Below are 72,089 nucleotides of genomic sequence, written 5' to 3' on the forward strand. Positions count from 1 at the left end.
AATAGAGCTAGCTACATGCCACTAGAAGGGTTAAAATTAAAAATATTTGAAACACAAAATACAGGTGATTATGAGGAATAATGAGAGCTCTCATACATTGCTGGTGGAGGGTACAATGTACAACTACCATGCTGGAAATCTATCTAGCAGTTTGACCTCCAATATAAGCTAGTTATAGGCTCACATAAAGTCAAAACATATTTCCAAACGACTTGTATGATAATGTATATGGAGACTTTGTTCATATTGGTCATGATAAAAATAAATAAATTCATTGGAGGCCATTAGTCTGTGGTGGTTCCAATGCCCTAGGTTCTTGTATAAGCAAACTGAAATGCAATTCAGTGTAAATGGTCATATTCTAGGCCATCAGAAACTATGAACTAAATCCTAACTAGGAACTTTCCACTAAGCTTAACAAAGCAAAAACTACCAACCAAACTCTAACTAGGAAATTTCACACAAGCAATTGCCCTAATTAACCAATCAAATATTTTCTTGCCTTGCTTCCACATTCACCTTATAAAATCCTCCCTCCCCCTGCCATGTTCCATTTTTGGAACTCCCAAGCTTCTTTTAGTTTGGAGCTGCCCAATCATGAATCACTGAATGCTCAAGTAAACCCTTTAATATTATAATGTGTCTCATTGTAATTTTGAGCAGTTTGGATGTCAGAGAGGTACTCAAAAGAAAACCCTGATGACGACCCCTGGGAGCAATGTGGGACCTCAAAGGCTACCTATTGAGGCCCTTGTGTTCACTGCTTTCTCACTGCACATCTGAAAGTCCCTGCCAGTAGGATGCTCTTGGACCCAAGCTCCACAACTTTTTACCAGAACTCTTTGCTTCTATTTGAGCATTTAAAAAATCTGGATTAGTTTCAGAGCTGGACTAGTTCAACAGAAACTGGACTGTGTCCATGAAGAGGCCTCAGGTAGGTAAGGTTTTGGGGAGACAGGGAATAATGGCTTCATCTGAATCCAAGGAGTCTAGGATTCTAATTGGGAATACCCAGACCCTGTGTTTTTTAGAAAAATGGGTGAACCTTACCAAAGACAACAGAATTACAGTGACTACCATGGGGACGTTTTAATCTAAACAAATTTATACACCAATAGGGCCCATTGGAAATCAAGAAATCCTGAACATGGCAGACACAATCTCCTTTTGTAAGGGTCCACTCTCTACACCAGGAAAAGAGGAGGACTAAATCATCAAGAAATGGAGGAAGTGTTGACTTACATCTACATCAGAAAACTTAACCTTTGTTTAAGGTACTTTTTTTAGTCTTCTTATATTAACAGGGCTCTTACCTATACCTTTTGTTTTCTTTTGACAAATGACTATATTTAAGCTTGAAGTTTATGCTCTGTGTGTTTGAGATGTAAATTTTCCATCCTGTCCCCTCTATGGCCTGAGAGATATCTCTTTGATATGCAAATTTGAGAGAAGATGTCTCATAAGAAAAATAGAACAATTTGGAAACTGGGCAAATAAAAAATTGTAAAAGTCTTTTCCACAAATACTATTGAAAAGCTTTTGCCATCTGCGCAGGTAATTTCATCTTGATCCATCTGCCAGAATATGACTCAGTTGCAAATATTCTTTTATAAATTGCTGAGTTCTTTATTACTCCACCTCGAATGTGGCTAAAAATTTATAATGAAAACTCTAAGACCTGTTTCTGTTGGTGTGGTAGTTTAATTAAAACAGGCATTTTTCAGAGTTGTCAGCATTAAATATAATGCAGATACACAGCATTTATTCTACCTTGGTTTACTAGTAAAATATGTTTATATTATCTCAACTGGATGCTTAAGATTTATTATAAAACTATGATTTCATCCTAAGAAGAAATGAGAGGCTATCCTAAAGGGGAGAATTTTTCTTTAAAGAACTAATAATTGGGAGGCCATTAGGCTGAGGTGGCTACAGTGCCTTTGTAACTGCAGGACCAACTCAAACTGGCCCTGCTCTTTTGATAATGGAATGTCAACTTATGGTGTAGGTATACCAGAGCCAAAACTGCAAGTCATGTTGCCTGGGCATGTGCAACAGAGAAAGCTTTGGCCTCTAATGATACCCAGAACCAAGGTTTCCTCCCCACAGAACAAAGAAGACCAGAACATGACTGAACCTTGAACTCTGGAACCCCTTCAGAAGTGAGGAGTCTGTTGGCCAGGAACATCTTGTGCTAAAATGTCTACCTCAACATTCCTTACTGTAAATGGTCAAATTTGAAGCCCTGCAATCACCCTGCCAAGCCAAAATTCCTAATACTATCCCTTGTTAAAACTTGTCCTAGACCCCCAACTTGAGGAGACAGATTTGAGCCGTGCCTCCTAGTTCCTCGATGGTCATCCTTAGAATAAAGCTTGCCTTTTCTCAAAAGCAGGTGTCATAGTTATTGGCTTCTAAGAAAGGTGGGCTGTGACTTCATCACTCTATAACACCATGAGTTCCTGTGTAAGCAAACTAGAACCCAGCTCAGTATAAATGGTCACATTCTAGGATTATACAAAATCACCAGCAAACCTCTAACTTGGGGCTTTCCCAAATAATGCAACTGAACCACTTTAACCAATCAAATATTTTCTTTGCTTTGATTTTATGTTCACCTTATAAAGCATTCCTCATGCCTCTTTGTTTGAGCCCATTACCACTTGAAGTCTGGGGCTACCTGATTGATAAATTGTGAATGTTCAAGTAAACTCTTTAATATTTTAATGTGCCACAGTTTCTCTTTTAACAGTCAAACTTGTAAACCATTCAAATGTACTTTAATAAGAGAAGAGACAAATACTATGGAACAGTCATACAATGGAATACTACTCTGCAAAAAAAGAATTATCAATACGCACACACAACATGCACATATCTTCTAAGATCGCATTTCACAAAAAGAACTGGATGTTACAAAGCACATATTGTGTGTGTACATTTCATGTGTTCATGTGCTTCAAAGACAGATACATAGATATAGTCAAAAGACAAGATTATAACAAACTTAAAGATGCTTGGCTTTTGTTAGTGATTATAGAATTGAGCAATATCTCATGCTGTAATATAATGTAGAATGGGTGTTCCAATGAGCTAAGAAGTGGAGGTTGGGTTTTAGGCAGAAATTGGCTTTAAAAAGAGAAGAAACAAAGAAAACACAGATTGGTCATTTCAAAGTTTCTTTCCTTATAAGAGTAAAACAGAGGATATTTCTTCATCATGCTCTCTAAGGTAAACTGGGCCCCTTCTGCTTGGTTGCTATGAATTTCTGTTTGTTTGTTTGTTTAAACTGGACCATGTCAATTTGATGAGTGACTTCATTCTGATTTAGTCTGGTCTGTTGGGGCCTAGTGTAGGAATCTAGTCCATAGTGATGGTCCATCATAAATTTCATTTAACGGTATATACACATACACATATATATACATGTTTCAAGAGCTAACAAATTAATTTATGATTGAAATAAGAATGATATTTTGGCCAGGCGCGGTGGCTCATGCCTGTAATCCTGGCATTCTGGGAGGCCAAGGTGGGTGGATCACTCGAGGTCAGGAGTTTGAGACCAGCCTAAGCAAGAGTGAGACCCTGTCTCTAATAAAAATAGAAAGAAATTAGTGGACCAACTAAAAATATACAGAAAAAATTAGCCAAACATGGTGGCACATGCCTGTATTCCCAGCTACTCAGGGGGCTGAGGCAGTAGGATTGCTTGAGCCCAGGAGTTTGAGGTTGCTGTGAGTGAGGCTGATGCCACGGCACTCTACCCCAGGCAACAGAGTGAGACTCTGTCTCCAAAAAAAAAAAAAAAAGATATTCCAAAATTTTTTTAGTAGCAGTGAATGATTATCTGGAATGAGACAAAAGAGAATTTTCTGGGGTGATGGATAGATTCTGTACCTTTATTAGATTGATAGCTACATGAGTATATAAATTTCTCAAATGTTACTGAATTACATACTTTTGATTTGTAGATTTTATTATGTAAAATTATTATATAAAAAATTACAGTGCTAAGAACTTACTTGCATTATCGATGTAAGATAACCCAACGATAAATGTCTCTTTTTTCTGAAAGTATACAATAAAACATTCAAATCATGTGAGTTATATGGAAAATATATGAAAAAACTTATAGGGTTAAAAAATACAATAACCCCATTAAAATTGAGCAAAATACATGAACAGAAGTTTTTCAAAAGAAGGTAGACAAAAGGCCAACAAACATATGAAAAAAATGCTCAACATCACTAATCAGGGAATTGCAAATTAAAACCACAATGAGATATCACCCCTGTTAAAATGGTTTTTATTAAAAAGCCCCGCCACAAAAAATAGATGCTGGCATGGATGCAGAGAGAAAGAAATGCTTATATGCTGTTGGTGGAACTGCAAATTAGTACAACCCCTATGGAAAACAACATGGAGATTTCTCAAAGAATTACAAGTAGACCTATCATTCTATCTAGTAATGCCACTACTGGGTAACTGTCCAAAGGAAAATAAGTCATTTTATCAAAAAGAAAAAACAACAACAAAAAAAAAAAAAAAAAACCTGCACTCAAATTTTTTATTGCAGCACAATTTGCAGTTGCAAAGATGTGGAATCAACCCAAATGCCCTTCGATGCATGAGTGGATTAACAAAATGTGCTGTATGTATACCATGGAGTACTATTCAGCCATAAAAAGGGTGAATTAATGCCTTCTGTAGCAATTTAGATGGAACTGGTGACCATTATCGTAAGTGAAGTATCTAAAGAGTGGAAAAACAAACACCACATTAACTCTCAAATAAATTGGAACTAATGGATGGGCACACATGTGCACAGAGGGAGGTAAAAGTCATTGGAAATCAAGCAAGGGAAGGGGCAAAAACCTACTTAATGGGTACAATGAACACTATTTGAGTGATAGGTACACTTGTAGCCCTGACACAAGCAGTACCAAAGCTATCAATGTAACAAAAATTTTGTATCTCCTTAATATTACAAAATGAATGAATGAATGTAAAGAGTCTTGGCCCTGGGGCAAGGTAATTTACTTTTCTATGGATTAGTTCACTCATTTGTAAAATGGGTATATTAATATTAATAGTGATTGCCTTATAGTATTGTAAAACTCTTTAAAGACACTCTGGCACACAATAAGTGCTCAGTAAATGTTAGCCATCATCATCATTATTATTATAAAATAAATAAAATATATGGAAAATCTTATGGGGTTAAAAAAATGCACCACTTCTCTTTCTATTGCCACTCACACCTTCATTGCATTTTGCATTATTTAAACTTTGATATACATATAGATAGATAAATAAAGATAGGTATGTATATATATAAATTCACAAATAGACAAATACATTTTGTTAAAAATCAATTAAGAAACATTCCCGGCTGGGCATGGTGGCTCATGCCTGTAATCCTAGCTCTCTGAGAGGCCAAGGCAGGCAGATCGTTTGAGCTCAGGAGTTTGAAACCAACCTGTGCAAGAGAGAGATCCGCCTCTACTAAAAAATAGAAAGAAATTAGCTGGACAACTAAAAAAATATATATATTGCCTGTAGTCCTAGCTACTTCGGAGGCTGAGGCAGGAGGATTGCTTGAGCCTGGGAGTTTGAGGTTGCTGTGAGCTAGGCTAGCACCACGGCACTTTAGCCTGGGCAACAGAGTGAGACTCTGTCTCAAAAAAAAAAAAAAGAAAGAAAGAAAGAAACATTGCTGATCTTGGTTTGCCTAATTTGATCTTCAGAGTCTTGAAGAGACAGTTAGATGCTATTAAATAAAATATTATGTATTAAAATTACTTGGAGAAAAATAGAAAAGTTTATGAAATTTATAAATATTACATAAGGAGACATATAGCCACAATTTATATGTATAAACATGCACTATTTATCAAATTAAATAACACATGATCATGAAGGTCTGATAAAACAATCCACATTTTTCACTAAACAAATAGTAAAAGCCCTTTACAAAATATGTTTAAGGAAATGTTTTCTGTTTTTCTCTGTTATGGGTTCTAACTCTTCTATTAGTTTTGATTGATCAAGTTCTGCAGATGTAAGCCCATCTACTACATCATATGAATAAGGCTGTTCATTTCCATTATATTTGGACCTATTTGAAAACAATGTTATTTTCCTTGGTTGGCAAGTGGTTATTTTTTACTCTAAAGTGACATGATTTTATTACAGTATTGTTTATAAAAGTTATACTCTGGAATTCTTTGAAATGTGCTGGCTGACTTTGTGCTTAATCACGGACAATGGCTCTTTTGTGATAAGTTTTATAACTCTGATGCAAATGCATGTTGCTCTCTTAGACTACATTCCTCTACAATTAGGGTAGAGGAAAGGGAACTTTGAAATAGGTCTTGCACTTAATGGTAAAAGAAAGTAAGCACCACAAAACCAGTGCCTACCTCCAAAGTGAGGTATCACAAGAATGGAAGAATAGGCACCACATGTACTCGCCATCAAACTGACACTGATCAACACTAAGGTGCTCACACGGTAGTAATATTCTTTGGGGGTAGGGGGTTTGGGGGTGGACAAACTCACAACTAATGGATGCAGTGAGCATTGTAGCAGGGAAGGGCACATCTCAAATCATGGTTGGGATGTGGCAAAGTCATAACATGTAACCAAAATGTTTGTACCCCCATAATATCCTGAAATAAAAAAAAACAGTGCCTAATGCAAAGACTGACAGAAAACCTAGAGAATCTAATGTATTCATGGATTTGTTAATATAATTCATAAGCAAGAAATCTTCATATTAATGTAATGGGTGAAATTGATACTCTTTAAAAGTAATATTTACCATTGAAACAATATAGTCCATTGCATATCAATGTTACATATGCTTATTTAATACCAAATTGTAGTTTGTTTATGTTACATCTAAATTTGTTATTTAGTATCTTGATGCTTCTGTTACGAGGCCTTTGAAATGCTATGCATACTTTTCATATGATTGTCCTATTTTACATGTGATTTTTGAATATTAATTCACATCAAAACTTATTTGGCAAAATAAGGGAGTAAACTAAGCTTATAAAGATGATATCGGAATGATATATTTTGGTAATTATATGAAGTCAACAGTCAAATGGCAATGGTAGCATACCATCTAGCCTGTAATGACTTTCCCTCTTCTCTTTATTATTTAGTTGTCATTTCAACCACAGCCTCTGTGTCAGTCCCTAAAAGAGATCTCTGATGCCCAGTGTTTGATGCATCCCTTCATATGTGATTATGGGTATCTGATGCTTGCCTGTGTCATTCCTTGCATAGTGTTAATTAAGAGATTAGGCTCTACAGTGTTGACTTCATCAACTGGAGTTTAAATCCTCATTCCATTAGGTTCTCTCTCTGTGTTCTTGGGCAAGTTATTGAAACTGTTTCTCAGACTCTATCTTAAAATAATCACATGAATATCCATTCCCTAAGTTTATTTTGAGGAATAATTCAGCAAATATTTGTAAAATATTTAGATTATTATTTCCTAAGCACACATTAAGATTTTAATCATTTTACTTAAATATCATAGTATTGACCATTTCTTTTTCTTAAGTCTGTCACACAAGATTGACCTTTTCAAATATATGACCTTTCACTTAGGTAGCCACAAAATGAAATAAAGCAACACACATAGTAAATACTTAATCATATTTTAAGTGAATAAGAACATACATTCTTTCTTAAAGTAACCTAAATTGCAGTACATTAAAAAGTATCTCATAAAAGGTAGTTTTTTTTAAACCAAGATTTCTATCAATATGGGATTATGGGACTGCAGAGGCAAGAATTGAAAGATTTAGCAATTCTTGAATATTTAAAATGTTTTTATGTATATTGACCAATTTTTATGCAAAAAATTAATCTTACCTTTTATACACATGAAAAAATTAAGTACTCATAAAATATTGAATAGATTGAGCATATATTTAAAGAGTTCTAATTTTGATTTCTTCACAATAATTGTTTCTCACTTTTTATGTACAATGTGAAATTTTATCAACTTGGGTTGGATTATAACTTTTGACTGGCAGCCAAAAAGATAATAGATTACCAGGTTTCATGAAAGTGGAATAATCTGGGCACTGAAACTTATTCTTAGATGAAAACTACATAGAATATACAAATGTTTGCCAGTAATGCCTATATGATGTTTTGTTCATATCTTAAGATATTTTATTTTTATTTATTTTTTTTATTTTTGAGTCAGAGTCTCACTCTGTTGCCCAGGCTAGAGTGCCATGGCGTCAGCCTAGCTCACAGCAACCTGAAACTCCTGGACTCAAGCAATCCTCCTGCTTCAGCCTCCCGAGTAGCTGGGCTAATTTTTCTATATATATATATTTTTTAGCTGTCCATATAATTTCTTTCTATTTTTAGTAGAGGCAGGGTCTCACTCTTGCTCAGGCTGGTCTCAAACTCCTGAGCTCAAGCAATCCACCCGCCTCGGCCTCCCAGAGTGCTAGGATTACAGGCGTGAGTGACGGCACCTGGCCGATGTTTTAGTATTAAATCCAAATAAAATTACAAATACACTGTATACATTAATATGTCATTTGCCTTCTAAGGTAGGTGTTAATGTTGTTTTAAGATGCAGAGACTATGAAATAAGGAATGTAAGTAATTTTCAATGTAATAGCTAGTAAAGGGAAAATTAATATTAGAAAATAAGGTGATCTGAGTCCCAAGCACTAACTCATATACACTATATTATACTGAATCAGATACTGAAAATCACATATTAATAAAGTTTAGTCTCATGAATATAATTAGTATACTTTCTTTAAGTGTAGTCTCCACTTGCAAAGTCATACTATTTTTTCTCTGTCCCCTATTTTCATGGAGAAAGAGGAAAAATTTGATATCAGTATATGCTGAAAGTTTATATAGGTTTAATATAAGACTCTATAAATGTTGGGAAAACTAGAGAGAGAAATGTTTCCCCTGTACAAAAATCACATTTTTAATTGTTAGAAACATTTCATAATTAAAAAAAAAAACATTTGTTATCATCCTCTTGGCTAGGGCTGTTCAGATATTAGGCAAATTTGTATCAGGAATTTTATGAATGGCTTTGCTACACTGGAATGAGGTATTATCATTATGAATCCTAAGTTCTCTCTAATGCTAGGACTATGTAAAATCGTGCATTGGTTGCAAGGTACATAGATGCTTGAATAGATTAGTGCCAGGAATACCAAGTACCCTTGGAAGCCAATAGGGAAGATGTTTTTGGTACTATGGCCTAAAATCATACCATGTTAGAGAGAGCACACTAACTTCATGTTTAGCAACAGCCCTCATCTGCTCTACTGGCTACATATCAGCCCTAGAACCCAAATTAAAATCACAATAACTTTCTTTTCCAGGCCAACAAATCAGATTTAGAGGGTGGAAGAAACTGGCCAGTGAAAAGATGCTATGCTAAAATCTTACTACAATCCTTAATTATCTTAACTACAGCTCATACCAAGTAAGAGCAAAGAGAATAAAGATTCCAAGTGCCATCCTACAGTAGTTGCCCACATTTAGGATTATGAAACCACAACTTTCTCAAGACAGCGATTCGCCTTCTATGACTTTTTCTTTCCACTCATTCCCTTTCTAACATTTTCCAACACTAACAGGACAAGAGTCAAAACAAAAATTATCTACTGGGTAAGTCAGATGGTAAATTACTGCTAATGGACCTTGTCATGAGCATAATGGACCTGGATGATCATTATAATTCTAATAAGTAAGGGATCTTTTGCCCAGGTTTTGTTTTTTTTTTTTTTAATTATTAGGGGTACAAAATAGTTGTATATATTTATGGGGAACATGTGATGTTTTGACACAGCTGATTTTTAAATACCTAGTTGATTTTTAAATACCCAGTCCCTGAGCATGGGCAAAAATCCCACCCAAACGCATCTCCACTAAATATAACTTTCACTATGTGTGAAATTGTGTGCTTGTCTACATTAGAAAGAAAATTTGGGTCAAAGAAATGTCTACCACCTTTAGTGCATGTTCAATTCCATACCACACCAATAAAGCAAAATCACAATAAAGTTTTTCACACAGAGAAAGAGAAAAAAAGAATGTGAAATAGTTTTTATTATTTTATAGAAACAGAAAAGAAAATAGTCTCGTAATTTCTTTCTTACTGTTCCAAATTTCAACTGATGATATTGGTAACATATTTGAAAATTAAATTATAGAATTAAAAGATACCCGAATATAATTATAACAATGTTTGCTTAATTCGTTTGAAAATTTGATGTACCATATGCTGCTGTCTAACTTATCACAGATATTTCCAATTTTTTTAATTTATGCATTTGGAGATGCCCCCACAGTTTTCTCACTTATTGAAAAATTGTTCAACATGTTATACAATAAAGAATATTGATAAGCCTGAAAATTGGAGTTCTCCAAGATCAGGTATAAATTCATTCTGTTTTTCTACATTGCATCTTGGCTAAAAAAAATACATATATATGAAAAGGTAACTTTTATCTTACCAGACAAAGTTTTCATAAATCCAAGGGATTTAGAATCAGAAAATTGCATATAAGTTCCTCCTCTGGCAATTGCTAAATATACATATTTGGACAAGTCTCTGTTGCACTTTCATAAAAAAAATAACTGAAAACATTGAGTTTTTCACTATATTAGGTGACAAAATGTACATGAATGTCTACATGCCTGACATGGGGTAGGTCTTCAAATTGACAGGTATCTAAAACAAAGCATAAACAAACAAACAAAAGCAAAAGAACATCTTAATATCAGTATTTAGGGGCAAAGATGTTAGAAAATCCCATGTGAAGAACCCCATTATATGGCACAGATTGGGACCATCCAGGCTTCTCAATTATCTCTCCATTTTCTGATGCATCTGTTGTTCAGCCTGTCTAGTCTACACCCCCGTTTGTCTTTAACTTGTGATCTATATCATGTAGAAAATTAGTCTTGAGGTATTTATCTTTCTCCTTAACTTGAAAATCCATGCACAGATCTTTATTTTGACATGTGCTTAGTTTAGGTGACCACTGCCTATCATTGGAAAATGTTACAACTTGTTAACTGGCGCCCCTACCTCCAGTCTATTGTCTTCAAATCCCACATCACTAAAATCTAATCTTTGCCCTTGACCAGAGCAGTGTTTCAAAATGCAACTCTGGTCCTATCATTCCCCTTCATAAAACTTTTAATAGTTCTCCATTGCCCTACAAATACAATCCAATCACTTAGCATAATACACAAGCCCTCTATAAATTGTCTTTTACTCTTTTTTCATCTATAACATCTTCTCTCCCCCTATGCAATATATTCAACTAAATAACATGCAGGGGCTAGAATGAGTTATGCCGTGTTTCTCTCTCAGCTCAGTGTCTACTCATTTCTTTTCTACATTTTCATCTGCTTAACTCTTACTTCTTCTTGTAGGGTTGGCTTAAACATTTTTCCATTTTTAAAACTGGGTTCAGTGTCCCTCATGTATTTTCACAACATCATCTATCCTGCTAGAACATATGCTATACTGCAATAGCCCATTTTCTTTTTTCTACCCTCCAACAGACTATAGAGGTTTTGAAGGCAGACACAGTATTTTATAAGCATTTAGAGCTCAATAAATATTTGTGAATTAATAATGAGTTTGGGTTACACAAAAATATGTACTTGGGCACTACTGTGCTGTCAGTCCTTATGAAAAAACTACTAGCACAGAACCTTCTTCTGAATAAGTTAATTAAGAAGGGTCATATTTGTTTTTGTACAAAATAGGAAAGTATGACTTACTATTTGTTTTTAAGATATATTTTGCAAGAAATATCAAATATCTTACCATTCATATGAAAGCTCAGTTTAGCACTATCTGAAATTGCTGTTGAGCAGAACAAAATTTTAAATGCCATAAAAGTATAAAATGTTGACATATAAATTCTTTATAAACTCATACACAGAATAAGAAAAATGGACTGCTTAGAAAAATAACAATTGCCTGAGAGAGTCCAGTGGATCCATTTCTAATGAGTTAATGTCTATGAGCACCCTGCAGAAAAATTGGCTTATATAACTGCTTTATACAATTGAAATATATTTTCAAAAGCTGTAACTAGCAGTTGAAAAGTGTTAGCTTCTTGACCTCTTTAAAAATAAAATTGATTTTGTTTTATAATTTTACTTTGGCTCAAAGCATCTAAAATTTTTCTTTGGTGTTTTGTTTTTCTGATAAATTTCACAATAAAACATATAAATATTTCAATATGTTTGTATATGAGTGTATATATATTTTAAACTATGTATACGCAGTATATATGCATGTACATATAAAGTTAGTTTTTAGAATTAATATAAAATTTGTTGACATCTTAATAATTTGACAATAAATGTTTCTTGCAAAAGAAACTGACAAAGAAGTAAAATATAAATTTTGAGAACAAATATTAAACTTCTAATCTACTTATAGGCAACCAAATTATACAAAATTTAACACTTAGGATAAAATTTAGGAGCAAAATGTAGAAAACACAACAAACAGGGACTTACAGAGGACTAATTTCCCATCCCCCCAACAAAAACTCAAAGGAAGGTGAATCCTTGAATTAGTTTTCTAGTTCAATAAAGTCAGAATGAATGATTCCCCTTGCCTTTTCCTCACGATAACATGTTCTTGTCGAGCTGCAGACAAAACATTCATCTTGAAGATCAGAGTGAAGTTATAAGCATTCAGTGAAGACATCTGGTCCTTTAGCTGAGGAAGTAAAATCTTTCAGAGGATCCCGAGATATCCTGATGCATCTCATTCATAAGGATTGTTTCTTAGGTCAGAGCTAGGTGCAAATGAGATAAGAAAAGTCAGCATTTTTAACTTTTTTCAAGAGAATGTCTTTCAGCACAATTGCAGTATTTTAACCTTCTATGTTCTCTCTCATGTTTTGCTTGATAAATAAATAGTAAAATATCCTGGTGAACTAAAAGATGACTGGTGGAGACTATTGAACACATGAGACATGAGGAGAGGCAATGCCTGCTGCTGAGGCAGCCACCACTGGGGAAACAGGATGAGCCTCGGGTGAATGCACCCCCTCCCCACTGGCTATTACATTCCAAGTTGCTCACAGTAATCTGGTAGGGCTGGATGTCAGACTGCGGAGTTGAGGAGATTTTAAGATACATAACAAGGGACACCCTTGCTCCTCCCTTGGTAAGATTATGAGCTGCTGTGCCATACTGTAACTCACTGCCAGCTTAGTTTTTATGGTTGATGGTAGCACCTATCCCTCCTTTGATGGAGGGGCTGAAATACAAGCACTTTGGATAGACTAAGTCAGTAATAAAATTCTCCACATCAACAATCCCATTGTTGGGAAAGCAACAGTCCTTCCAGGATATACCAAAGACCTTGGATCTAAATCTTGCAGTTGACCAAGATTGATTGTCTAAAGAGCTGAGCTGTTTCAGTAGAGGGTTGCAGGAGGCCAATCTTCTTCCGAGAGGCCAGAGTGCAGGGGATAAGTTAATTTTGAAGGAAACAATGAAAAATTTAAACATGATATTTTTAAATGTCAGTTTTCTAAAAAAAAAAATACTTTAACTGATTTTAATTATATTACTGTAAGCCAAACATGAATACTGGTACATATAAAAGGTTTTGTGTTAAAATTGCTCAAAATTTCATCTGTTTTGATAAAATTTTTAAAATGTATTGCAGAAATGCATAAAAATTATATTTCTGGTTTCTGTGAAAGTTAAAAGCTTGTATATTGGAGAAATGAAATAAATCATGCTACACTGAGAAAATGTAAAAGAGAAAAGGAAAGTAACATTTTCTTATGCAGCATTAGGTTAGAATTAAAGTCATCTTCCTTTACTGAGACACTAATATATTTTAATTTATGGTATGAGTTTTATATCTCTATTATTATGATTAGTTATCGAATAATCACTATCATAACTATCTAACTAGTTACTAAAAACTAACTTTTAAAATGTTATTAAAATGGTTGTTCTCCTATAATTTAACTAGTTCCTAACAATGTTTGTGTCAATCTTAATTCAAGTCTCCAGTTACTCCTTGAAACTTTAACAAAAGTATATATGATTAATTCTAGTTTCGCATATACATTACAAGCAGCATTAAATTTAAGTGACATTCCCTAGAGAAATATGATCTTTATTATCGTAGCATAAATCAAAATGGCCACTAAAGAAGCACCGTAAGTCATCACCTCCTATATTTAATAACTTGAGGAGTTGTAACTACAATTTTTAGTTCAGGCGAAATGGCTTTTTCCCTACAAATAAATGATACTCTCCTTTGGAATACTGAGTATCTTGTTGAATTGTTTTATTACCTCTTTTTTTTTTTTCTTTTTTTGGAGGCAGAGTCCCACTCTGTACCCTGGCTAGAGTGCTGTGCATCAGCCTAGCTCACAGCAACCTCAAACTCCTGAGCTCAAGCAATCCTCCTGCCTCAGCCTCCCAAGTACCTGGGACTACAGGCAGGTGCTACCATGTCTGGCTAATATTTTCTATATATTTTTAGTTGTCCAGCTAATTTCTTTCTATTTTTAGTAGAGACGGGGTCTTGCTCTTGCTCAGGCTGGTTTCGAACTCCTGAGCTCCTCCCGCCTCAGCCTCCCAGAGTGCTAGGATTACAGGCATGAGCCACTTCGCCTGGCCTGTTTTATTAGCTCTTAATTCCTGGGAATTAAGAGCTAATTTTCTTCTATAAACAGCTAGATATAATTAACAATTAAAGGACAAAAGTGTTACTTATGGAAATGAAAACACTGACTTCTATAGAAAATATGCAAACAAGTCATAAAACGGCACTCTCTTTATTTACCAAGCCCAAGCACATGTGAGCAGAGATTTCCTAGGATAGATCAAAATCACCCCAGGATGACTGAGCCAGGTCCTGCAGCCTTCAGGCTTGCTGCCCACTGTCATGAGAGAACTGAAGGAATGAATCTACCACACTCCCTCATCTGGGGCTATGAAGGAGGAAATGACCCTTTCCCTACCTAAAGTCATGTCCTCCATCTGCTCCTTGTATTCTACTATTTACTTTCTTCCTAGAGAGCTTACCAATTGCATTTGTCTTTCCTATGCATTCTGTCAGTCTCTCTAAACAGCATCTGTCACATTAACCTCCAAATATTTTCATGTCTGCAATTTTATGAGAATAATAAAAGTAAAAACACACCTTCAAACACAAGGTTACAAGTTACGCTTCTGAATCATCCCATCTCTCATTTCAGCTTCATGACCACACTTTTTGAGAGTTGTCTGAATGCTCTTCCTCCTTCTCCTCTTCTCCCGGGACACACAGGCTTTCCTTCAGTGGCTCCAGTGCACCACGCTTCCTCACACCACTGGGTTCATAGTTCTTACTAAGTCTTTCCTCTGGAATACTTACAGTTGCACATTTACCATGGACACTTTACCTAAATGCTGTTTGTTCTGTATTGATTTTTTTTTTTTAGAGGCTGGGTTGCCCAGGCTGGACTCAACCTCCTGGGCTCAAGCAATCCTCCTGCCTCTGCCTCCAGAGCAGCTGGGACTATGTGACATGCCACTGTGTGTGGCTTGTTCATCTTTTGGGTATCAGCCCGAGCATTATTTCCTCAGAAATTTTTTATTTTTAATTGTATAATAGTATATTATCAAACTGTATTGCTTTTCCTAAATCATCTTTTTCAGTCAATAATCACCGATACAAAAGTGTGATATTTTGATTACTGTCCTCTTAGCTGCCCCATGTGAAGCCCATAGCTGATCCTGGCTGTGATAGAAGACTCACATCATTCCTACCAGAGCATTCGGTCTGATCTCAGTAATTAGTTTGTTTCCTTTGTTGATTAATTCCTCCTTTTTCCTGAAGTGGAATTAGAAAATTGAACTATGAAAGGACTGATTTATAAAAATGGTGTGTTTCCTACTATCTGATCTGAAAGCTGTGTACATCACTATTGAGGTGGTACAATTTAAAATATAATGTCTTAAGCCCAGAAAGCTAAGGGAGAGGACCCTTAGTTCCGTCAGCTCACCAAGGCAACCGATACTGTTTAAAGTCTCTTAGTAGCCAAATTCTCACAAACTCACTAATGTTTCTTCTTCAAAAATGCATTACCCAGTTACCTTTTTTTTTGCTCTATGGTGACAATAATCCAAAATGATCTACCACCAAGTTATTGTAGATCCTTGAACTTATAGTTTTATCTCTGTATGTTTCCTATCTCTGTATGTTTCTGTTTCCACTTCCAGCAAAAGAAAACAAATAAAAAATTAAAACACTTGGATATGCTCTTTAAAAAAATACTAAATCATATTTTTAACTTTAAAATTCTTGAATGATAAAACATTTATTATTTTAACCATTCTTCAGTGTACTTTAAGTGCATTTACATAGTTGTACAAATATTATCACCATCAATCTCCTGGGCATTTTTTATCTTTTCAAATGGAAACTTGGTCCCATTAAACAATAATTCCCATTCACTCCTTATTATAGCCTCTGGTAACCGACCACTAATCTACTTTCTGTCTCTAATAATTTGTTCTACATAAGTGAAATCATGTAATAATTGCCTTTTTTGTGTGCCTTATTTCACTTAGCATAATGTTTTCAAAGTTCATCTATATTGTAGAATGTGTCAGAATTTTATTTCTTTTAAAGCCTGAGTAAAATTCCATTGTATCTGTATATTGCACCACATCTTGTTTATCCATTCATATGTTGATGGACACTTGGGTTGCTAGAAGTTTTTAATTTTAGTTATGTCCAACTTACTTTTTTTCTGTAATGAATAGTGCCATTTATGCTGCATTTAAGATGTTATTGAGAATCCAAGATCATCTAGATTTTCCCTCATGTTGTCTTCTAGGATTTATAGTTTTATTTGTTTTATATTTATTTCTATCATCTATCTTGAGTTCATTTTTGAAGGGTGTAAGTGTGTGTCCACATTTTTTTTGCATGTGGATGTCCAGTTGTTCCAATATTACATTTTGAAAAGTCTATTCTTTCTCTATTGAATTGCCTTTGCTCCTCTGTGGAAGATCAGTTGACTATAGTTATTTAGGTCTATTTCTGGGCCTTCTGTTCTCTCCCACTGATTTATTTGTCTATTCTTTTGCCAACACCATACTGTCTTAATTATTGTAGTTTTATAGTAAGTCTTCACATTCAGTGTTGTCAGACATCTTTGTTCTTCTTCAATATGTGTTTTCTATCCTGGGTATCTTGCCTCTCCATATAAACTTTAGAATCAATTTGTAGATATACACAAAATAACTTGCTGTGGTTTTGATTGAGATTGTGTTGTACTCTAGAACAATTTGCTAAGAATTGACATTTTAACAATGTTAAATCATCCTATCCGTGAACATGAAATATATCTTTTGTTTAGTTCTTTTATTTCTTTTTCTCAGAGTTTTGTAGTGTTTCTTATATAGATCTTGACATATTTTGTTGATGTATACCAAGCATTTAAATTTTTAGTGCTTATGTAAATGGCATTGTTTTCATTTCAAACTCTAATTGTTCATTGCTGGTACACAGGTAATGAATTACTTTTTTATATTAATCTTGCACCCTGCAGCCTTGCTATAATCACTTATTAGTTCCAAAAGTTGTTTTTTTTTTCTGTCAATTCTTTGGAATTTTCTATATAGTCAATCAATCATGTGGGAAATGACAGGTTTTTTTTTCTTTCTACAAAATGTATATATCTTTTATTTCTTTTTCTGATCCTCAACAGTCCCTGGTGGTCTAGTGGTTAGGATTCTGCCCTCTCTCTTTTTCAGATCTTTTTGTATTAACATTAGCTAGGACTTCCAGGGCAATGTTGAATAGGAGTGGTAAAAGGGCATAAACTTCCTTGCTCTGGATATTAGTGGGAAACCATCTAGTTTCTTACCATTAAGTATGATGTTAGTTAAAGGATTTTTGTAGATGTTCTTTATCAACTTGAGGAAATTTTACCTCTGTTCCTAATTTAATAAAAGTTTTTTCATGAATGGGTGTTTTATGTTGTCAAAGGATTTTTCTTCATCTATTAGTGTTATTGTGTGATTTTTCTTATTTAGCCTGATGGTGTGATGAATTACATTAATTGATTTTCCAATACTGAACCAGCCTTGTATATCTGGAACAAATCCATTTATTCATGACTTATAATTCTTTTTATGCATTGTTAGATTTGAATTGCAAAGTTTTATTAAAGAGTTTTGCACCTACATATATGAGAAATATTGCTCTTTTGTAGTTTTCCTTTCTTGTAAAATTTTTCTCTGATTTTGGTGTTAGGATAATGCTGGCATCATAGAATGAGTTCTGGAAGAGATTATAAAGTATTGGTATAATTTATTCCTTAAATGTTTGATGGAATACATCAGATAACCTATCTGGTTCTGGTGCTTTCTGTTTTAGAAGGTCAATAATTATTGATTTTATTTCTTTAATAGATATAGGTACATTCTAATTATCTACTTCTTCTTGTATGAATTTTGACTGATTGTACCTTAAAAGAAATTGATCCATTTTTATCTATTAATAGATTATCAATTTGCTAAGGATGAAGTTGTTCATAATATATATGTTTTTAGTGTCCACAACATCAGTAGTGATGGCCCTCCTTTAATTTTTATACATGTCTGCTCTCTTTTTTTCTTAGTCAGTCTGGTTAGAGATGTATCAATCTCACAGATCTTTTCAAAGAACTAGCTTTTGATTTCATTAATTTTCTCTATGAAATTACTGTTTTCAGATTTATTATTTTTTTTTACTGTGGGGTTGTTTTAAGATGTTTGCACTATTTCTTAACTTGGTGATTGTATAAATTTATTAAACTAGCCAATTAATTTGCATGCACTTTTCTATATACATGTCATATTCCCAAGAAAAATTGTTAAAAATAATATGGCTGAAGAAGTGATAACTTAGCAGAGCCGCAGAGATTAACAACTGTCATCAGATGGGTATTCAAGTAAGAAACAGGGCGGCAGGGGGCTTGGGCTATGGCATAGCAGGCGATGGCCGAGAGGCCTTGGTGAACCCGGATGGGGCACACGGGGTAGAGGCGGCCACTGAGCCTGGCGGAGCCGTCTGGGGCCTGGCGAACACGGCCCTGTGCACTGTCCTCCATGCGTTGTATAATTATTTGGGGGCAGCGAAGAGCCCAGCTTTCGGAATGCGTTTTCTAGCTGGGCTGGGCAGCATGCCCGCCTACAGCCCGGCCGCCCAGAGCGCCATAGCCGCCATCCCCACCTCCGCCTCGGCTTCCAGCCCAACCCAGGCTGCAGTCCAGGAGGCTGCTGCACTCCACAGCCCGGGAGGCGGCCGCTTCCGAGCGCCACTCGCCTCCCGGGGGCCCCCAGCCCACGACCCCGCCGCCTCCGGCTAACCACGTGCTAGGGCCGCAGCCCAGGCACCCGCCCGCCGTCCTTGGGGAGCCAGGGAGGCGTCTGCTGGGGTGGCGGCCGCCCACCATGGAGCCCCAGCTCCGGGAGCTGCTGGCTCAGTGTCAGCTGGGCCTGGCCCAGGCCATGACGGGGATGGAAGCTGTGCTCAGGCTACTTGAGGACAGGGGAGCACTCTGCCCCAGGAGGCAGGAGGCGCCAAGGCGGAGCCCTGTGCAGGCTGCTCTTAGCCAAGGAGTGGGACCAGTTCCAGGACCTGCGGAAGTACCAGGACCTGGAGAAGACTCACCTGCTGCCCATTCTCTACTTGAACAGCGTCGTGGGACCTCGCAGCACGCTGAGGCCTCCGCCTACAAGGGCTCCACCTACAGCGTCCTGGCCACCATGTACTCAGGCTCGGGGAGCAGCAGCTCCCTCAGCAGTGTGGGCGCCACAGGGAAGGCGCCGCCCCACCCCAGCCCCTCACTGTCCTGCAGTTGAACGAGAAGGTAAAAAACTCCCCATCCAGCTTCCCCAGTGACCCAAGAGAGAAGAAGGAGCTGCACAAGTCCCTGCCTTCGCAACGCACGGGTGGCCTTTGACAAAAGGTCCGTCACAGGCTGAATCCCCACTAGGAGAGGGTGAGGATCCAGTGCACACTGGTGCCCGTAGAACCAGCGCACCAACGCCCTGAATGGAGAGGTGCAAGGAGGTGGCCAAGGAGACCGACTTCTACCACACACTCTGCAGCCAGCCACTGAGTGCCGAGACCCAGCTGAAAGATGACACTGCGGGAGCGTGGCCTGCTGCAGCAGTCGCAGGAGGACAAGGAGCGACTCCGCGAGGAGGATCAGGAGACTGGAGACTTCTGGGCCCAGCAGCGGGTGTTGAAGCACAGTGGGTCATCCGAGATCCTCAGCAAGCTATGGCTATGGACAAGCGGGAGGTAGTTAAGGACTATGGTCCCCTGTGGGAGAAGTACGGAAGACAGCCGAAAAAGTAGCCATCTACAACTCAGACCTGAGCCGCTTGGAGCAGCTGGGGGAGGAGAACCAGCGCCTGCTGACCTTGACCCAGCAGAGGGACACGGCCCTCCAGATGCAGCACCAGTAGCGCCCTGTTCCTGAGGAGGTTGGAGGCATCCACCATGAGCTGAATGAGGCCCCAGCCCAGAACAAGGGCCTGTAATGGGAGATGGAGCTGACAGAGCTGAGGACCACAGAGGTGAAGACCCCAAGGAGTCGGAGAAATACCGGGAGGAGCGGGATGCCGTGTACAGCAAGCACAAGCTCATGATGAGCCAGCGGGACCAGGTCATCTCGGAGCTGGACAAGCTGCAGAGGTGGAGTTGGCTGAGTTCAAGCTCAAGAGAAGCACGTCTGAGATGGTCAGCGAGGAGATGTAGGCACTGTGGCAGGTAACAGTGCACTGAATAATGGCACTTTCATACAAAGGGTGCAAGACTTTTCCAGAACATCGAGGTGAAAGCTAATGTGAAGAGGAATATTTACTTTGATGAATTTTTTTTCTATCTCCTAAATCTTAACTCAAGCTTTGATGAAATTTTTGAAAAGACTATCATGTGAATACATGTATAGTAAGTAATGATAATGCATTAGAACTTGGTAATTATCCTAGAAAAACCACCAACTCATTTTCACATCCTGGTATCTGACCACATAATTGTTGGAGGAAAATGACATCAAATAAGGAAAAGAAAATGAAGAAAAAAAACTTTGAAAATGACTGAGTTAGTAACTACCCTAAAATGTCACAGAATGTCAGATACATGAAATGTGAGTCTGGGATAGGAAAGAGCACTTGTATGGATGGGTTTTTTTTGTTTGTTTGTTTGTGTGTGTGTGAGATTTTCTAAGTTAACTGTGAAAACTGTATAGAAATGTGGAAAGCACAGAGAAGGACGAAGAACACCTGAATTCTCCGGCGATAAGATGCTGAGGTCTCATGTCTAACAGCAGCTGAACACCCCTCCCGGCACTGAGGCATGCCCTTCAGCCTGAGGACTGGTTCTGGCCTCTGTAGGAGATTTTGGCTGAGCATGAAGTCCACCTGTCAACTGAGGCAGGAATTTCTTCCAGGCACTGTTCTGAGTCAGCAGGCAGGCGAGAAGAAACCCGCCCCACCCCCTTGCAGTATCCAGGAATGAATTTTGGGTTTTAGTATTGGATTTGGTTGTTATAATTGGCTGTAAATTAGTGACAATAGTGCAGCTTTAGGAACACGAACAAACTGCCCTAAAAGTTCTAAAACTATGGACAGGGGTGCCATCAACAAACTTTATGCTAGATCGATTCTCCAAGTTATATTTGATAAGAGATATTCTTAATCATATGATGGCAGTTTTACATGTTCCTAAGAATCTGTGTCACAGTAGTCTTCTCAGGTGAGGCCTCTCCTGAGAGAGCTTTCCTGACTCCTGTCCCACAGCCCCTGTCCTCTTCACCAGAGCCTTCCCACCTTTGCAGAGATTTGCTTATTTATATACCATTAAGGGCAAAAGTTCCATGAGGATGAGATTCCCATACCCACGCCTGGCCCTAGGCACTTAATGAATATTTATTGAAAGGATGAGAAAACAATCAGCAAAGTAGATGATATTACCTTCCCATTTCAGGGGAAGTTCTTGAGATTTTACTCCTGCATGGGTCTCATCTTGTATGAGTTCTTTTTGAGTTTTCTGAGACTCACATACCCCAGCATGTAGGGGTGTGGCCTTCACTACAGCACCTACCTGGAGAGAAGAGTGATTGGATAGATTGTGCACCCATTTCTGATGCTGAGGAGACATCATTTGTGCTTCAGCAATCTCCATCTTCTTCATCAAGGGGACCCTGTCATTCTTCAGGGTCACAGAATGCTCCAAAGCCTTTCCCTGTGACCACCAGGAAGCAGAGCAGTTGCACCTTAATTCATGAAATGTCTGAGAGGGGGATCACAGCATCAGACTCCTTGGCATCCTGAGGCCAACTGTGACCTGAGAAGGACACATGGGGACTTGCTACCAGGAAGGCACTTTGCAGAGAGGTCTGAACCCTAGGGCCCATCATTGCAGGAGGGCTCTCGTTCCCGTAACAGTCATTAAGCCACTTCCAGGAAGGCATTTTTTGAGAAATTTAAATGAGGACCAAGATGTTCATCCCAACATTTTTAAAATCATAAGGAATTGGAAAAACAGAAATGTCCAATAATAGGGGATTGTGTCCCCTGGACCTTTTTCTCATGCATAATAACATTGCTAATATTTTCTGTTTAAAAATAGATTTGACTCTGTCCTAGTGTTTTGAAACCTGCTTTTCCCCCTTCACAGACCCTCTACAAAGTCAATGCCATTCGTGGACTTCCCAATGTTTAGTGGATGCCTGTTTGTGAATCTGGGACCCTATGTGATGCATTAAAGTAATGCCTTTTTGATGACCACACAGGCTGTTGAAATCACCTGGTTCTCTCTGAATCACTGCACAGACAAAACACGATCTTGAAAGAAACACACAGACCCATGCTATATTCTTCCTTTAAAGTTCTGTATTGCTTATTTAAAAGGAATTTTCATTCCTAATTAGAGCTTTAAGTAACATTCTTTGTAGAAATTTTGGAAATTATAAAAGTACAAAGAAACCAAAGAAATAAATCTTTCACATAATCCCTATAAGCAACACCCCATTCTTAATGTTTGGCATAGTTCCTCCAGGTCACTTTTTATGGACTTTAAATTTTGAGCTCATACCGTACAACATTGGCTATAATTTTTAAGTTATGAATGTAATTGCTATTTTAATAGTATATCATCTCACATAAGCATTTCCTCATGTTTTTAAATCTAATTTTTAATAAATGCCTAAGGTTCCAATGAAGGGGCATACATCATTTATTCAACCAATCCTCTATTATTGGACCATTCTCTTTTAAGAACAGAAATTGTAAAGAAGATTGAATTAGTTTTAGCTGGAAAAAGAAAAAAATGTGTAAGTAACCAAGGTAAAAGATAAAAAACACAACAGAAATAGAAAATGGAATTATTTGCAGTCACTGCTATCTCTGTCCTGTCCCAGGGGGCTCTGCTGGCTTGGGCCTTGTACATCAAATTATGTCCTCCCTTCCTTCCTCCCTTCTTTCTTTCTTTCATAGATCACCTGAGTAGTGATCCACCTTCCATGTTCAGAGATGGGTGGGAAGCCATAGACAGGAAAAATGCCTTTACCTCTTTTTCCTGCCCCTTAGTGTCATCTATAATATTAACCTCCCCATTATTCACCTTGAAAATGCCTTTGACTGGAACCTCATTTTTCTCCTTTGCTTACCTCAAGCCAGTGCCCATAACCACAAAGCCCATAGATCAAAGAAAAACAGAAAACAACTTAACAGGTAATATTTATTGAGAAGATTAATCCCTTCTAAAACTATGAGAAGGGAACCATAATTAACACATTTTCCAGTTGAGAAAACTGAAGCTCAAAAATGTGGCCCAGATCTCTGAGATAGAAAGTGGTGAGATCCAGGATGTAAATCTGGGCGCCATAATTCCAGAATCTTGACCAAACCTCTATTTATACTGACCTTGAAACTAACCAGAAAAAAAATTTGGATCCAATTTAGTAGATATGTGTCTTTAAGCATAGCATGTATGCCTAAATGTATGGGAATGGATGGTAAGGACGGGTTGAACATCCCTAAACCAAAAATTTGAAACTTGAAATGTTCCAAAAGCCAAAACTTTTTCAGAGTCAACATGACACATGTGGAAAGTTTTAAATCTGACCTAACGTGATAAGTCACAGTCATAATACAATTGTACAAGACACAGCTTATTCCATGTCCCCAAGGGGAAAAAAGACCCTCTCAGTCCCCTTCAGCTGCAATAGCTCTTTTCTGTGCACACCCATATTTCCCCATGCAAGCAGGCCCACAAAGGGCAATACTTAATAAAATGGCATGTGTGCAGGCCGGAGGCAGCAACGGCACATTCCCCATGGTGCCCCACATAGTTTCAAGACCTACATGTATTGCTTACTGTGTTTTTTGCTTATTCTCTGCTTTGTGGTATAAAGATATGTTAAAATTGTCAAAAGCCTTGCAGATACTCCTACGGATAACAATGATAAGAAAAGCAGGAAGCATTTACATTTATCTATAGCACAAAAAGTCAATCTACTAGAGAAACCAGACAGTGGTATGAGTGTAAAACGTGTTACAGAAGAGTATAGTGTTGGAATTATCAACATATGTGACCTGAAGGAATGGAGTACAGGGATGCTCCTAAAATGCCAGAGGGATTAAACAAGTTTTTAGTAGAAAAATGCATTACACCCTAGAGTAAGGAAGATAACCACGTGGCATTAACCATGGATTGGCCATTACTGGGAACTTTGCAAGTGGTCACAGAAGCCAGTTATCAGCTGAGATGAAGGTACAAAAGCTAGGTGAAGAATTACTGTTAGAAAAGCATATGAAAACCTCCACATTCATGTTATCAATCAACTTTGTGGATAAGTTTGAAACCGAGAAGCTACAGCTAGAAACTCTATCTTCCTGTTTTGTGCAGCTTGAAGGATGGAGGTGTGAGCATGTGACAGTCCACCTATGCTCAACAATTCCCAGGGACAATAAAATCATATAATTACTCTAACTGAATAAGCAGAAAGTTAAAAAGACAGGATTTGTATGAAGGGATTCTGCACCCTGGAGACATGAGATTTGCAAGAAATAAATTTAATGTACAGCAGAGAAACTCAGTTTGCTTTGAGAATTTGTAAGGTCTAGTTTGCTTGTACATCGCCAACTCTTCTGAAATTTGTTTTGATCATTGTTTCCATTTTCTTCTGAAGATAGGTACACACACACACACACACACACACACACACATGCATTTCTTCCTCTATAGTTCTCTTATACACAGTTTATTTTTAGTCTGAAATATTGTATACTGCATTCAATGTAAATCTAAACAAAACATCTCTATGTGTTCAACTAGCCCAGAAAAGCACCATGTGCAAAGAAGAATATTGCATAAAATTTTATGAATAGCGATTTAAAATTTAAAGGTATGGCTTTGAATTATGCTCCCATATAATCTTTATTGTAACTATATCAACATACCCATAGTTACAAAAAAAGAGAGAAAAAGGACACAAAATAGTAACTATGAGAGTAATATTACAATATTATTGAAAGTTTAGGTCCTCAAAAAAATAGATTACTAAAGAAGTTATTCCATTGTGTTACCCAAATACTTCATCATTTTTGTCTGTTAACTACAATCTTGGACAACATCAGATAGTTTAACATTGGTGGCAAGGTAACATTTCACTCATTGCACATCACTGTTAAAACATTAAAAACCATTTAGTTTTACTAATCAAAACAAATTAATTAACCCAGAGACTAAATAAAGCATTTTAAAATCCACTATATGCTCCTAGGTCATAAGCACTCAAGAAAGATTATTTTCTGTCTACTATAGTGATCTTAGAGTTATGTTTTCTTTAAATTTAAAGACTGAGGCTATTTAGTGCACATTGATTTTAATACATATACAACCTTTCAGATAGGAGTTATCTTCACTTTCCTCTAATATATGTGAAGATGTTCTTATTGCTATCACATCAAATAACATTCAATATTTCTATGTCCTCTAGCACATCAAATAGTATTTAAGACTTCTATTTCATTCTATTGTTCAGATATGTCAGTATTTTACATAATTGGCCAGTTTTTTCTTACGTAAGGAGCAATTGGTAAAATGATTTATTTTGAAAATTTAGGATGTTTTTCTCTTACTTTAATACAGAAGGAAAAAACTGATTACCTACTGTACACTTGCACATATCATTATTTTATGATTCCAACACCAACAGCATCTTTCATTATATTTTATTAATTTATTTTACATTTGCCATTAAACTTTCATAAAAAATTGATATTAATCATATACACCTAATATTGAATGGCCTCTCATAGCTCTGATGAAGAAACATCAGATCACATATTTTCATATAAACATTAGGAATGAAGGTATAATACAAACTAAGAATTGAATTACATTAATATTTGCTTTTCAAAAATTTCAAATGCTGTCTATACAAACTACCCACTGAATATAATTATGCCTGTCTAAATATCAATGTTCTTGGCCGGGCGCGGTGGCTCACGCCTGTAATCCTAGCACTCTGGGAGGCCGAGGTGGGCGGATCGTTTGAGCTCAGGAGTTCGAGACCAGCCTGAGCAAGAGCGAGACCCCATCTCTACTAAAAATAGAAAGAAATTATATGGACAGCTAAAAATATATATAGAAAAAATTAGCCGGGCATGGTGGTGCATGCCTGTAGTCCCAGCTACTCGGGAAGCTGAGACAGGAGGATCCCTTGAGCTCAGGAGTTTGAGGTTGCTGTGAGCTAGGCTGACGCTACGGCACTCACTCTAGCCTGGGCAACAGAGTGAGACTCTGTCTCAAAAAAAAAAAAAAAATCAATGTTCTTGTTCTTTTGAAAAATATGATCAGATAAATTATCTAATTGCTTTAACTTCACATTATTCTGTACAATAAATACTCTGGGTTAGTTTAAAATCTGAAAATGTGCTTCAGCTTTTACTTGTGTGAATCCCCTGATGAACTTAGACTTAGGTTTGGATTAAATACTTCCATACATTGCACCTGTAAAGTTTCTTTCCCTATGAACTCTCTGGAGATGTCTAAGTTGTAGGTATATTTGGAATAAAAGATTTTTCACATGTATTACACATATTGGGTTTCTGTAGTATGAAGTTGGTGATGTTGAGTAAGGTGTGAACTACAGTAAAAGATATTGTCACATTTTTTACACTTGTAAGTTTTCTGTCCAGTATGAATTCTCTGATGTTTTCTGAGGCTTGAAAACTGAGTAAAAGTTTCACCACATTCTTACAATTATAGGGCTTCTCTCCAGTGTGAATTCTCTGATGTTGAGTTAGGTCTGAACGACGGTTAAAGGCTTTATCACATTTGTCATATTTGTAGGGTTTTTCTCCAGTATGAATGTTTTGATGTTGACTAAGGTTTGAACTAGAGTGGAAAGGCTTTGCCACATTCTTCACATTTGTAGGGTTTTTCCCCAGTATGAATGAACTCTCTGATGTCGTCTAAGGATTGAAAACTGAGTAAAAGTTTTGTCACATTCTTTTTTTTATATATATACAATTTTTCTTTATTTTTTTTATTTCAGCTTATTATGGGTGTACAAAAGTTCAAATTACATACGTTGCCCATGTACAGCCTATCTCCCCGAGTCAGAGCTCCAAGCATGTCCATTCCCCAGACAGTGTGCACTGTACTCATCATGTAGGCATACACCCATCCCCTCCCCCCACCCCCACCCCCCACCCCAGTCTATGACAAAGACACCTGTACCCTAATGTTTATAGCAGCACAATTCACAATCACAAAGATATGGAAACAACCCAAATGCCCATCAATGCATGAATGGATTAGTAAATTGTATATGTATACCATGGAGTATTACTCAGCTATAAGAAATAATGGAGGTACGACATCTCTATGGTTCTCCTGGAGAGAGTTGGAACCCATTATATTAAGTGAAGTATCCCAAGAATGGAAAAACAAGCATCACATGTACTCACGAGAAAATTGGTTTCCCTGATCATCACCTAAATGCACATTTGGGAATGATACCAATTGGATATCAGTTTTGCCACATTCTTTACATTTGTGGAGGTTTTCTTCAGTATGGACTGTGTTATGTTTTCTTAGATTGAATGGCTGACTAAAGATTTTGTAACATTTATTATGTTTGTATGAATATTCTCCAATATGAATTCCCTGATTTTGAGAATATTTCCCTGACTGGGAAAAAGCTTCTACACATTCATTACATTTGTAGGAATAATCTTGAATATGGATATCCTCATGGCTAATAAGCTTTAAACATTGATGAAAGACATTCTCACATGCTTTACATTTGTACTGGTTCTCTGGATATTGACCTTTCTGATATTTTATAGAGCATGAGACTTGGTTCAAGTTTTTTCAGGTTTCTTGCATTGATAATTTCTCTCATCAATATAAATATCCTTTTAATTATTTATGGTTTTATTGGACATGTAAGGTTTTCCCAATTTTCTATTCCCTGATATTGATTAAGCAATGATGATTGGATATACTCCTCACTATACTGATCACAGTTGTAGATTTTGGCATCTGGTGGTAGTATTTGTTGGTGGAAGAACAATAAAGTTTTAATGAAGGACTCATCAAATTGATCATATTTAGAAATATTCTCTTCAATTTTAAATCTCTGGTCTTCAGAAATATTTGAGTGAACACTTAATCCAATCTTATATCCAAAGTCCTGGGTTTCTCTGGTTATTTCAAAAGACTGCTTATTGCTTCCTTTAATATGTAGTGCTGAAAATAATTCAGATATAGTTTAAATGGCATGCTGACTCTAGTGAGAACAAAGGTGAATAGCAATTACAGCAACAGAGAGACTGCACAACATATGGAATTCATCATGGAAGGTAAAGACGGAGCGCTTTTAACAAGAAACAGACAAAGCTTTTTTAGTGGGAAAATATACAGAGTACTCCAGAGAAGACACATCCTGCCAACAGTTTGGAGAAGTGCCCAGAATGTCCAGTGTGGCTGCATGGTGCTAAATTTCCCCTGAACAAATCCATTCAATAAAAGATGGAATAGGCAGGTTTTTTAAAATAACAAAAATCTCATCAAAAATGAACCAAGACATCAAAATAACCAAGAAATATAGTCCAATAAAAGGACAACAATAATATTCAAGCGACCATAACGAAGTGAAGATCTATGAAGTAATTTTTATTTGATTTGATTTTATTTCAGCATATTATGGGGGTACAAATGTTTAGGTTATGTATACTGACTTTGCCCCAGCTGAATCAGAGCTTCAAGCATGTCCATCCCCCATAAGGTACACACCACACCCATTAGGTGTGTATATATCCATCCCCTCCTCCTCCTTCCCATCTGCCTGACACCCAATGAATATTATTATTATATGTGTACTTAAGTGTTGATCAGTTAATACCAAGTTGATGGTGAGTCCGTGTGGTGCTTGGTTTTCCATTCTTGTGATACTTCACTTAGTAAAATGGTTCCAGCTCTATCCAGGATAATACAAGAGGTGCTATATCACCATTGTTTTTTGTGGCTGAGTAGAACTCCATGGTATATGTATACCACATTGTATTAATCCACTCATGTATTGATGGGCACTTGGGTTGTTTCCACATCTTTGCAATTGTGAATTGTGCTGCTATAACCATTCTGGTGCTAATGTCTTCTTTATGGAAGGCCTTTTGTTCTTTTGGGTAGATGCCCAGTAATGGGATTGCTGGATCAAATGGTAGTTCTACTTGTATCTCTTTGAGGTATCTCCATATTACTTTTGACAGAAGTTGTACTAGTTTGCGGTCACACATAAAGTAATTTTAAAAGTATTTAAAATAACTTTTTTAAAGATGCCCTGTTAGCTTAATGAGAACACAGACAACTAAAGAAAAAGAAAAAAATGCACAAAGAAATTGATATTATTAACAAAGAGATTTGAACTTGAATAAAACCCACAAATGTAAAGTATGGAGCTGATAAATATAAAAACTGAATTTAAAGATTCACTAAAGCAAGAACAGACTTGATGTAGAAGAAAAAAAAAACCCAGCATGCTTAGTAATAGGCCATTTGTAATTACAGACAAGAGAGGAAAAAAAAAGAGAGAGAGAGAGAGAAATGAGCAGGGAGCATACCTGAAGAAATAATGTCTGAGAACTTCCTAAAGTTGAAGAAGATAGCATAAAATTTAAAGAAGCTAAAACTACTCTAACTAGAAACAACAGAAAAAGATCCAAAACAAGACACATCATAATCAAAAATTTAAAAATTACAAAGAGAATCTTGAAAATCAGCAAGAAAAAATGTGACTTGTCATGTACAAGGGCACTCTTATGGGATGATCAACAGATTTTTTAGCAAAAAAACCTTGCAAGCCAGAAAGGTATAGGATGATACAGTCAAAGTGTTGAAAAAATGACAACTAACAACCAGAACACTATTTCTAGCAAAAATTAATATTAGTTGAAAATTAAAAATTAGTTGAAAACAAAACATTTCAAAGATCAAAAAAGCTTAAACAATTTATACTCAAGGGACATACCCTACACAAATTGCAAAAAGCAGTCAGTTCTTTTTTTTTTTTTTCAGCTCATTATGGGGGTACAAAAGTTCAGGTTATATATATTGCCCATGCCTCCCCATCCCCCCGAGTCTGAGCTTCAAGTGTGTCCATTCCCTAGACAGTGCACATCACACTCATTATGTAGGTATGCACTCATCCCCTCCACCCACCCGCATCCCCCCCAGTCAGAACTTCAAGCGTGTCCATTCCCCAAACAGTGTGCATTGCACTCATCAAGTAGGTATACACCCATCCCTTCCCCCCAGACCCCGCCTCTGTCCGATACCCAATTGGTGTTATTCCCAAATGTGCACTCAGGGAAACCAGTTTGCTGGTGAGTACATGTGGTGCTTATTTTTCCATTCTTGGGATACTTCACTTCATAGAATGGGTTCCAACTCTCTTCAGGAGAACCAAAGAGATGCCATATCGCCATTATTTCTAATAGCTGAGTAATATTCCCTGGTATACATATACCACATTTTGCTAATCCATTCATGAATTGATGGGCATTTGGGTTGTTTCCACATCTTTGCAATTGTGAATTGTGCTGCTATAAACATTCCGGTGCAGGTGTCTTTTTTATAGAATGACTTGGGTGGAGGAGCAGCAGTCAGTTCTTCATAATGAAAAGTAAAATATTAGCCACATAGTTACGTGAGTATATCAAGTTCCACGGTAAATGTAATTGTGTGCATACATATAGTATTCTGTGTTATCATAATGATGGTGAATAAAATACTTTTAATTCTGCTATAGATTTGAATAGACAAACCCTTAAAGTAACCACAAATTTGTGTTAATGGGTACATAATAAAAAGTATATAATCTGTGATTTCAACAGAATGCGATGTAAAAAGGCAGGGACTTTGTATTCAGTTAAAGTTTTCAGCTTAAAATAGTTTGTTATAATAGGCAGATTTTTAAAAATAAGTATAGTAAACACAAACAAAATATCTATGGTATATACACATCTCAAATGCTCTTGGGGTTTTAAAGAAAAAAGAAAAACATAATAAAACATAGTAGATACACAAAAGGAAATGAGAAAGGAATCAAAACATCACTACAAAAATCAGCAAAACACAAAGGAAGACAGTAAAAGAAAACAAGAACAAGATAGCTATAAGACTTACAGAAATAAATAAAAGGCAAGTTATTGCCTTTCAGTATTTACTTTCTCTAAAATAAATTAAATCAATCAAAAGACATATTTTGTCTGAATAAATTGAAGAAATATGATCCAACTCTACGTTTTCTACAAAAGACCTACTTTTTTTGGGTGGGGGACAGAGTCTCACTCTGTTGCCTGGGTTAAAGTGCTGTGGCGTCAGCCTAGCTAACAGCAACCTCAAACTCCTGAGCTCAAGTAATCCTCCTGCCTCAGCCTCCTGAGTAGCTGGGACTACAAGCATGTGCCACCATGCCCAGCTGATTTTTTCTATATATTTCTAGTTGTTCAGCTAATTTATTTCTATTTTTAGTAGAGACAGGGTCTCGCTCTTGCTCAGGCTGGTCTCAAACTCCTGAGCTCAAACAATCCACCCACCTTGGCCTGCCAGAGTGCTAGGATTACAGGAGTGAGCCACCGCACCCAGCAAAAAACTTACTTTAGATGTAAGGGCACAGAGGACTGTAAGTAAAAGAATTGAAAAAAGTTATTGAATGCAATGTCAAATACTCCCACATTGACAAAATATATGTTACATGAAAAATTGTCATAGGGGATAGCAAAGGGCATTATATAATGATCAAAGAGTCCATTAATCAGGAAGCTATCACAAGTATTAATCCATATGCATCTACCACTACAGCTCCCAAATATATGAAGCAACTTTTTACAGAATTGAAGCAAGAATCAGACAATATCACAAGAACAGTAGTATAATTTGATACCACCCTTTCAATAATGAAAAGAAGTCAAGAGACAAAAGAACAAAATGAAACAGAAGATGTGAACACTATAGATTACACCTAAAAGTCTTATACTGAACTCTCCACTCTACACACTATTTTTAAGCAAACATAGCACATTATGGCAGATAGACAACCTGCTAAGCCACAAAACAAGTCTCAACAAATTTAAGCACATAAAAATCACACAAAGTATTATTGCTGACTACAATAGAATAAAACTAGAAGTAAAAATCAAAAGGAAAGTGATATGTCCACAACTATGTGGAAATTAAACAAAAAACTACTGGAAACACTTTTTTTCAAAAGCTAAAAGATTTAATATTATTAATATGTCAATGCTACCCAAAGTGATCTACAGATTTGATGAAATCTCTGTCAAAATACCAATGCAAATTTTTACAGAAGTGTTAAAATATTCTAAAATTTCTATGGAATCTCAAAAGATTAAAAAAAAAACAGAAGAAACAATATTGTAATAGGAAAACACAGAAGCAACAGATTTTTCAATTTCAAAACATATTACAAAGCTATGTTATTCAAAACAGTGTGGTACTGGCATAAAGACAGACAAATAGATGATTAAATAGATTTAAAAGCCCAGAAATAAACACTCATGTATAATATATTGACAACTTATTCTCAGAAATTCTCACCAGAACATCACAGTGAGGAAAGGAAAGTCTCTTCAACAAATAAGGTTAGGAATACTGGAAATTCAAATCAGACAAATTAAAGTTGGACCTTACCTTGTACTATACACAAACAAGAACTCAAAATAGACTGACTTATTTTTTGTAGCCTTTCTAAACTGAATTTTAACATTTCTATTTTAGTTTACTGTTAGTGTAGACAAATACTATTAATTTTTATGTTGATTTTGTATTCTGTAACTTTACTGATTTTTTAAGAGTTCTAACAATTTTGGGGTTGTGTGTAGTTTTTTAGGTTTTTTTTAAAATATAAGATCACTTTGTCTGCAAACAGGGACAATTTGTCTTCTCACTTTCCAGTTTAAATGATTTTAATTCTTTCTCCTCTCTTTCCCACAATGGCTTCCAGTACTACGTTGAATAGGACTGGTGAAAACAGGTATCCTTGTCTTGTTGGAAATCTCAGAGAAAAAGCTTGCAGCATTTCCCTCCTCACTGTGTTATCATTGGTTTTTTTTTACATATGGCCTTTATTGTGTTGATATACATACCTTGTATACCTAATTTTTTGAGTGTTTTTATTATAAAGGAATGTTGTCAAATGCTTTTCCTGCATCTACGCTAGCTGTAAAAAATTAAGATATCTAGCAATAAACTTAAAAAGTTGAAAGATATAGATACTAAAAACTATAAAATAGGGATGAAGAAATTGAAATACACATGAATAAATGGAAAGTTACCTTTTGTTAATGGATTTGAAAAATAATTTTTAAATGGCCATACTACCCAAAGTGATGTACAACTTCAATGTAATTTCTATCAACATATCAATGACATTCATCACAGAAATTTTTTAAAATCCCTAAAATGAATATGAAACTAGAAAATATCCCAAATAGCAAAAGCAATCCTGAGCAAAAAGAACAAACCTGAAGTCACAGTATATGACTTCAAAATTTACTAAAAAGCTATAGTAACCAAACAGCATGGTACTGGCATACAAACATGGATGGATCTGAAGGACAAAATGTTAAGTGGAATAAGCCAGACACAAAAATACAAATACTGTAGAATGTACTCATGTGTGGTATGTTTAAAAAAAAGTTGAGATCATAGAAGCAGAAAGTAGAACAATGGTTACCAGAGACTAAGGGAAGTGGACGAAGAGGTGAGGTTGGTTAACTGGTACAAAATTACAATTAGAAAGAAGAAACAAGTTTTGGTTTTCTATTGCACAGTAAGATGAAAATGGTTAAGAGTAAGGTATTGTATATTACCAAATAGTTAGAAGACCAGCTTGTGGATATTTTCACCACGAAGAAATAATAAATGCATGAGGTAATGAATACACTAAATATCATGATTTCATTATTATACAACATATATATGTGAAACGTCAAATTGTATCCTGTAAATATGCACAATTATAAGTGTCAATTAAAAACATAGACAAAGACTTAAATGTAAGACCTATAAATATTAAACTCCTAGAAGCATATATAAAAGGGAAGCTTCATTACAATTACACTTTGTAATGATTTCTTGGATATAATATCAAAGTTAACACACAACAAAAGCAAGAATATGCACATGGTACTACATCAGTGTATCCAAAATATCTCAAACTTATTCAAAGCAAAACATGGAATAGATATTTGCACATTTGCATACATTGCAGCATTATTTACTAAAGACAATACCTGGAAACAAACAAAATGTCCCTTTATCGATGAGTAGATAAAGAAATATGGCATATACATATAATGGAATGTTATTTAGCCTTAAAAATGTTCATCTTGACACATATTATAGCAAGGACAAACGTTGAGGATAATATGTTAAGTAAAACAAAGCAATCAAAAAGAAACAGTCACTGTATTATTATACTCATAAAGTATGTGAAGTAGTCAAATTCATAGAAAGAGAAAGTAAAGTGATGTTTTTCAGGAGTTAGAAAGAGGTAGAAAGAATCATTTCCTGTTTAATGGCTATTCACTTTTAGTTTAATAAGATAAAAATGATCTAGAAATATGTTGAAAAACTATGTGAATATACTTAACACTACTAAACTGTATACTTAAAAATGTTTGATATAACAATTTTATGTATTTTACCACAATTAAAAATTTGGCTACCTAAAGAGATAATTAGAAAACTTTTCAAAAATCACCTTCAAATAACAAAATTGTTTCTCTCATAAAATAATATAAATTCAAACAATAAATATATTGTGAATTTAAGACTATTTCCTTCACCACTCACATAGATAGGCTAAAGCAATCATTGATAACCAACCGGCACACTCGCGAGAGTGCGCACACACCCACACACGATAAGTTCTGAACAAGCATGGACAATGTAAGTCCTGAACCATGTGTGGGCAATTTTTATAAAGTCAAAAAAAGCACAGATATTTTATAGGCAGCAAACATATGCCCAATGCATACAGAAATCATGTACCACATTATTTTAAGTGTACAGAGCTGAACATTATCATCCATTTCATAATATTCAGGTGCAAAATAAAAAATACAATGCACTCATCTGAGGAAACATACACTCAAAAGAAACACAGTAATATTGACTTGAAAACAAGAATAAGAGAAATTTTGATACATAAAATACTGAAGATAACATAGATATACTATTTAAAAATAATTCTTTTGTCTTTTCTCTCTGTACTTTAATGGATGCAAATAAAAATAATTCTTTAGCAATAGATTAGGACCCTGTCTCAAAAAAAGGTAATACTTTCAATATCTACAATTTTTAATTGCATGCTGCCATGAAGATTGGTGCTATTTTTACATAAAATAGAGAAGCAATAATACAGCCTTTTGAAGTTAAGAAATGCTTGGCATTTCCAAATGAACAACATAAATGTTGTAAAATATGGTATAAATTACTGAAATAAAAAGTAAAATTTTGGGATTAAATTATGCCATCATTTAAATATAGGCTGAGAAAATGGATATTAATTTTAGTGATTTCTTCTTGCCTACAATAAACTTGAACTTAACTCCAAACATTTTAATAAATGTTTGGTGCCCACTAGTAATCTAATTTGCTTCTTACATTAACAGGTAAATTTAGCATTTTATTTCAGAACTTTTGAATCCAAGAACCATGGACAAATTTGACATATATTTCAGAAAGTGAAGCATATAGCAGAGTAACATAAGCGAGATGACACAATAGGAGGTCTCCCAGTCATATCCCCACAACATAATGTGATAGCCATGCTCAAACAAAGCAGCCTTGATGGGAGTTTTGCACTCCAGGTCAGAGTTTTTGATACCCTGGTTGAGCCCAAGTTTGAGGAGGGCCATTTTGAGAAAGCCAGACCATGACCAGGTGGCAGACTTGCCAATAATAGTCCTGGCAAGAGAATAAAAAACGACCACATCCTTCTTTAAGCTAAGCTATAGTCCATTTGACCTTGATCTTGCCACTAGCACCACCTGTCAAGATACACAGGAGGATTCATATCCACCTGTGTCTCAGGTGAACAGGCCTGCAGATGTTGGTTCTATCTTTGGTCACTGAATCAGTCTAAAACCCACCTTTTTCACCTCTCAGCCATGGTATGGGAAAAATCCTGCCCACATAGGAACACTCAGGGAAAACAGTCATCTGTGCTCCTGAATATAGAACCACTAAGAGAAAAAAATAATAATAATAACGTTACCTTTGGGGCCGTGCTGACTTCTTAAAATACTATTGAAAAACTGCCGTTTCGCTCCTCATCACAAACACCCATTCCTGCGACCCTCTGCTTTTTTCTTTACCTTGACAACTCAATACCAAAAAGCCAAGTCAGACCTGGAAATTATTGTGGGAAAGAATAAATGGTGCAGACAAACCCAGGCGCGCCTCGACCCTCTGTGAAGAAAAACCACAAGATCAGCCCCCAATCTTCAAGTGAAGTCAGGCAGGATTTACCTCCGCCTGCCAGGGAGAATTCAGTTCAGGAACATTCAGCCATTTTTCATTTTGTTGCTCTTGGAATCTTAAATGTTTTAAAAGAACTATCATTATTTTTCAAAGGTGGCAAAAAATGAGTCCTAAAGGATTGGCTTTCTCTAAATCTTAGAGAACCAAGGCAGATCTTTAGGAAGGTCCAGTAGTCTCCGCACAAGGGGCCCGTAAAAGCCTGACTAATGGACAGTGGGTAGTGGGGAAAGAGCTGGCCCTGGCCCCTCCCTGCCCCCAGGCTTTCTTGCTGACCCTGACAGGCCATAAAACTCCATCCCCAGGGTGGCTCCTCTGTGGTCCTTCACACCTCCACAGTGAGGAGGAGGAGGAGGAAGACCATCCCCCCGTCCCATTTGTTGCAGGCTTCCCCCACTCCCCACAGGCAGTGGCCCTGGGAGCAGGACTGCAAAAGAGATGGGGACACGTGAAGGATGAGCAGTATTGACTTTTTAAAAAATATGCTCATGCACTAAAAAAAGTGAGACATGAATTTTACATGTTGTGCGCACAGAAAGGAAGCAGCAGATAGGCACTTTCAACACGTCTGGAAACAAGAACATGAAATGCTGAGGCAATGCACTGGACCAGACACGTGAACCTGAGAAGGCCAAAGGTTCAAGAGCCCCCAAGAAGCAAGTGTGCACAAGAGCATGTGCCTGTGCGTTTACACGTGCGTGTGCGCAGTAGCTGTTACCATCCACTAGCGCCTGTCATTTGGCGGATACAGACACATTAGGAAGAATAGTAAGATTGTGATTCTGTTAATTAAAAAAAAATCTCTTTTCTTCTGATAGGTCATAAGCCATGGTAAATTTTCAATTCAACCCTCCAGAAAAATTAGAATCCTAGCAGGCTAACACAAATCACCTCTAAGTGGGATGTCAGGGAACTTCACCCAAATCATTTCAATTCCTTTTATGTCCCCATAATGCTGGTGCCTGCAGACCTCGAATTCTGTCCTCTTCTCACAACAGAGAGAAAAACACGTATCAAAATGCCCACAATCTCTACTCCTGCAGCTTGCAGAGAATTTAGCAGAAGATGGCCTCACCTTTGTCTATTTCTGAGGGATCTTAGTGTTTTCTCTTTTAATTTCTCTTAGTGTGGTCAGTGGCTGATTACATTTTTATGATAATATTTATAGTTGAATTGTGAATGTCCTGAAGAATGTTTTCTATTTTAAATTTCCTGTGCAGCAAGGATGTAGATCCAATTTTTAGGAATGTCTCCCCTCGTATTTTGGTTAAACAAGTAACACACGTTGACCAGGTGCAGTGCCCCGTGTGCCAGCAGATGTTGCCCGCGGCGCACATCAACTCGCACCTGGACCGCTGTCTGCTGCTCCACCCCGCGGGGCACGCGGAGCCCGCAGTCGACCCGCACAGCGCCAGGGAGCGGGCCAAGGGGCCCTGGCCGCCAGCACCAAGAGGCGGCGGCTGTCGGAGAGCTCCACGCTGAAGCAGCCGGCCACCCTGATGGCGGCTGAGAGCAGCAAGGGCGAGGGAGAGGAGGGCGACGACGGCTGCGAGAGGGAGAGCAGGGAGAGCTAGGACGCGCCGCCCACGCCCAGAGGCGCCCGCCCCATCCCCGACTTCCCGGTGGCCGCTCCAGCAGCCCCGGGAGGAAGGGGTCCGGAAAGGGGCCGGCGGCCGCCCCTGCTGCTGTGGGCAACGCGTCTCCGCACAGCTGGGACGAGGCTGAGGCGCAGAAGGAGGAGGAGGCCTTGGGCAACAGCAATGGCGAGGGAGACGCGGAAGCAGACAGCAAGGACAACCCAGGGCACTGGGATGTGGAGGACGCCGCCACTGCCGCCGCCACGTGTGGGGCCAGCAGCGGGGCGTCTGCACCCCCGCGCGGTGGCCGCCAATGAGATTCCATAGATGCTGGAGGGCAAGCGGCTGGCCAAGATGCGTCCTGACTCGCTGCAGGACTACATGGGGCAGAGCAGGGCTGTGGGGCAGGAGACCTTGTTCCGCTCGCTCTTGGAGACCAACGAAATTCCCTCGCTCATCCTTTGGGGGCCACCGGGCTGCGGCAAGACCACTCTGGCTCACATCATAGCCAACAACAGCAAGAAGCATAGCACAAGGCTTGTGACATTGTCTGCAACAAATGCCAATACAAATGATGTGCGAGATGTCATAAAACAAGCTTAAAATGAAAAGAGCTTTTTCAAAAGGAAAACCATCCTTTTTATTGATGAGATTTATCGGTTCAATAAATCTCAGCAGGACACTTCCTTCCTCACATGGAATGTGGGATGATCACCGTCATCGTGGCAACCACTGAGAGCCCTTCCTTCCAGGTCAATGCTGCTCTTCTGAGCTGCTGTCGGGTGATTGTTCTTGAGAAACTTCCAGTAGAGGCAATGGTGACTATTTTAATGTGAGTGATCAACTCACTGGGAATCTATGTCCTAGACTCTAGCCGTCCCACTGACCCTCTGGGCCACAGCAGCAACAGCAGCTCTGAGCCCTCCGTGATCACAGGGGACAAAGCAGTAGACGCTCTGGCTTACCTCAATGACAGGGACGCCCGGGCTGGGTTGAATGGACTGCAGCTGGCCGTGCTGGCCAGGCTAAGCTCCAGGAAGATGTTCTGTAAGAAGAGTGGGCAAACCTATTCTCCCAGAAGAGTTCTGATCACTGAGAATGATGTGAAGGAAGGCCTGCAGCTATCCCACATTTTGTATGACCCTGCAGGAGAGGAGCACTACAACTGCATCTCCGCCCTGCACAAGTCCATGCGGGACTCCGACCAGAACGCCTCCTTCTACTGGCTGGCTCGCATGCTCGAGGAAGGAGAGGAACCGCTCTATGTAGCAAGGAGGCTCGTGAGGTTTGCCAGCAAGGACATAGGTCTGACAGACCCATCTGCGTTAATAAAAGCAGTCGCTGCCTACCAAGGCTGTCATTTTATAGGCATGCCTGAATGCGAGGTGCTTCTGGCCCAGTGTGTAGTCTATTTTGCCAGAGCCCCTAAAGTCCATTGAGGTATTCAGCACCTATAGCAACATCAAAGCCCGCCTGAGGAACCACCAGGGCCCTCTGCCCCCAGTGCCTCAGGGCCTTCTGCACCTGAGGAAGGCGCCAACCGGGCTGATGAAGGATTTGGGCTACTGCAAAGGCTCCAAGTACAACCCCCTGTGCAGCGAGGCTGTGGAGCAGGAATACCTGCCTTAAGAGTTGAGAGGAGTTGATTTTTTCAAGCAAAGGAGGTGCTGACTCTTTCAGGTTATGACAGCAGAAGGATGTTTCTTTTTTTAGGAAGGGCCAGAAAGAAGGAGTAACTGGACTGTGAAGTTGGTTGCCTGGTAGAAGTTAAAACAGACCAACATTTTGTGCCAGAAATTTAAGAGCTCTGTAGGTGGAGGCACAGTTACTTCAACTAAATGTATGACATTGAAATTCTGTTCTTTTGCACTCTGTGCAATGGTTATGCTTATGAAAATATTTGGCAGCTTTGTGCAATGAATTAATGTTATAAGGAATTATCTGTTTTGTCATAATATTTAAGTCATAATGTCATTTCAGAATTCAGTTCTGTAGGATTTTTTTCTTTAAAAAATGTATATTCTGGGTAGTTTTAATTGGTAAAAAAATGTAATTGTGATTTAATACTGCATAGTGTTTTGGGTATTTTTTTATATGCAAAGGTCTTACAAGCCGATAAAACTATTTTAAATAAAAAAAAACAAGTAACACACGATAACTTGGGTAGAAAATAATAATTCAAAAAATAGAGATGAGAAATAAGAAAAAAAAAGATAATAAAAAGTCAACATCCCACCCTCTAGAGGTAATCACTGCCAACATTTTGTGTATGGCCTTGGGGACTATGCATATGCGGGGGTCTGTACATGTGCACACACACAAAATAGCACGTGCACTGCAACACTGTGCCCAGAACTTTGTATACGATGCCCTATTTTCTGCATACAAAACCCCAAGGCTAGGAAGGAGCACAAGGCAACGAAGCTGGGTCTCTGGCAAGTTCATAACAGAAGGACTTGAGGACCCAGTGTGACTGCAGGCAGTCTCCTGATGTCACCATCCCCTCTGCTCCTGAGAAAAGATCAGGGGAAACTTCCTAGAATTTCCTTCCCCATGTGGTCCAGGAAGGAGTCTGCCAGAGAAGCACTGGGGCAGTTGGGAAGAACAGTCTTCATCCTCCATCAGCCCTTGCATGTAGCTGACCACCCCATGACTGCATGATTTCTGGGTCTTTTCTCTTCGTGGTGTGTCCTAGCTGAGATTCGCAGCTGACAAACCCGGGGCTAGTAAGTGATGGGGCAGAGGCCAGAGGTGGGAAGGAAGGTGGGCGGGACAGACCCCCTGCCCATAGAGGAGCACAGGGCCCTCCACGCACTGTTTCATGGGAGTCCCCTCACACGTGTAGAACCCGACTTTGTGGATGGCAAAGCTGTGAGCATGTGGAATCCGCCCAGGGCCACACACGGAGCCAATCCATGTCAGAGTGAGGAATCAAGCCCATCGCTCTGGCTCCAAAGCGCACTGGGCCCCGGGAGGCTGCCCTTACACAGAAGGCACCAGTGGGCCTCACGGTGTGGAGGGGAGAGAGACGGCTGCAGAGTTTCAGGGTGAGATGGAACAGCAGTCAGGAGGAATGCAAGGGGAAGAATGCAAGCCTGCAGAAGAGGCAGTCATGGGGGGTGGAGGGGGAGAGTGACCAAAACAATTTCTAAGGCCAGTTCCAGAAGCACAGGGACAAGATACCGGGTCAGGGAGCCTCCACCACAAAGGGCCCCGATGCCAGAGGGAGAGCCAGCCCTCCTGGAGCTTGCCTTGACTCGGTCCCTCTGCATAGGGGAGACCTAGATACTCAGTACCTAGGTCTGACGCCGGGTCCCAAGGAGCCGTATTCCAGCAGGATGTTCCAGGAGGTCTGGCTGAGCCTCACACTGTCCTAGACTTACTGCTCTCTCAGTGTGTTCCCTTGAATTTGAATATTCATGTGCCTGAACTTTTTTCTTCATTTTTGTAGTTCTATAATAATTTGAGTCTTTGACTTGTAAAATTAGCTTCTGAGTCATTTTTTCCCCTCAGTGACATCTCAGCATTTCCCGTCTCCTAGCTGTGCAGCAAATGCTGATTCCTGTCCTAGACCAAAGGCCACAGGGGGAAAGTTCTGACGAGGGACTGAATCAGTCTCCTGAAAGATGGAGCAGGTACCAACAGGAACTTGATCTTTATAGCCATGAAAAGGCAACCTGATTTTTGAAATAGCTATTGCCAGGATCCCAGAAGATGCAAGATGGGGATGAGGCGCCCTTGCATGTGACACTGACTGTACGTGCTGTGTCTGCATCAACCGAAGGGTCTGTACGTCCACCGGCTCCCCCCTCTGCACACGTCTCCATTCGGTGGGCTGCGTTCCTCTCTCTATTACCCTTCTCCTTTCCCTTTTATCTGGTCATGTTCCATCACTGGAGTACAGATTTATGAATTTTAGCTTGGTCTTTGTTCCCCATTCTTTAATTTAAATTTACAATGACTAGAGCACTTAATTTGCTTTATTAAAAAGCTAACAAAAGGAAGTAGCTTTTTATTAAATAACACTAATTGATTTTTCCCGCAGTGGAAAAGAAGCTCTCCTGCCCTGGTCACATGGCCTGTGATGAAGATGAGGAGGCCTGTTGTCATCTGTGGCTCTGCACAACCTGGGTCAAGGGTACCTTTCCAAAGAAGGGCATCCTGGAGGCACGCCAAGGCCTGAGTCCTCCAGAAGATGAGAGAACTGATCCCATTGTCCAGGTAACTGGCAGGGACACAGATGATCTGGGTTTATAAAGAAAATAGGAGATGCAGAGAATACTGTTCTCTGACACTGTGATCCATTAAAAGAGATTTCTGAGTTCTGTGTGCAGAAATGGTTATCACTTCTGGTGGCAGAAAAGAATAAATACAAGCCAATTTAACAAGATGCCCTGAGGCCATTGACAATGCAGAAAGATTATAAATCAATAGATTTTTTGTGCTTATACACCTTCCAACAATCTCATTACAAATACTTGTTTTTTGATGTAGAGGTTTATTGATATCAATTTCTCTCTTAGTACTGCTTTTCATTGTATCCCATAGATTTTGGTGTGTTGTATTTCCATTTGAATTTGTTTTTAGCAATATAAATCTTCTTTAAAATTATTTTGTCTAGTTTTATATCAAGGATATATTGTTATAAAATGATTTGGGAAGAATTTCTTCTTTCTTGTCTTCTGAAAGAGTTTGTGTAAGGGTGGAAATTATTTATTTATTTATTTATTTATTTATTGAGACAGGGTTTTGCTCTGTTTCCCAGGCTGGTGTGTACTGGAGTCACCATAGCTCATTGCAGCCTCCAACTCCTGGGCTCAAGCCATCCTCCTACTTCAGCCTCCCAAGTAGCTGGGACTACAAGTATGAGCCACGATGTCCAGCTAATTTTTCTATTTTTTGTAGAGACAGGGTCTCATTCCTGCTCAGGCTGTTGTTGAACTCCTAGACTTAAGCAATGTTCAACCTCAGCTTCTCAAAGTGCTAGGATTATAGGTGTGAGCTGCTGTGCCTGGCTGTGGAATTCTTGATTCATTAAACATTTGCTAGAATTTACTCACAAAGCCCACATGAAATGGCTCATTCTTTATGCAGAAATATGTTTACAACTAATTCAATATCTTTAATAATTATATGATAATTTAGATTTGTTCATTTTTTATTGAGTCAGCTTTGGTGGTTTATATTTTTCTAAGAATTTGTTCACTTTTTCCTGTTTTTGACTATATTGGCATAAATTTGTTTATAACTTAATATGACTATTTTTTCAATATTCCCTCCATCTCTAATTGTGCCTCCTTTTCACATCTATTCTTATTTATTTGTGGCTTCTTTTTTTTTTAATTGATGAATTTTGTCAGGGATTTGTCACTTATCTTTGTCTTTTCAAAGAATCATCTTTTGTCTAGTTTGATCCTCTATTTCCACTCATTTTATTATTTCCTCTTCTTTGATTTGTTTAAATTTTTTTTTCTAATTTAAGTTGGATACTTAGCTAATTTTATTTTAGCCTATCTTCTTTAATAATATAAGTTCTAAAACTTATGAATGTCCCATTTAATGTTATACTACATTCTACATGTTCAAAACATTAATATTTTATTATCATGCAGCCCTAAATATTTTCTACTATAATTTATATTGACCAACAAATTATGTATGAGTGCTGTAATTTGTCCTCGATTTCTAACTTCTTTGAACTTAGGTTAGAAAATGTGTTCCATAGAATATTGATTCTCTAAAATTTGTCTTACTTTTTGGCCCAGCATGTGGTCAATATTCAAATGTATATTTAATTCATATTTAGAATGAATAAACATTCTCTAGTTTTTGAAGGCATCATTTCTTATGTTCATTAGATCAAGTTTTCATTTTATTTATCCTTACGTGTTGCCTAAACACATTTATCCTATGTGTTTCACTTAGTAAAATTACTAAGTGAATTTTATTACAGTTCTGAGTCATTTATCTTCACTCAGAATTTTGAAGATATATTTCTATTGTTGTCTGGGTGCCACTGTTGCTTTTGCGAAGTTACCTGTCTAATTATTTTTGTTTTACAGACATATTTTCTCCCTAGTCACTTAAGATCTCCTCTGTGTCTTTGATGTTCTATCATTTTACTGTGGTGTCCCTATTATGAACATCTGTCTACTATACTACTTGGAATGTGTGGGGATTTCTGAATATAAAGATTTGTGTCTTTTCTTAATTTTAGAAAATTGTCAGTCATTCTTTCAATATTGGTTCTCTCACATCTATTTATTATCTTTGCCTAGAACTCTAATGAAATGCATATTAGACGATCTCACTCTATGTCTCTTAACCTCTATTTCATATTTTCTATATGTCTGTCTTTGTGAACTGCATTTTGGGTAATTTATAGAGATCTACTTTCTCAATTAACACTTTTCTTGTGAGCTATTTCAATTTGGGTATTAGTATTATTACATAACTTCTAGAACATCTTAGTATTTAGTATAATTTATCTATAAAACCCATCTGAAACTAGTGTTTTCTTTGTGAGACAGAGTCAATATCTTTTTATCTTTTTTTTTTTTTTTTTTTTGAGGCACTCTTGCTCTGTTGTCTGGGCTAGAGTGTGGTGGCCTCAGCCTAGGTCACAGCAACCTCAAACTCCTGGGCTCAAGCAATCCTCCTGCCTTAACCTCCTGAGTAGCTGGGACTACAGGCACTCCCCACCACATCTGGTTAATTTTTGTTTGTTTGTTTCTATTTTTAGTTGCCTGGCTAGTTTATTTTTCTATTTTTAATAGAAATGGTGTCTTGCTCTTGTTCAGCCTGGTCTCGAACTCCTGACCTCAAGTGATCCTCCCGGAGTGTTAGGATTATAGGTGTGAGCCACCACGCCCAGCCCCTAATATCTTTAATGGATAGATGACAATTCAAACTATTTTATTTCTTTTTGAGTTGGTTTTGACAATTTGTTTTTCCTTAAAATTTGTTATTTTCTCCAATTGCCAAATGTGTTGACATAACATTGCAATGTAAATTTTAAAGCTCTTCTTAATTCATACTTTTATTCTTTGTAAACTACACATTTAAACATATTAAACACCTTTATATTAGTTTTTAAGATAATCATTCTAATATCTGCAATTTTGGTGGGATTGATTTTGCATTTTGTTTGTGTTTGTCTCCCAACTCTTGTTCACAGTAACACTTTTCCTTATATTTTTTGTAATATTTGATTGTGACTTCAGGGTCTTTGTGAATATATTCATGGAAAATTTTAAGGTGTCTAGAAACACTGTAAACCAAGTGTTTTGCTTTCTTAATTTTTTTTCCTATAGTAGTATGAAATGACACTTTAAGCTCATATAAAGAGAGACTTGTCATTAGGAATTTTTCTTTATTTTCCCTCCACCCGGAGCCCAAATCAAAACAGACAAGTATATTTGCCATCTCTCTTTGTGGGTCTGTCACCTGGTAGGGATCTAGCTTTATCTAAGAATCTTTGACATGACCTCACTTTTTGAGGTTCCTGTCCTGACAGCCATGAAAGCCCATGGTCTAAGCCACGAGGATTGAGAAATGTCAGAAAATGCAGCTGTAAGAGCCTCTGAAATTCTCTACTGTAAGTTTATCACCTTCTATCCCCTCCAACGATTTCTTACTTTTGTGCTCAGGCAACCACACATTTCAAATATAAGTATATGCATATATATTTTATTTGACAGTCTCAGGTATTGTACTTCAGGGGCGTTTTTCTGTACATGTAAGCCACTTTATTTGGGGGAATGAATTCTTTCTTTATCTATTCTTTACAGGAAGCTGGGCAACACTGGAGCATTTTCCTTTCCGTGAGAAGAATGATTCAGCCTCTCAGTGCAACAGTCCTCATTGCACGTCTCCAACAGTCTTCAAAGTCATAATGCACAATTCTGCAAACAGACTGGGATGTCAAGGAAGTAGATGGAAGGGTTTACAATGCTGCTATTTTATTCAACAAGAAATCTAACTACATTTTTAGAAATAGAAATGAAAACACTCATAATTTCACCTCTTTGACACAACTCCTACCTATATTTGTGTAATTTATCATTTTTTTCTATATACACACATTCTTTTAATACTTATTGCATTGTTTTAAAAAGTATTTTGCATGTATTTGGAACATTAATTATCAGAATTATGAATATAATGAAAGACTTTTTCCTTCTAACGGGCTCTTTTTGCACCACACTGGAAACATAAGATTCCAAGAAGACAGAAACAGAATGCCATGTCAGTGCAGTGTATTGTCTCCTTTTAGGACTAAACCCATTTTTTAATAGCAAACACAAATAATGCTGGGTAATCCCACAACACAAGCAACCATTTGAGTCATGTCAGGTAGGTCTGGTAGACACAGAGAACTAGGACAAAAGAGCCAGAATTGTGCAGAGTGCAGATGCCAATGAGTTCTCCCCCAAAAGTCTTATCTGTGGCCAGTCAAGACTCAGCTATTAAAATTCTCACCCTAACACCAGTGTCCAACACTGAGTAGTCTTTGATTCTGTTACTCTTGGTAGGAGCGTCATACCTGTCAACATCATGCCCTGGGAAGGAGACTTGCCTGGGAATGTCAAATTGCTGAGATTTCATCAGCAGCAAAGTAGAAATATAGGCTGTCGGTGTGCAATCCACTGGGACCCCAGGCATAGGGGCGAGAACAGAGCCCCCAGGCTCTCCAAACACAGACGTGATCACCCTCCAGGCTGTACTTATTGAATGAAAGATTAAATGAATGAATAGAATAAAATGGCAAAAAGTGTCCACTTTGAAGTTCTTAACAAGCAAACCCTGGTCTCTGCTCTTTGGAGCAGCTAATTGATAACACACACCAAACTCTCCGGCTGGGCAGATTCTCATTTGGTGTTGTGTTAGCTGCTGCAGGATCCTTCAGGGAAAAGGAACTACTATCCATGTGAAAGGTTTGTTTCTAGAAAATTTTCTAAGGTTGCTAGTATAGTAATTTTTTTTTTTTTTTTTTTTTTTGAGACAGAGTCTCACTCTGTTGCCCAGGCTAGACAGCCTAGCTCAGAGCAACCTCAAACTCCTGAGCTCGAGCGATCCTCCTGTCTCAGCCTCCCGAGTAGCTGGGACTACAGGCATGTGCCACCATGCCCGGCTAATTTTTTTTTCTATATATATTTTTAGCTGTCCATATAATTTCTTTCTATTTTTAGTAGAGATGGGTCTCGCTCTTGCTCAGGCTGGTCTCGAACTCCTGAGCTCAAACGATCCGCCCACCTCGGCCTCCCAGAGTGCTAGGATTACAGGCGTGAGCCACCGCGCCCGGCCAGTATAGTATTAATATTACCCTAAATACCTCCATTTCTTTAATATATACTCTGAATGTGGGTGGAATGTATATAGATTTCTTATGAGTTAGTAGAGCATTGTAACAATTTTGTGGTGTTCCAGGGAGTAGAGCTAGTTCTGAGGGAGACGGATGCCAGAATACAGAAGAAATGTTTAACCATTTAAAATGGACCAATGGCTGTTTACTCCAGCAGATTTTGCTGTACAATGGGGCAACTACACAGCCCATTTCTCTTTAACCTGTTTTCTTTTTAATTTCATATATCGCAGACATCTCATCATGTCCATATATGCATATCTGCCACATTCTGGATTTGCGTAAGATCCTGTAGTGCGGATATAATATGTAATTGATCCACTCTTGATGAACATTTAGATAGCTTCCCTTTTATGTTTTTTTTTACTTTAAAACCACAGGAAAAAAATGAATCAATAGAAATGTAAAAACAAGCACACACATGTATCTACGTGTGCATGTGTGGAGATAGATAAAGCATTTCAAATTGGAGTGGGGATGAAGAGACCCCATTCTCTACCAATTTCTCTGTAAGTGAAATCATAGAATTAATGAATGACAGGGTAGATGGGGCCTTAGAATATCCAGTGGGATGACTTTAAGTTTATAGCGTTGTTTGTTGCAACACCATTCAAAGTAGCCAAAATATGGAATCAGCCAAAATGCCCATCAAAGGATAAACAGATAAATAAAATGTGCAGAGCACTAAACACAAATGGAAACATGTAATTGTTGAATGTTATAAACTTCTACTCTAGGCTTGGCTGGAGGTAGGTGCTCTGCACATGTCACTTCTCCTTACGACTCTCTTCTGAAGCAAGTACCACTAGAGTGACGATGTGACGAATAAGGAAACTGAGGTTGTATTGTTAGCAAGTGGTGCAGTTGACAATCCAACAAGTAAAACTGAGAAGCCTGAATTATTCTCATAAAGCACGTATGGGATTGCACAGGCCTACCCGACCTGCTCTACTCTGTACACACACCTCTGGCTTTTCCACTACCCCCGGAAGATTCCCAGACCCAATTGCAAAATCAGTTCTTCAAACTGAAGATGAGGCCCAGAGCCCTTCAGGGATCCAGCCAGCAGTAGGTAGTGGCCAAGGACAGGGACATCATGGACCTGTGGCTTCTCGTAGACTGCTGCCTATGCAGGGAGCAGCCAGGCGGGCCCTCTCTTGGGAGAAGGGGAGGTTTACCCAGGAGAAGCCAGAGCAGATACTGATGAAATCCCCGAGGTTCTGTGATTCTCTGACAAGGGAGGTGAGGTCTTCACTTCCCTGCCTTTTCTTAATCCTCTTCAAATTGTAGCAGAGTGCAAACACTAAGACACATAATTTATCACCACTATATTTTTCTTCCTAAAATGTTCTCATCATCTAATCACATCACGACTCAAGAAGGCAGAGGTGTCGCTCTCAGCCTGCAAAAAGGCTGCTCCAGTTGCCCAGGGAGCCTCTGCATCCTCGGAGACAACCTGGGCATCACGGAAGAGGAGTGAAGGTTAGGACACAGCTGACCAGGGAGATCTGGGTTCCCCTGCCCTCTGTTAAATTTGTATTTATTAATTTTTAAATTCCCATACAGTAAAATTCACTTGTTGGGTGCATAGTTCTAGATTTGACCAATGCAGGGGATTGTGTAACCACTATCACAATCAAACACAGAGCAGCTCCTTCACCCCCAGTGACCTGCGTGCCACCCTCGGCCCTTCCCTGCTCAGTGGTCCTAGGTCTTTTGGCCTTTTCCAGAATGTCAGGTAACTGAATCCACACGGAATGAAGTCTTTGAGTCCAGCTGCTTTCAGCGGGCATAAGGCATCTGAAATTCATACATTCTGTTGCGTTAATCAACAGTGTGGTCCTTTTTACTGCTGAGAGGTATTCCATCGATGGATGAGCCACAGTTTGTTTATCCGTCCACCCACTGAGGACTTCAGTTTAATCAGTTTGCAGTTTGAGGCAATTATGAATAAAGCCACTATAAATATTTATATATTTTACAAATGTAAGCACAGTTTTCCTTGTTTGTTTTTTTAACTTGGGTATATTCCTAGCTGGGATTACTGAAATGGTAAATGAATGTTTAACTTTCTAAGAAACTGTCAAACTTTTTGAAAGTGGCTGCACCACTCTGCATTGCTGCCTGCGATGTGCAAGTTTCAGCTCTACACACTCACCAGGACGTGGTATTTCCGATTTTTAACTTTACCTACTTGTAGCGACATCACCTTGTAAAGGAATTGGCATTTCCCTAATTGCTGGTAATGCTCAGTATCTTTTCACGTCCCTTTTGCCATCAGTATATCTTCTTTGATGAAGTGTCATTCAAGTCTTTTGCTCATTTATTTTTAGAGAGGTTTTAGATTCACAGAAAAATTGAGTGGAGGGTATAGAATTTCCCATATTCCCCTTCCTCATATATCTAAAAATTTCAAAATTTTACATGTTATGCTTACCTCTATGATTCAGTTTGCATTTATTTTTATATCTTTGCATAGAGTTTTCTGATTATTCTGGCATCATTTTTTTTGAAAAGTTTATCCATTCTCCATTGATTTGTTTTTGCACCTTTGTCAAAAATCAATTGATTACATTTGAGCGAGTCTCCTTCTAACTCTCCACTCTGTCCCATTGATCCAAGTGTCCATTCTTTTGCCAAAGCCAGACTGTCTTGATTACTGTTGCTTTACAGTAAATCTTGAAATTAGATTATATGAGTGCTTCAGATTTTCTTTTTCAAATTTTTTTGGCCATCTCGGCAGCCCTCTTTTGGTTCTGCTTTTACGTGTTTTATCCAATGAAAATCACTGGCCTGCACTGACATCACACGTGATTCTCTAGCCTCCGGCCCAGCTCCCCTTCTCTGGCCACACACTCCCGCCTTGGGCGGTGAGCCTCCCCCAGAAACAGCCTCCGCCCTCCTCCTGCTCATGAACTCTCCCCAACCTACCACCACCCTCAGCAGCACCCTCACCATGCAATCTCCTCTGACACTGCCATATCACAATGCACAAGAACCTTTCCTTCCTGAGGCTTCTAAAGCAATTATTTTGAGATTCTCCTTGATCCCTTAGTGTGGATCTGTGGCCTGGTGACATGAGAATCACACGGGGAGTTATGAAAACCCAGATTCTTCCCTTGCTGACCTGCTGTCCAAGAGCCTCCTTGGTCGTCAGTTGGGCCTGATATTTTGATGATTTCACATTGGCCAGATGATTCTATGGCAGTCAGGTGTGGGAACCCCTGTTATGACACGTATCCTGAACTACTCGTGTTGATGGTCACTCTATCATGCATCTGTGAAAATGTTTCATGCACAGAGATCTGGTCCTGCAATTCCGTGCTCTCCCCAAGCTCTTTTGTGCTCTTTGAATGTTTAGAATCCATATTTTTAGAGGTGGTTATTGACTGAAGACTTGGTTGCAATCCAAAACTGCACAGCAGAGCTGAGCAGTTGCCAAGGAGACTGCATGGCCCTCCAAGCCAATCGCATTCACTATCTGGCGTTTGGCAGGAAAGTGGCTGCTGTTCTAGAAGAAGCAGTGGGTCGCAATCCGGTTGAGCAGCAGAACCCCATGGAAGCTCCCAGAGCTCAGACCTACTGAATCCCCTGCTCTGAGGGACTCAGTTAACTGTGAAAGTTCTCTGGGTGGTCCCGGTGCAGCCCACCCCCTGCCAGAACCACTGAATGGGGGAGGGGCAGAGGTCGTCCTGGCTCTACTCTAACCTGCCTGTCACCTTGGGCAGGTCCTCTTGCCTCCCTGCACTTCAATTTTCTCATCAAGAAAAGAGCTGAGGAAACAAAACATCTCTGAGGGCCCCGCGATGGTAACATTCTATGATCCTGTATTCTCGTAACATTTGTCATAATTAGGCCGTTTAATGGTGAGATGCCTGATACCAGTGGATGTCCACTAGGGGTGCACTTGCTGATTGCGGGGATCACAGTGATGATTTGGGAATGCTACGGCTGAAATGTGCCCCTTCCAAGTTCATGTGTTGAAGCCCCAACCCCCAAGACCTCAGAATGTGACTGTATTTGGATCTTTATATACTGTATTTGGAGTCTCTAAAGAGGCGATTAAGTTAAAATGAGGTCATTAGGGTGGGCCCCTATATGCCTGGAGTCCTTCTAAGAAGAGGAGATTGGGACACAGCACAGGGGATGGAGGAGCCCACCCTGCCGACACCCTGATCTCAGAGTCCGGCCCCAGAACTGTGAGTGAGACAGCAGTTTCCGCTGCCTAAGCCGCCGGGTCCGTGGTACTTTCTCATGGCAGCCCTAGGAAACTAACGCTAGCACGGGGCTGTGGCTGAGAGAAAGTGCTAGGTTTACGGCTGCAGCATGCTGACATCTGGCTCCCAGAGTTAACCAGAATGATTCCTCTTGTGGGACCGCTGAATCCTGGCTTCCGCCCGCGGACCTCTCTCTCTCGGGATTGTACAATCCTTTGTCAGTCAGGCCTCAGCGGGGCCAGCCAGGTCTGTTTGAAACGGTAAACAAAAGCTCAGCCTCATACAATAGTGACATTTACTTCCTTCACGTTCATTCTCAGAATCTTCCATTGCAGCAGGAAACATGTTAGTCAGAGTCCTGTGAAAGCTGATGCAATGTGGGCCTGGAAGTCTCGGAACAAGGCGCGATGGTGCTGGGGCTGGATGCAGCTCAGCGTGCGGGAGCCGGTGCCTGTACCTTGCCCGCCCCAGGGTCCCCTCCACTCCTGTCAGTGCCCTGACACCAGGAGCTCATTCATGCTGCAAGTGAGCTGGCTGCAGTTCATTCTCACGCCTGCGCTTGTCTGCCAAACGGTTAAGGCTGATGTGACCAGCGTTCACCTCTGTTTGGTATCATGTCTGAGCATCCTTCCTGCTCTGCCCCTGGATTCTGGTGACTGGGACTTGTATTCAAAGCTTTAAGGTGTTTAGGAAATTTCTTAGAACTAGGTCATACTTATCTTGGTCCCTAAAATTCCCTCTATCAAAAATAAGACACAAAGCCCTTGTGCTGTGGAGAAAGGGGCTTGCTTCCTCTAGAAAGTTCTAAGGAGATTTCTTTTTCACACACACACACACACACACACACGCTCTCCATACTAAGTAACCCCAAGTGATTTATTTCAGGTACCCGATAAACACCTGTGGTGTGAGCAGGTGGTCACCTGTATTCGGCATCCCCTCTGGCTGTGCCTCTGGTCACTGCCCCCACACAGTGTCCTGGCCCATGGGAACATGGAAAATGCAAAATCTCCCCAAACAATGGTCTGGTTGAGTTTTTTGTCATCTTAAGTCCAGGTAATTAAGGGATGTCTGTGAATATTTAATAGTGACACTAGAAAGAATATAATCTGAGAAAGTGACTTAACTAGACACTAATTTTGCTTTAGGAAAAGCATGACGGCAAAGAGCCAGACAGTGTAAAATCTGTTTTCTGTTTGAAATGACATTATTACAAAGAGCTGCATGATACTAATGAGACCAAAAATAAAAGAGAAATAACACTAAGCATGCCCCCTGCCTTATTTTAATAAAGTCACCAATAACAGAGAGAGGAACATGGCATGCTATTCTGATTACCAGCATGGATGCTATTCTTAGAAAAATTTATTATTAAGCAGCATAAAGCCTCTTTTTCTTTCCACATACAGATTCAACTCTTTGGGAGAAATGTTATGAATATCTCAGCTTCCAGAAGGAAACTGGAGCATCTTCTGGTCCCAAAAAGGACCAGTCTGTGAATGGGCAGATTTAGACTCCAGTGACCCCACAGCTCTACAGCATGCCAGCCCCCAAGTATTCTCCTACTTCCTGACAATGGAGAGGTCACCATTAGCGTTTTCTTCTTGCAGGTCACCTTGTCTCAAAGGATGAGCCTTCCAAACGCCTTTGTCAAAATCCTTTGGTGGGGGAGTTGTTAGCAATGCCAATTCTCAGGCCCAATCCTATGGGATCAGACTGTCTGGGAGTAAACTACTAGAATCTTTAAAGGAATCAGGGACATGAACAGGAAACTCTGAATCTGTAAATAAATAAGAAATGAACATATTTACTTTGTATCCAATGTCTTTCCTCCTTTGCTAATCATTAATGACTGAGTCAGTAGAAATTAGTATTATAAAGTATTGAAGGAGATATAGGTCAGTACTTCTCAAAGCACACATGGAAAAGGAATACTTCCATATATTTATAAACTTCCAAGCCTTTATGGACCAATACCAGGCTATTAAACAACTCAAGCCTCACTCAACCTACCTCACAGATCCAATAATATCTAATTTGGTACATATGTTTGAATGTCATGATCAAGTCAGATTACTGAAAACGTTTCTGAACTTTTACTCTCAATTTCTGCACTTAAGTCTTTTGCACAGACAGCCGACAGTTCAAGAATCAACACAGGTCCACAGATCGTTCTTGGAAAAGTACTTCTGTAAATGACTTAGGCACAAGTCAGGAAACTTCCAGGACGTGGAGTTAAGAGACCTGACTGAGGCCAGCGGGTGGAGAAGAGCTGGGAAACACTCATCCTCATGGCAACCCCAGGCAGAATGGTGCTCCAGAGAGATCAGCAAGACTGGGAGTCAGGGAGGAAATCCTGGGACTATGTGGCATTGTTCCTGTATCACTGCAATACTGGCCAATGTGAAGATGTTGACTTAGAATGCAGATACAAAAGCAGCCCCCCAAAAAGGAGCATGTTTTAGCAGAGGTCAGGTAATTGACACACAATGAAGAGAGTTGAGCATCTTCAATGCCCCAGACCAGCACAATGCACAAATGCGCAAAATGCAAGGAGCCAAAGGTGAAAGGTCAAAGACTAACAGCAGGATTTCTTTATAGTCAAAAACTCTACACAGGAGAATAAAAGACAAATGGAATGTAGATGTTACTAGGGCAGAAACCAAGGGCCAGGTTTGTGTTCTGATATCAGTTAGGTGACCAACCTCCTGGACTTCCTGGATGATTTGAGAACTTCTCTAGGTTTCAAGGGGTTTTATTTCTCACAGAAAAGTAGATGCAATGGTTATTTTTGGGTGTCAATTTGACTGGGCATTGGGTTGCCAGATGTGTAGTCAAACGTTATTCTGGGTGTTTCTATAAGGGTGAATTTGGCTGAGTTTAACATTCAAATCCATAGACTTGATTTGAGTACAACAGGTTGCCATCCCCGACGGGGGCCTCACCCAATCCGTGGAAGGCCCATGTAGAGCAAAAAGGCTGCCACTGCCCAGATAAGAGGAAATTCCTCCTGCCTGGCTGCCTTTAAACTGTGCCATTGACTTTTTCCTGACTTTGGACTAGAACGATCCTGTTAGGTCTCCTGGTCCTGGCCTTTGGACTCAAACTGGAAATATGTCATCGACCCTGCAGGGACTGCAGCTTGCTGACTGCAGATCTGGGGACGTTTCAGACTCCACAGCCACGTGAGCCATTCCTTACAACACAGATACAGGTAGAGACATGGTAGAGACAGAGATGGAGACAGTTCTCCTGTTGACTCTGTTTCTCTGGAGAACCCTGACCAATACAGTAAGGATATAAGCGAAAACATAGGGAAAAAAATTTTTTGATGTTGAGTTAGGCTAAGATTTCTTAGACAGGACACAAAAAGCAAGGGAAAATTTTTAAAAAAATAAATATTTAACTTTATCAAAATGAAAATCTTATACTCTCCAGAAAATGGTATTAAGGGAATGAAAAGATAAATTATAGACTGGGAAAAAATATTTGCAAAATTACATATTTGATAAGAAAAAACTTGTATCCAGAATATAGAAAGACCCTTGTAATGCAAGAAAAAGAACAGGGAGGTTGTTGAGGAAGAAGAAGAGGAGGGGAGGAGGAGAAGGAGACGCCTTTTTTTTTTTTTTTGAGACAGAGTCTTTCTTTGTTACTCGGGCTAGAGTGAGTGCCGTAGCGCTGGCCTAGCTCAGAGCAACCTCAAACTCCTGGGCTCAAGCAATCCTCCTGTCTCAGCCTCCCGAGTAGATGGGACTACAGGCATGTACCACCATGCCTGGCTAATTTTGTTCTATATATATTTTTAGCTGCCCTGATAATTTCTTTCTATTTTTAGTAGAGACGGGGTCTCACTCTTGCTCAGGCTGGTCTCAATCTCCTGACCTCGAGCGATCCACCCACCTCGGCCCCCCAGAGTGCTAGGATTATAGGTGTGAGCCACCACGCCTGGCCAAGATGCCATTTTTTTTTAGTGGATAATAGATTTGAAAATTCACTTCACCCCTAAGAAGGCACCAAATATGATGGCAAATAAATATATGAAAATATGCTCAATATATTTAGTCATTGAAGAAATGCATATTAAAGTGCATGAAATGACACTACACATTTGTTGGAATGTATAAAATTTAAAAGACTCACCACACGGTGCCAATGAGGATGTGGGGGAACTGGAACTCTCATATGCTGCTGGTGGGCGTGCAAAATGGTGCAACCACTCTAGAAAGTATTCTGACACTTTATTGAAGGTGAAAACTGCATTTACTATTTGACCCAGCAGTCCCTCTCCTAGATATTTGCCCAGGAGAAATGAAAGCCTCTTTCTATCCAAAGGCCCATATGTGTATGTTCATACCAGATTTATTCATAACAGCTCAAAACAGCAAACAATAGAAATGTCCATCAACAGATGAACTCATAGACAAGCTGTGGCATGTGCATGTATACGTGTTTTCCCACCGTGGAATGCTACTCAGCGATGAAAAAGGTAAAGGAAAAGACCACATGCTACCTCTCAAATGCAGCAGGCTAAGCAAAAGCCGCCTGCATGAAAGGCAACATACTGTGTGGTTCCGTTTATGTGCAACTGCAGGAAAGACAAACTCAAGGTGAAAGGAAGCTGATTGGTGGCCACTATGTGCCAAGGGCCGGGGGCGACTGACGACACGGTGTATGAGGGAAACTGTGGGGATGGTAGGAAAGTTCCCTCTCTCCATTGTAGTGGTGGTTACACAATTATACACACTTGTCAAACTCATCCATCTTTACAATTGAAAAGAGTGAGTTTTAGTGTAGGTCAACACACTTCAATAAATGGACTTAAAAGTTTGGGATTAATTGAATCAAATGCCCACCAAGTTCCCCGCAGTGCTGAAGACCCGAGACTCCGCTGCCGGCCCGCTCCAGCATCTGCAAGCGGCACCTGCTACCCGCCCTTCCCCCCGTGGCTGGACGCTTCATTCTTCAGAAATTACACCAAATGCAAGTCATAGTCTTCTGTGTATCTGGTTCAAGACTGTTCTAGAAAATGCTCTCTCTGGCATCTCCCAAAACTTCCCATGGCTCCCTTGGGCTCTCCTAGTCCATGAACACAGTCTCCCCATCATCCCAGCCAGGTTCCCTGCGCCTCCCTGTTTCCCTGAAGGACCAGCTGCTGCGGCGCCCCAGCAAGACCCCTCACACTGTGGGGTCTCAGACTGGATGTGCGGACAGTGTCTTCATACTTCCCTCCTGTAGCTCTGGGAATATAACTCTTCCAGCCTCTGGGGGAAAGTCCGTGTGCCCTTGAAGTCCGTGCGCCCTTCTGCTCCCACTGTCAGTTCCTGTCTACCGCCAATCCTTCCTCATCATGGAAGCGGTGGCCAGAGACCTTCACTGCGTGGAACCAGACATGGTCTCTGACTCAGATACTGCTGGGCTCCAGGATGACCTCATGCTGTCACAAACTCGCCATCCCACACCTCTCAGTCACATAGACTCCTCATTTCTCATCACCTCCACCTCTGCTCCTTTTAGCCTTACTTCATGGCCATACTTAGGCCCTATGGTCACCCTGCAATGTTGAACTCCTGATATCACAAATTAAAACTCCCATTTCTGACCATAATTTCCCATTCTTTCAGGTATTAACTTTTATTATACCTAGTTCCTCAATGTTCTCCAAATGTCCCATCTGTGGGCTGCTGTACTGTCTTCCCCCCAAGGTACACATCTAGAGCCACTCCTCTCCTTGGAGTCCATGTCTTAACCCCCTGTGTCACTGTATGTGGGTCTGTCCTACATGCCTCCCAAGACCCAAACAGGCTCAATTCTCTGACTTCTGCTTATTTCCATAAGCTATGCCACGGTGTCCTAGTCAGCTTGGGCTGCTCTAACAAATTGCCACAGGTTGGGTGGCTTGTAATTAACAGAAATTAATTTCTCACTGTTCCAGAGGCTGTAATTCTGAGATCAGGATGCCAGCTTGGTGGGGTTTGGGTGAGGTCCCTCTTCCAGGAGGTAGAAGGCCTACTTCTCCTTGTATCCTCACATGGTGGAAAGAGGGCAGAGCTCTCTGGGGTCCTTTCTGCAAGGTCACTAATTCCATTCCTGAGGCTCCACTCTCATGACCCAGTCACCTCCCAAAGGTCCCACCTACTAATACCATCCCCTTGGGGGTTAAGATTGCAAGATATACATTTGAAGGGAAACTCAAATATTCACCTTCAATATTCATTGCTCATAACAGACAGGGTCACAAAAAACTCAAGGTCACCAGCCTCAACTGTAATCCCAAATCTGATCAACTCAAAGAATCTCTCCTCCAAGGCATTGGAGTGAACTGAAGGTTTAAGGAGATAGGGAAGAAGGTCACATCACAGCAACACAAAGCCCTGAAGCTGGGTGCTGGCATTCCTTGTGGTTCGATGGCCTTTGGGGATCACCTTCAGTGTCCCTCCTTGGCAGTGAGCTGCCCACTCTGTGGCAAGGCATCCTGATCCCTGGTCCCTTCTGTGCAGAGCTGCTCAGCCGCCTGCTGTTTCCGAGTCTTCCTGTCAGGCTTGCCCTTAGGATGTCCTGAAGGGCTTACTCTCTCATTGAAAGGGACCATCCACTTCGTTCCCAAATGAAACATACACCGCCCCCCCTCACCACCCCTGTGAGGATCTGTCTAACCACTACACATGGGGTGGGGGGTGGTTGGGGCGAGGACTGATGACCCCTTTCCCGGCACCTGGCTTTGTGCTGTGCACCGGGCAGGCCCTTATGCATATGAAAATGTGTTGGATAAATCAAGAGAGGAACAATGAGTAAATACACCTTTTGTGATGACAGAACTTAAGAAAGAATGGTTTCTAAAGCAAAGTCCTCACAGATGCGGTGTGCTGAAGTGACACCTTCCTTCATGTCTGCGCATTGCCGAGTTCCCGCCCTGTTTCCTCTCACTCAGCGGCGCACACAGAGGAATAGGGACAGCCTTGCTCACGCAGCTCATCGCTCCCCAGCCAGAGCTGAGAAGCGGTGTTAGCTGTGGTTTTGACGGGGTGCTCCTCCCAGTCTCTCTTCAGTGCTCCTGTGCAGAGGCAGCCGTCCTTGTGGACACATCTGAGATTAGGAGGTGGTCTCCGTGTCTCACTAGCGTGGTCCCCCCTTGCAGAGTGCGTTGATCTGCGGGCAGCCAGGCTCCCAGCACTAGCAGGTGGACGTCACCCTGCAGGGAGACCCTGTCAGGGCAATTCCCCAGCCAAGCTTCATGGGCAGGAGCTGATCACTGATTTGCATTCACTCCTCTCTCGCTCTCTCAATTTCTTTCATTTCTTCATCACACCACATTTTAACATTTCCTCCTCTTTTATAGATGAAATAGTAACTTCAGCCAGTGATTACCATAAGCATTGCAATCAGGATTAATGATTGACTCCTAACTACTCTGATAATATTAATATTATTAATTAGTATTAATTAATATTAACCTATCTGGGGAGATTAAATATGCCTTACCCTGACACCTCCCAATTGGCACAACTGTAGACAGCTCCACAGAAAAACTAAGAAATGCCTGAGGTTTTCTAAGGAGAAATTAGATGATGAGATCAAACTATTTAGTCTGGAAATAAAGATTATGAGGCCACTCAAGCATCATGAAACCTCATAGCATGGTTTGCATGGAAGGCAGACGGGAGGAAGTGAGCTTACGCGTTAGGCTGACATTGGAGTGGCAGCTCCACATCTTTGCATTTATTAGAACCTCGTGGCAACCGTGTGAGGGAATGTCATTGTTGTCCCATTTTAGAGATGCAATGAATAAAGAAGGAAGAAGAAATTATGTGACTTTCCTGAAGGAACTAGCTAGAAAGTGAAAGAGTGCATTCTAAAGCCAGGGTTTTTCACCACTCTGCTCCATTGGCTTCCTTTATTTCTGTTAATAGTGTGAGTACCAGTAGCAAGTACCTAACACGTGTTAAATGCTTCTGTGTGCCAAGTGCCATAGTAAGAAGTTGTACATGGATTACCTCAGGGTTGAGTTGGGTGTCAGTTTATAAGAAAGGTCTCACTAGTATTTTCATTGTACAGATGACTGAACTAAGGCTTGGATGAGTTAACTCACTTGCTGGGTGCTATAAAGCCAGAAGGTGATGCAGCCAGGAGTCCAAACCCAGCACTGTCCCCAGAGCCAACTTCAGGTCCTGGAACCTTTAGTTACATGGCAGGTACTTCTCGACACTTGGTCAGCTGCTCTCGTTCATCCCAAGGAAGAGAAAACAGCCTCAATCATTTAGACATTATGCTCCTGTTGGTCAATGGACTTCCTGCTCCTGCTAAAGGGTCTGGGGATCGGTCCCCTCTCTCCACTAAACAGTAGTCACAGCAAGTGTGTTACACGTGCATCACTGAAGTGACTGTTTATAGCAAAGACGCTCAGGTAACAATGAAAGGTGAAGAAAGGCAAGATTTTCTATGAAGTGTTCACCCAAGGGAGAGAATGCAAGGCTGAAGGCTGATAGGAACAGCTTTTGTTCGTAGATGGTGTTGAGTTAACAAAGGTGTGGAATGTTCACCTAGGACATCAGCTGCAGGGCAGAAAAGGATGTGTCCTCGGAAGAACACTGCTTTGGTGACAGGAGGTTTGGTGACAGGCGTCCTCCTCACTTTCCGTGGAGCGTGCTGCCACCCAGGGGAAGAGCAGCATCTGGGGACGCTTCCGGAAGGATCCTGGCTGACATGGTTCACAGGCGTTGGTCGTGGGCTGCCTCTGTCTCTGAACTCAGACAAGGAGGACAGGGTGGGGGGCCAGGAGGTGGCATTGGCCCCGGATAAGTGAAGAGGCAGGAGCCAGACCCCAAGCACAGACTTCACAGATACCCTCCTGGTCACTGGGACATCAGACCCTCCCTGTGAATCCAGGTGGTCACTGGCTCATGCACCAAGAGGACAGCAGGACCCTGCTGGGTCCCCTGGTTCTCCTCCAGTCTTCTAGAATTGAGTCAGTTCTGTGAATTTCAGGGAAACTTCATTTTGTTCTTTTACCTGAACCTGCAATGTTGCATTGAGCAGTTTGGAAGTTTCCACCACCGTGCTCCGTAAATACATCTGGGGAAGTGGCGAGGAAACCCGCTCGGCCACCTGAGTGCCCTCAGCGTCTTGGACTCTGCCTGAGAGACAAGTCCGTCAAGCCCTGGGACAACTAATTCACACATTTCTATCTTGCTCCAATTCCAAGCAAATGGCATTGTGTCATTTTTAAATATGATTAATTCTAAATGCACACTTCTCCCTGCCTCCTCAAAGAGTGCTTACAGCAGTGATCGATGGTTCTTTATTCTGCTTCTTGTTAAAAACAGTGTGTTCAGAGTTTTTCTTATGTGCCGCAATACAGATTTTCAGAATCATTAAAGTGATGCGGCAGTTACACCTTTAGAAGAGCATGACACATATGTACAGACTTACTGCCCAGCAGCGATGCCTTCTGCAGGTGGGCCCTGTTCCTTGTGGCTAATCTCAGTGCTGCAGGCAGGGGGCGAGCCCTCTGGCCTTACTCTTTCCCCTGTGGGGACAAACAGCTGACTCAGCCCTGCCCACAGGGGGAGAACCGTCCCCCCAAACACGCCAAGAAGCCTCTTTAGTCAACCCCACACCTTCTCTTCCTGAGCACAGGAAACACAGTTCCATCTCTCCTGTCCCTGCTAGCTGGTGTTTCCTAACCTCTGATTGTGTAGACACACTGAATGCACCCCGTCCCGCAGCCTGCAGCTCCAGTCCTTGGGTTGAGGCTTCCGATGTAACCAAAGGAGGCCAGAGCCACTGGGAAGGACAGAGGCCACACGGTGTTTCAGACTGTTCAAACAGGTGGGGAATTGAGATGAAACAGGGACACTCGTCGGTGCTGGATCTTCTTTTAGGATCGCCCTCACTGGAAAATAAGCATTGCCCTGAAAGGCACTGATGAAACAGAATGCTTTGGGGAAAAAAGCAAATAAAATAAGCCAAGCCCTGTCTTTTCAAAGTTAGAATCTAAGACCACAGGGTCTGGGATGATCGTACTCACAAAATAAGAGGATGCGACCAGCCAGGGTGACCGGCCCGCAGGATGGAGGGTCCCATGCTGTGCTCTCTGGGCACCCACTGCTCAGGTTCCATCCATCCTTACCACCCCCTTGGCCGCACAAACCAAAAACATTGCTCTCCTTCCTAAAAACTATCCTGTCTCCCTAATTTCCAAGTCTTCAGGCCTTCATTGGTTGTGTTAGTTATCTACTGATGTTTGATAGACTACCACAAAGCTTCCTGGCTTCAGACAGCAAACAGATACCATCTCACAGATTCTGTGGGTCAGGGATTTGACAGCAGCTTAGCTGGGTGTTTTTGAAAATGTGAGTTTTATTATCCAGGTATGGTGAAGCCAACAGGTCAGGAGACAACTGCCATTGAAAGACACTTTGTTACTCATAGTTCCCAAGAGCAGGGGGCACACCACATCTTGGGGGGCCCATGGGGACACCCCAGATCGGATGGAGCGGAAGGCACAAGGCAGGAGGGACATAACTAGGTTTCCTGTGCTCAGGAAGAGAGGGTGTGGGGTTGACTAAACAGGCTTCATGGCGTGTTTGGGGGGGCGGTTCTCCCCCTGTGGGCAGGGCTGAGTCAGCTGTTTGTCCCCACAGGAGAAACAGTAAGGCTGGAGGGCTCGCCCCCTGCCTGCAGCACTGAGCTTAGCAGCACAGAACAACAATCCTGCCTTTCTTGTGGTTTCTGCGGGAAAGGCAAGGTGAGGCGTCTAGGCAGACTTCAGGTTGGCTGGTGTGAGTAATTTCAATGAGCTCTGGGGGAAGGGGCTGTTAACGCAGGTGGATAGTGGCCCAGGGCGCCAGAGCCCTGAAGGAGGCAGTTGAGGTGTGGCTCTGGTTGGTTTGTTCATGCAACATGCCGGAAAGTGAGTTTTATGCTGTCTAGGAATTAGCTAGCCCTGGAAGGGGCAGTCCCTCCTGGGTCACCAGGGATCCACAGGTCAAAACATCACAAAGTAAAAAGGCAGGATTGACACAGGTATTTCTGGCTCATAGTGTCTCACTAGGTTGCAATTCAGATGTTGGCCAGGGCTGCCGTCATCTGAAGGCTCAACTGGAGCCAGAGGATCATTGTCCCTGTCCGTCCTGCAGCTGCTGGTGGGAGGCCTCCAGTCCCACACTGTCACCTCCACCTGATTCTACTCAGTCCTCCCCCAACCCACGACCCTCCTCCCATCTCTCACTTTTTAGCCAGGGCTCACATCAAAATCACAAAGGGAGACTTTTCAAATCCAGACACCTGGGACCCGCCCACCTACAGCACGCAGAGCAGGGGACCTGCCAGGTGCCCTTGGGGAAAGTACCTCAGGTGATGCTGATGAACTCTCTGATTGTGGACCCGGTCCAGGGACACGATTCAGTTTGACCACTGTCCACATTTGTTGTGCTCCTGGCATCTCCGTGGACATCTCAGGCAGCTTTGTCCAGAATGCCCTTCCTTGTCATCTATCTGGGTAACACTCTTCTTATCTGCATCAATGCCACCTGCTATGAGAATCCTACTCAGGGCCCTCGCCTGGCACAGTGAACTGCTCCTTATCAGTGTTCTCAAATCTCTCCAGACACAGCCTCATGAGGCCCAGAGCAGGTGGTGATTAACTGAGAGTTCACAAGCCCCTCCTGGGAGGCACCACACCATATTTACACTCGCATCCCAGCATCTGTCACTAGGGAGGAGGAGGAATTGCACTGGGTAAATGAATGACCACAGGAGCAATACATGGTCAGTCTCTGAGAGCATCTTCAAGAGATGTTTGGGGAAAAGGCAGGTTTCTTCCCTAAATGTTAGTCTATCTGCCAAACAAGTTCAACTTCCTATAATTGTTGCTGATATGAAGATTATATGAACTCTCCTTGGATTGCTTGTTCCCATTCATGGTCCCTCCATCTGCCACTCTCATTTCCCACAGCTCGGCCCCTTCTCTCCAGCTCAACTCAGACCTTCCAGGCCTGGGCTGGGCTCTTCCTCTGCCGGTAGCTTTTCCTGATGTTCTCCCATCTCTGACGCCCTGCTGGGCTTTCTACCTTTCCTTGGATGATTTATCCTCTTTAGGTGCCGCCTTCTATTGCTCTCGAGTTGTTTTATGTGCTTTGTCTGATCTCTCAACTCTTTCATAAATTCCCGAGAGCAGTACTGATTTCATCTTCCTACGGCAGTGTTTGTTTTATACGAAGCGTTTGGCCATGGTGTGTGAATTGCTTGATGGTTTCAGCAGGTTCACCTCTTACAGTAACACATTCTACCTGCTGTGTAAAGAGGTGATTTCAACTTTATAATGTCCCTGCCATTTTTAAGGAAAACTCCAGATAGATGGTGTCCTAAGTGCAATGTCCAGGTTGTGAGAGAGAATAATCTCACTGAATTCTGAACTGGCTGGCCCACTTCCAGCATAATGAGTTAAGTGATGAGTGCTGTTAGGAAAAGCGAAAGACCTTGGGATAGTTCAGGCAATTCTCTTTTAACAAGGACAACATATTTTCATGGCCATTGTCCTGTTCCATCCTGGCGGGTGAGGCAGGCAGGCAGTACTCCTCTTCTGTTAACAAGTAAGTTGAGGCCCAGCCAGGCTGCACCTGGACTGTTCTAGTTCCTGTACTCCATCCTGGCCTCGATTTGGCCTGAAGATGAACATTCAATGGAAGACACTGGACCTGTCTGAGGCACTGGAAGGAGACCGTGGGGGACAGTGAGGAGTGGTACGTTCTGTGTTCTATGGGGCAGGACCAGAGCCCACAAAGTGCAGGAAGGGCCAAGGCTACAGAAAGAAAGCATTCTAAAACCCTGACTCCACTAATGGCAAATTGGGCTGCCACATACGGAAGGGAAATATTTCGTAGTTGGGCGATGCTAGCTGCAGACCACCCATCGAAGACTGATATGAGATGCAATTTAAGAAAACCAACTGGATCTGATCAAAATTTTCAAATTTGTGCAGATGACAGAGTACCTGGAATTCCAACAATTTTCACCTTCTTTTATAGAATACCATGAAAAATTGAAATATTTTCTCCTTTATGTGACTTTCTTATGTGATTTGCACTAGCACAAAACACATAGACATATTTGCTAGCATATAAATTGCATATATACTTGTGGTAAATAAAGTTGACTTCTTCAATTTCACGTTTGTTCTCTATTCAGTTTTTTTATTTTGTGGTGTGTTAGAAGGAACAGACACTGAAGAAATAGGAGAAAATATTGGTGATTTTTTTGTAGTGGAGAACTTCCATTTCATTGTGTGTTGTGGGTGTTTGTTTTTTTCTGCCATCATTTGATATTGTCCCAGCTGAAGACAATATCTTCCTGGGGTGAGCTGGAGAGCGCCCAGGCCAGGCACACACAGGCCTGCAGCCGACCATGTATCGTGGGCGCCTCCTGGAGGCTGGGAAGGCAAAGACACGATTCGGTTCTGGAGCCTCCAGGAGGAACGCAGCCCCGCCCTGCCTGGTTTTAGCCCAGTGAGACCCCTGTCAGACTTCTAGCTTACAAAACTATAAGATAATGCATCTGTGTGGTTTTACGCCATGAAGTTTGTGGTAATGTGTTACAGCAGGAGTAGGAAATACTAGCATTATCCATGGGGAGTGCTTCTTGCTAAGGCCCTTGGTAGACAAGGAAGAAAACACAAGGACAACAGAACATAAATTTAACAGGATTACCTAAATGTTCTAAATAAAGAAAAGTGGATACACAGTGAATTAATTTCTTTGCATCCTATTCCTCTATTTCTGTCCTGGCTATCGAAGGCTGTATGTGTGTATGTGTCTGTGTGTGCGTGAGGGTATGTTCATGCACTTGCTCAATGAGCAAACATTTGTTTAGAGTATTCCATGTGCACCAAGCCGTAGTCAAAGTAAATTAGATAAAAACATAAGATTGCTCCCCTCCTCAAGAAGTTCCTAGCACAGGGCAACAGGAAAGAAATGTGCCGTGTGGGGTGAGTAGTACATATGTGATTGGAGCCTTCACAGACTCGACACTCTTTCCAGCCGAGCTTTCAACACCCCCAGAGGTTCAATTTCCAAACATCCCAAGAGTTAATTTCACGTTATCTCGGGATATTCCCTTTGACCTTCTGTCTCCCCAGCACAGTCTCCATCATTCCCTAGGCAGTTCTTCAAGGGAAGAATTCTAAGGTGTTTTTCGTTTAGGGGTGCTGGGAGCAGAAGAGTTGTGCAGGAAAAGGGAAAAATAAAGGAAAGGAAAAAATGTAAAGAGGAAAAATGCTTTTTTTGTATGAATATGAGTAAATGGTGATTTTATATGAGAATTATCTAAATTTTGAAACATATTGTGCTGAAAGGGACAACTCCAGGGCCATTGCTAGGAAATTTGGGGACTCCAGGAAAATCATGCTAGTATTGCCTGCCTCCAACCACGACATATGTTTATTGAAGAGCCTGGCTCAAATGAAACATGAAGAAAAACAGCCACAAAAAGCCCCCTGTCAGGCATAGTGACCTGTCCTGCCGTGTCGTCTCCCCTCGGAGAACAGGCAGGGAATTTCAAACACTTGTGATCTTGTCCCACCTGGCCGGCCACGTGGTTCCCTGAACATTAAAGAAAATCTAGAGGAGTAGAACTTGGAAAAAACCAAACAATTCATCATACACTAGGCTCAATCTTTCCTGCACCATTAAAATCACACCTTTCTCACGGTGAGAGGTACAGGCCCAGTAGCCCTTTACCATGGCACTGTTATTGGGGGAGGAATCTTGACACATGGTGAGCCTCGGCACCCGGCAGATCCAGGAGAGAGCCCAGCCCGACCACCGACTACCGGCCAATCCCACGCTTGTGAGGGCAGATGAAAGTGGTCCTCACAGGGTCACTGGTGGTCCGTGGGGGCAGCAGTCCAGGGACTAGGGGCTTTCCCTTCAATGTTCCAGATAAGGCAACTAATGCTAAAGTGGTTAAGTAACATATCTGGTTAAAAATTCAAGCAGATTCAAGGCAAGTGTGCTCACAAATGCTTAACAACTGGCTCTCAAAACAAACAAAAAAAAAAAAAGCCCTAATAATGGAGCATTTGCCAAGTTCACAGTGTAAGTACTCTACTATGGCCGATTCCAAACCAGTGCAAGCCAGCTCTAGCACACCACAGATTGTGGATTTAAATATAACTAATGAAACCATAATCATTTCCAATGAAAACATGGGGAATTTCCTCCATAATCTTGCGGTAGAGGAGAATTTGCAAACTATTAATAATGAGTCAATATACAGAGGATATAAAAAAATAAAAAATGAAAATCTTGAATTTACATGAAAATTCTACATACCAAAATGAAATATTAAATAAAATAATTGAAAAACACCAAAAGCAACATCAAGGACAAAGTTAACTAAAAATATTAATATGTAAGATTTTTATCACAGATCTTTTCAAGATGACTTTTAAAAAAGACTAACAACCCAATACAAATTATGCAAATAACATGAACAATATTTTCCAGAAAAAGAAAAATCAAGGGATCCTTTAATATATTACAAGATGCTCTGCTTCACTCCTAATAAGTGACACAAAAGAAAGTATTTTTGACCCATAAATATTTCTGTAGGTTTAATAGTACACTCTGTTGGTGAGGCTGAAGAGGAACAGTCATCTTCGAGTATTACTGGTGGGAATATAAATTGATACTCTTTTAGAGGGAAAATTTCCAACATCTATCAAAATATAAAATTCTCACGCTCTTTCACCCAGCAATTTCTGGGAAGTTACCCTACAGATGTACTTGGGCAGGGTTATTTATGGCAGGATTTTTGGTAACAGTAAAATGTTAGAAAAACAACCCAAGAGTGAATACACAGGGGACTAGGTAAATAGAGCACCACACATGCATACGATGGAATGTGTGCAGTTCTAGGAAGAATGGAGCCGATTCTCTGTGTAGTGGTGTTTAAAGATCTCCAAGTAGATTAAATTAATAATAAAGCAATGTGCAGAAGTGTGCATATTACACATTCTCTCTAAAAAATCAAGAGGGAAGAATAAAAATGCATTATTTTATTTTATATGCATTAATATATAATAGAAGCCCGTAAACAATGACAGTGCTTTTGAGGGGTGGTGGGGAGGGCGCACAAGGTAGAGGTGGGTAAAGGGAACAGGAGATCAATTTCTCGATGTTTTCCTTTTCATGTATTATATTTTAAACTATGTCAATATGTTACCTATTCACAAATACGTATACATACATTTTTTAAAAATAACAGGTTAAAGAAGTTTCTCTAGATCACAGCTGGTGGACTCCAGACCTTGAGTGGACCTACCCTGTGCCACGAAACCTCTCTGAAGATAGAACACTTTGTAGCTAAAAGCTGATTTGTCCCTGTTCCTTCCCTCAGGATGATAAAATAGTACAGAGAAGTATTGATGATAAGAGCTGCTGTCTACAGATGTAAGGTGGTGTCTGCAGAGCACACAGTGTATTCTGGGGACTGGGCCCAGCAGTTGGTGTCACGTCATAAACTCCATGACAGTATTATAATGCCCGTTTCACAGAGGAATCTGCAGAGGCAGAGAGAGGTGGAGAGACCACCCCACGCTCACACAGGCGGTGGTCACAGAGCTGGGGCTCACACCCAACTCCGCCTCACTCCAAGGCCAAGGCCTCCTGCAGGCTGTCATGATGCTACAGCAGAGCTCCACCATCCCCCAGGGCATGTGGTTGGCCCCAGGGATGACAAGCCATGTTACAGGGAAACAGTTAATCCCACGGGTTTGCTGTGCTGTGTTGACAGTTTATCTGCAGAGCAGCTGGCATCAGACAGATGCTGGGGTTTGGAGATCCAGGATCAGCCATCAGCAAAGCTGAAAATGAAACCCAGCCCTCGCTGTAGACCGTCACGCATCCCCATACCACGCACACATCTCCAAGGGTTCAGGGCAGCACTTGCTGTCCCCCTGCCAGTCCCCGACCCGGTGACCACCATGAGCCAAGCCAGCATGGTCTCCTGTCCTGCTTGGGGGAATTGGCCATCTCCTCCCCTAAGAGACAGACAGAATGCCCAGCGAACCACCAGGCCATTGGTTAAAACAGGCCAGTGTGGCTCTCAGCGACTCCCTCCCCTGGAGGACAGGGCTGGCCACTCTTCTCCCTGCCTGCGGTGTTTTCTCCATTCTCAGGTTTTGCTAGTGACTGCATCTGCATTAAAATGCTTCCCTTCCATTGACTTAAAATACTTATCCTTCAAGTCCCTGCAAATGACAGCAATTCCACAAATCTATTTTATTCTAATTTAAACCAAACAATGATCCTTTCAACCTAATACATTTTCTTTATATCCTTTTTATCTCCTTCATCTCTTGATCTCTCACATTTGCCTTAACTTGCTCCCTTGAGAACTCCCCCAGGCACCCATATTTAAGTCATCACTTTGCCCTAAACCATGGGTGCTGGAAAGTGAGTATCTGTCACTGGAAAGTTAATATGTGGATTAATAACATGAGTGTCCGACTGTGTCTTCGTGGGACATTCTCCGGGTTTGTCGTCTATTCACTCTGAGCCACGGGACAACAGTACGTGGGAGGGGAATAATTTTGAGTCCAAAGTACCTTGAAACATGCCTCATTACACCTCCAGAGTAGCAGCCTTCTAGCAGGGAGTGGAGGGTGAGTATTTTAAACCATTTTTAGTTCATTTAATGGTATAATATAATCAACAAATAAACCACTATATCTTAACTTCTGTTCAAGATACTAGTCTAGTTTTCCGACAAAGGAAACCAAGGCGTGTAAGACCCTGATGGGTTTGTCTGGAAATGTGGAATCTGCTTGAGTGCCACACGCACGGGCAACAAGGAATGGAAACAAGCCTCGCTCAACTCCAGGATCATCGTCCTGGTGAACAGCGTGAGCCTGGCTCAGAGGCAGGAGCGAGGACTTTACCAGAGCCAAGATTCCTGCCAGCCCTCAAAGGACTTGGCGGGGTGAGTGAGGAAGGGAGAGGGCGCTTCAGACAAGGAGGGTGTCTTGAGTCCAGGTAGAAAATGGGATGGAGGAGCTGTGTCTGGAAGAACCTACAGCTACCAGAGTGTGTTTCCAGAGCAGAAAGCTGAGCACAGCTGATCTGAGATGTCCTCTGGGGTCACGCTGCACAGAGCCTTGGATGCCCAGCCCAGGACTGGGAGCTCTTCAGAGAATGTGGGCAAGACCTATCTTAGATGAGAAAACCCAATACAGAGGACTGTGTCCAATAAGTTCTGAATAAATGGTAATAAGTTAGACATTTTCTGGTTGGAGTATCCCTTTCCTTTGCAAAACACCAAGGGATGGAAAATAATGTTAATATATATTTAGTATTTCCTTATCCATGGATAAAGGAGTTATGGAGGGACATGCAAGAAATCCATGAAGTCTGAGAAGGGACAGTCAAGGAGTTGGGGATTCGGCGGGTGGAGGGGCGAGGTCGGGGAGTCTCCCCACAGCTTTCTTGGTGATGTGTGTTTTTTGAATCAAGTGAATACATATTTCAAAAATAAAATTTCATGCAGTGAGCATGAGGAGGCCACAATGGCACATTAGTGAGTTCTGTGGGCTTCCTGGAAGGGGGGTGGTCATGGGAGGTTGGCACCAGGGGGCCGGGGGGCAGGGGTGACTGACAGAAAGTGCAGTTTCCGAGGTCGCCTGGCTTCAGCCTTTGTTCCGGACTCCTGTAGGAATCCCCGCTGGAATTTAGAGTTATCTTGGCTCACTGTCTGCAAGAGAGATTGCAGGTGGGTGCATTAGCCTGGCTTCTATCCCATGTCGTAGGTGGTGTTTTGAGGTTGTATTTGAAGGAATGTTAGCAGAATCCCATCCCAGAAAGGCCACTTCCTCCTGAGTGGTCCATCCAGTCTGTGACTCACCTTCTGGGTGCATCTCATATGTACTTCACCTCCTTCTACCCCACGGCCCCTGTTCATCTGGCTTTCCCCGGCCATCCCCTCTCCTTCCTCCCACCCTCTCCCAACCTCCTCCTCCCCTGCCCCAGCAGCTGTGGCAGCTCCTCAGAGGCGGGCCTGCTCTTCCTCCTTGTGCAAAATGCAGCAACCATGTGCAAATGTGCTTGATGAACTGAAACTCCAAGAAGCTCCCTAAATTCATGTTTTCTCACTGCAGCTTCTGTGGCATGCAAATTATACAGGAAGGAGCTGACTTTCTGACATCAAGGAAATCAACTCTATATTTAAGTACAACAAATTCTATATTTAAGTACAATTCTATAGTTAAGTGCAAATTCTATATTTAAGCAATTTCTATATTTAAGAATTTAACACAAATTATCTAAGCAAAACAGTTCTGTATTTAAATATGAATTCTATATTTAAGTAAAATTGTATTTGTAAATGAAGTTTTCCCTTTGTCCCCTCAATGACTCTAATAGGAAAGTCTGGAGACATCTACAAAACACAACAGTGAAAACCGCTGCCCAAATGGACCTGTTGTGTGTGTGGATGTAGTTCAGCAAGATACCAAGCCAAGTGCAGTCGTGTAACTTTGTCCCTGAGATTATGCTGTGCCTGGGCAGGGAGTGGGACCGTCACAGCACAGCACCAGCCAGGCCTCCATCTCCATGAGGCTTCACAGATTGTTTTGTAAACAGCTTCTCTGTTCCTTTACGAAGTTCAGCATACTTTTACTGCGTGACCCAACAATTCCACTCCTACGTAGTTACCTAAGATAAATGAAACAATATCCACAAGGCCAGGTGATTATTTAATCATAACAGCCCCAAACTGGAAACAACCTA

At 40.5% G+C, this 72,089-nt stretch overlaps 1 pseudogene; it reads left to right on the forward strand.

The window, feature by feature from the left end:
- Window positions 1-20,603: 20,603 nt before the first annotated feature.
- LOC138378460 (ATPase WRNIP1 pseudogene) lies at window positions 20,604-40,398 on the forward strand (annotated as a pseudogene).
- Window positions 40,399-72,089: the final 31,691 nt, after the last annotated feature.

This window comes from Eulemur rufifrons, chromosome 30 (genome assembly GCF_041146395.1).
Source record: "Eulemur rufifrons isolate Redbay chromosome 30, OSU_ERuf_1, whole genome shotgun sequence".
Classification (NCBI taxonomy): domain Eukaryota; kingdom Metazoa; phylum Chordata; class Mammalia; order Primates; family Lemuridae; genus Eulemur; species Eulemur rufifrons.